The 72,089-nt window shown below is 39.5% G+C and overlaps 2 protein-coding genes across 7 annotated transcripts; both read left to right on the top strand.

Annotated features, from left to right (window-relative positions):
- The first annotated feature begins 27,444 nt into the window (after positions 1-27,444).
- LOC149181509 (F-box protein At2g32560-like) lies at positions 27,445-34,806 on the top strand. Of its 6 annotated transcripts, none has more exons than XM_089416642.1 (9): positions 27,445-27,725; positions 27,958-28,099; positions 30,111-30,190; positions 30,860-31,038; positions 31,266-31,340; positions 33,706-33,782; positions 33,978-34,053; positions 34,417-34,512; positions 34,659-34,806. In XM_089416642.1, exons 1-8 carry the CDS (start codon positions 27,535-27,537, stop codon positions 34,434-34,436), a joined length of 840 nt encoding a protein of 279 aa, XP_089272768.1. In that variant the 5' UTR covers positions 27,445-27,534; the 3' UTR covers positions 34,437-34,512; positions 34,659-34,806. The 6 variants fall into 6 exon arrangements, with proteins under 6 accessions (XP_089272768.1, XP_089272764.1, XP_089272762.1 ...); XM_089416638.1 differs by lacking the exon at positions 27,445-27,725 and adding an exon at positions 29,187-29,734 and having other exon boundaries at positions 27,732-28,099; XM_089416636.1 differs by lacking the exons at positions 27,445-27,725; positions 27,958-28,099 and adding an exon at positions 28,252-29,734.
- On the top strand, positions 34,444-35,127 carry LOC149181508 (alcohol dehydrogenase-like). Its single transcript, XM_089414237.1, has 3 exons — positions 34,444-34,512; positions 34,659-34,820; positions 35,008-35,127. The coding sequence occupies exons 1-3, from the start codon at positions 34,444-34,446 to the stop codon at positions 35,125-35,127; spliced, it is 351 nt and encodes a 116-aa protein (XP_089270363.1).
- Positions 35,128-72,089: the final 36,962 nt, after the last annotated feature.

The raw sequence follows: 72,089 nt of genomic DNA, 5'->3' as shown, positions 1-72,089 counted from the left end.
TAAAAATAGCATTGTTATTTTTAGTAGTTCGGGATGGATTCCTATTTTAGTCAGTCCCTAAACTAAAATAGTGAAGTAAAATTCGAACTTGAACTTAACAGCTATTTGAAAATAAATTAATTAATTCACCATGAGTTAATTAGTTGTGAAAAATCAAACATGAAGTCTATGTGAGGACATGCAACAGTTTCTCTATTAATTGAGGAATTTTTTTATCAGTTATGTTAGCTACCTATACTAATAGGTTTCATGTTTCATGATTAGCAGGGGAAGTGCCAATATGATCTGCTTTGGTGATGCAAAGATCTCATATTTTGGTGAAAGACACATGTTTACAATTGGTTGATGCTGCCCCACTTCTGAATGGATGATCCAACAGTGTAAGCTGGGTCATGCCATGTTTCAATTTTTGTTGTAGATTAGAGAAAGTAATCTGTCCAAACAGTTCAATCTTGGCAGATAAAGTAGTTAGGTAGAGAATGAAGGTTCCCAACTGTTTAATCTGGGGCCTTGGAAGCAATAAGGCTAGCCTTAGATAGAAAATCAAAAGAAAAGAAAAGGCACATAAGGGTTTGCAAGTCCAAATGCACCCTCCTTGAAGTAACAAAAAATGCTAGGCAATAGAGTGGGTAGGTAGACGGGGTTGCAGAAGCATGATTTATGACTATTCATTGGCCTAAGCAAAGGAAAAACATGGTGTCAGTGCAGGTCTCTTATTCTTTTGCAGCAATACAATGAAGCATGTCTAACTTCCTGATTATCCCCCATTACATTCATTGCTAACATCCCAATACTACCTATGTTCATGAAAGAAGTCAAATTCTTTGGTTGGTTCTTGTTTCTTTAAGAGCCACATTTCTTGTGTAAATTCTTTTCATTTTGATCTACTTCCTAAACTAAGTTGATTTCATATAAAACTTAGTGTTTTTCCCCCCTCATCCACCTTTTCCACTCATACTAACTACTGATCTATCACTATTTAACTCCCTATACCCCCTATTCCCCTATTACTATGTAAATTATGCAAAAAACCCAAAAAATCTACATATTCCCTTCCCCAAGCATTATAGCTCTATGATTGACTTTAAATGTTTTCAAGCGCTAAAACATTGAGCGCGACCCAAAGAGCGCTAAAAAATTAATGGTGGGATTAATCCGAGATCTGCTAGGATTAATAACCTAAACCCTCTTTGTAAATAAACCTGTGCAAAATCCCTTTTTAACACGTAACTCTGGAAAAACCATAAAAACCCACTTTTTATAATGTTCCGTCGGGCGCACATTTCAAGGAATATAATAAAATATTCCCGCCCCGCTGCCGTATGGTCCTTGCATGTTATCGACCCATCGACCGTCGGATCTGGGCTCTCCCATCCGACGGCCCACATCCATATCGGGTCAGCCCCGATGGCCGGACGTTACCTCCCGAGAAATGGCAGAGGGTGACGTCAGGCCTCTGCCACGCGTCACTCCCAAATCTCATCGGGAGGCCGCCTGCCATTACCACCACCGTACCATAAGCGGTCCGATGGAACCGCTTACCGCCCTTCATAAACCGCCTGCCCACATCATCGCTACGTCACGCCCACGTCATGTTAACTCAGCGCCGCGTCAGCGCCCGGCCCGCCACTGCTCCAACCTGTCCGCCACCTCACCAGTCCCCGTGGACCACTCGCAGGCCGCCACGTCACCTCTCCGTACCCGACCCCACCCGGTGACGTCATGTTGACGTCATCCAAAAAAAAGCGCCAATAACCCAAAAAGTCCATATTTTCACCAAAATTCGTGTTTTTTGTCACTTTTGCTTAAAGAACTATTGCTCCCCTCTGCATGCGAATTACGATCTTTTCGCCGCCAACCTGCAGAATTCAGCTTAAAGACCGTGGGCGCTTCCAATCCACCTGCATTGTAAACCATTGCTGGCAATTCACCAGGTATTTATCCGAATCATTCCCTCCGCGCCTGGTTTTGTCCATAATTCTCCAAAGCTTGCTTTAAAAGAGTGAGGAACAGTGTATTTACCAACAAATCCCGGGTGTCCAGCATCCATTTTCAGTTGTAGGGTCGAAATTTACCTGCACAGTCCACATTTAGCCAAGATTTCATAAAACTTACAGACAGTCCGCGCATTCGTGGACTTGAAACCTGAGCTGCACTAATTCACCAGGAAAACAGTGGTACTAGTCCCAGCAGTTGCTCATTTAACTCTCTTTGGAGCATTTCAATTGTTCTCGCCACAATTTACCCCATGTTCCTCTGCAATTTGCCTCACTCTTGCAAAAATACCTCTCTGTGTTGCTCAGTACAGTAAAACACGTCCTAATACAAATCAGAGTCCTAATTAGTCATGGAAACACCAGTAGCACTGAACATTCCACCTTTGAATGCCCCACACAGAGAGTTAGAGTGGAAGGCCCTAGGTGATAAAGATTATCAGATGACAGAGTCATTCTCAATGAATTCCAAGTTTAACATCCATATGCTAAATGGGTTAAAGGCTCAACACCTCAGTGGAGCTGATATTTTAGGGATTTGAGACTCCAATTTGCCCATTTTCAACCTTCCTCAAGTCAATGTCCTTCCAGACTTGATCCATAGATGTTGTGAGAACTATGATCCATGTCAAAGAGCTGTTCTCACCCCCTCAGGATCAGTTCTAACCCCTGAGGCCATAAATGAGATGCTGCATTTTCACACTGCAAAACCTCTAACTCCTCTTTCCATGATGGACTTGTTAAAGAAGGGTGGCAAGTTGTCCAGTGCCCAGATCATCAAGATTAATCAATTATTTGTTCAGCCAAGCTCTGAAGCTATGAGAACACCTCCTATTGGAAATCCATATCTAAATGACTTGGGCAAAATGCTGGTGGACTTGATCAGTTATGTCCTAGGATATAGGTCCTGTGAGGATGTTGATGACACCATTATGGCCATGCTGTCCATTTTTTCCCCTGGAAAGCCTCCAGCTGTGCACTATGATTATGCTACATACATTTCCAATAAGATTCATGAGCAACTGATGAATCTAGAGAGGGAAAAGGTGTTTAGATACACCTCATACATCTATCACTTGTTCTTATTTTATCAACCTGACAATTTCCCTATTCCTCTCAAGAAGCTTGATGCGCAGGGAAACCCAAGGTCTGTAGTATTTTGGACTTCAGTTTTTCATCACACCTCCTGTTCACCATACACCTACTATGAATTCATAGACCTTTTTATCCATCCAGCTATGACCTTGTTATTTGGTGTCCCTCCTCCAAGGTTGACCGATGAGATGCAAAGAATACTCCAGCTCTCAAAGGCCTATAGCATTGGTGATTGGTACTTTTACCAACACCATACAGTAATCAGAATATATGGCTGTGAGTTGGACCCTTATAGGCTGCCAAGATATGTCCCTATGAGACTCTTTGCCTTGGAGTATTTCAGGCAATTTGGAAATGCAGACCAGGTCCATTTCCACAGTAAAAACAAGAAGGTGCAGCTAAAGGTCAGGAACCAGCTAGGCCCACATCTTTACAACAAAAGGGAGGAGGGATGGAAGGAAGCAGATAGGATCCTAGAGACCCTCCAATTAGAAACCAATTTCCGCTGGGTACCTTATGACCCTAATCATTTCATTTCTCTCAGGAGGGTAAAACATAAATTGGGTGGCTATGCTCACATCAGATTGCCTCATATTGAGAAATATGCCAATTTGTTAAGTTGGAAAGAGGGCACTCTAGAAGAGGCAATTACTAGAGAGAAAATGCTACAAAGAGAGGCAAAGAATGTTGAGAAAGAGGTTGACTTGGAAACTTGTGGGCAGGTTTCATCTTCCTATCAAAGGCAACTTGGAGCAGCTGCCTCATCCTCTACAGCCCACCAGCAAGCAGCTAGAACTGATCATCAGGTATCAGACAAGGGTAAAGAAAAGCAGATGGAGCAGGAGCAACCACCCCCTACAGCAGAACAGCAACAAGAGCAGCCAATGCAGCAAGAAAGAACAGTTGAGGCCCCAAAATCCAAAGAGCAGCAGGCTCAAGAAACTGTGCCTCCTAGGCAAGAAACTACAGTGGAGGCCTCGGTCCTCCAAACTCCACAGAATGAAGAAAGAAACCGAAAGAGGGATAGAGAGCAGGAGACTCCCCTCACCACATCCACAACTCAAGGGGAGAAAAGGCAGAGGATAAATCCCCTTTCAGAAGAAGAGATGCCTATTGGGCAATCCTTGGGCATGGGCCCACCAAGCATGGAGGCATCTGCCAGTTCCTTTCAGCAGGAACAAGAAAGAATAATTGGAGGAGAGGTCAGCTCCTCAAGTTAGCAAAGGAGAGCTGAAACAGGCATCAAGCAACAATTCATTGACATCAAAAAGAGAAATGAGCCACTCAGGCTCCAGCTCTATAATCAATTGCTTAAAATGGCCCCTACAAACCAGCAGAGGCTTATGTCAGCTTATGACATAACAGAGGGGAAAATGACCATGAGTCATTTCATGCCAACCATGCTGCAGCCACAGTCAGCTGCAGACTATATAAGGACCAACCTTGAGGTTCTTGAAAAAGACATCCACCCTATGGATCAAATAGAACTTCACAAGCAAACGGGTGAGATGGTGTATTCAACATTGGCAGACAAGACCTTCTTGGCACATAGGTTGGAAAATAGCCTGAACAATACAACTGCCCAACTTGAGTTGGAGAAGGCATCCTCTCAAGCCAAAGACAACAGGATCAGGTCTTTGGAGGATATAATCATAGAGCTTGGGCATGACCCAAAGGACCCTAAAGCTATAAAGGAGCTGCTAAAGATAAGAGATTCAGACATTGCAGCTTTACGAAAGATGATAAAGATCCCAGCAACCCTTCACCCTCAAACAGAAGAGGTTGCCCAGCGAAGGCAGGACCAAGATGTAGCAGCCATGCTGGTATCACTCCATAAACAACTGGTCCAGACAGAGGGAAAATTGGTAGAAACAGAGGCTGCATTGCAGGCAGCCCTACAGCAGAAAGAAGGAGGCCAAACATCTTAGCCCCCTCAGCAAGTAATCAACCTTGAGGACCCCCCTCAAATTGTCACTCCTCCTACAGTACAGACAGTTGAGACAACTCCATCAACATCAGCACCAGCACCAACATCAGAGCAGGCTCCAAGCCTGGACATGCAGAAGTTGATGAATGAAATTCAAGTCCTAGAAGCCTAGATGGCAGAGCTGAATGAAGCCAAGGAAAAGCTAGTTACTCTTAATGAAAGATATGACAAATCCAAACAGAGTGTAGCTGAAAAAGGAAGAGAAATAAAAGCTCGTAAGGAGAAGATAAAGGAGCTGGAAAAAGAGCTCACTCTTGACAAGGTGGTGGCTGAGGTCAAGAAAGTTTTATGGGCCAACATTGGCCAATCAATAATAGATCAATGGCAGTATATAGAGACTATTCATGAGTAGATGGATCTTATCAGTAGGGCTCACAAGGAAATTCAAAAGGCAAGGGCATCTCTTGGAAACATGCCTGAGATAGCCAACAGGATGATCAACGTCCTCAACAACCGTACAGGCTCTCAGCTGACAGCCATGGGTATCTCTGGCAGAACTGACACCATATTACTGATAAAAAGAGTGCTCACTTTGAGAAGCCTGGTGCAGACCTTGGATAGAAGGTGCCAGGAGATGCAAACAGAAGTAAATAAGTTTGTGGAAAAATTCACAGTATTGCATAACAGAGGCCTTCCCAGCTTACTGAACAGCACAGGAAGGCTACTATCACATGAGAACTATGCAAAAAGGGTAAATGCATTTGCCACCGATCAGATCACTGCAGGATCAAGTGCCTCAGAGGAAACAGGGCCAGCATCTGGGCAAAGTCTCTATGACAGAGTAGAGAACTTATTTTTTATCATGAATGAGATCAGACATTTGTTTGAAGTGCCTCCCAATTTCTATAAATATACAGAGGCATATGAAACCTTAGGTGCAATTTTGAGGCATCAGTTGCCTACACAGGAGTGGTGGACCAGCATGATACAGACATTGTTGTAAACAAACAGGTTTGCACCAAGTTTTTGCATTAAAAAAAAGTCATTGTGTTCAGACAGTGGACACATTCACTATGACAGTAAAAGAGTGGACTGAGCCAACTCAGCAACCAATTCGGCCACTAAGAGCAAAATTGACAGATATAGATGACAGGGCCAAGAAAGCTACAGCTCGACAGAACATTAAAAGCATATCATTCAGCGTTAACGCAGAAGCACTCAACTGACTCAGTGGCCTCCAAAGGTCAAAAAGATCTCTGACAGAACTGAAAAGCCATTTATTGTATATTTAGAGTAGCAATAACTCTTTTATCTGTTGTTCTGAAAGTTGGTGAACACATTTATTGAGTAATTGACTCAGCGTTTAGATATTTTGTAAAACTCATTGTATATATATCCCCTCGCATAAGTTTGCAGGGGTTGTTGATTTTCTATTCAAGAGAGCCTATGTTGTAAATTTTCAGAGTTTTAATACAGAGAGCTAAGGGAATTTCCAAAGTTCTGCGTTGTATGATGCGTTATGGTGTGTTTGCTGAATGCTACAGGATTCCTGCGTATTTCATGGAACAATAAGTTTTCTTTAAACTCTTCGTTATGTTTGTTATTTCCTTCATAATCCATTCATGTTCTATGTTTCACAGTTTAATGGCAAAGAAGAAGAATAGTTTCAGGATTTATTCATAGAATACCCTGAACTCAATCTATGTTATTATGAATGTTTTCCTCAGTTATAGTTATAAGAGTGTGATTCTTAATTGCTGCACCTTCAGACTGTACCTTTCACAGTGATTGTTGTTCAGGAATTCAAACCTGCTCCGGGGCAATACATCTCTTTCTCACATCACCAGCTTAGTGGAAAACTCTTAATTGCCTTCCACTGGTTAAACACACTTCATCATCTCAATTTCAAGTTTGTTTCATGAAATATTTAAATGGCCCTGCAGTTTCAACAATCCCACTCAAACATCTCAAACAGCTTGTAACCACAGACTCCATTGCCCAATGGACTAAAACTATCTGAAGATATCCTCCTAGGTACTGAAAGACATCATTCAACCAAAAATATAAAACAAAAACCCTTACCTCATAGCTAGCCTAAGATCCCCTAGAACATAGTGAAAAGTCATAAGAGAGAACCCTCTCTGATTACAGGTTGGCTAGAACCTGTAATCCAAAGCTTGGTTAGTGGTTACCCCAGCCGTATTCCCTCAGGAGTCAAAGGGAACAACCTGGGTGTTAACAAGTTAAAGAGATAAGGATGAGTTCTAATTTGAGTTGTAATTAGTTGGCTCAGTTAACTAAGTCAAGTCCAGTTAGATTGATTTAAACAGTTTGTTTAAATTAATGTAAGTTCAGTTAGTTAATGCATGCTTGCATATAACTGTTGCACTTCAGATAACTGAATATTATCTCATGAATAACTCATGCATGTCAGTTCAGACAGAGACCCAGTTGAGATCAAAGGAGGGACATTGTACTATTAGTGGGATGGATTTTTCCTATAAAGGAAACTAATCCATGGAGAAGGATTTATCTCCTTCAGGATTGCGCAGTTAGATCATAGGTTAGTGAGTGTGTGAAGAGGTCAATTCACACAAGTGGCTACACTGGACCCCAAGGAAAATTGCGCAAAGAAATATGAGGCTTGGAGGGTAGAGGAGAAGGTTTGAGAGAGGCCTTTGATTGTCTATGAGCAGCAGAGGGATCGCAAAGAGAGCAAGATAGCTTATGCGTTGATTCTTTTTGTAATCTAGACTATATTTCCACTTGTATGATAATACAGAGTTGGGGTTTTAGGCTGAGGCTTTCCCTGGGTTATTTCTTCTTTGTTATGTGTGATTGCTTCTCATTCTCAATTATATGTGTTCTCATTGATCGTGCTCAAATTGATTAAGCTTCCGCAAAGTGTTGTAGAAGTAGATCTTGTATTGTGTTTTAGTATATTGCATAATCTGTTGATCTACATTGGAAATTTCTCCATGGTATCAGAGCAAAGGTGATCAAGGAAGAACAATATACAAGAAGGGAGAAGTTCAAAGTTTGAGGTTCATGAATATAGAAATCAAGTTCTTATCACATCTCAATTTCACCAATGGCATTCAACAGTTTGAGGCTTGAGTATGCACTTGATGGCAGCTCAAACTATATAGCCTGGAAGGATCACATGGAAGCGGTATTAGAGGATAACTGGTTAAAGGACTTCATTGATCAAGAAGTCCCCAAGTTTGTAGCATATAGTGCCCAAGAATTTGCAGAATGGAAGAAATGTGTGGCTAGAGCAAGGAGGATTCTTCTAGAGGGAGTTCGAGATCACATAGTCTCGAGTCTCCATGGGAAGGAGACATCATTTTCAATGTGGAAAACTTTGAAAGATCTATATCAGAATAGCAGTGATCAAAGGAAGTTGGCGCTGAAAGACAAGCTTCGGAAGATCAAGTGTGAAAAGGGTGACACGATCTCTACATATCTGAACAAGCTCACCACCTGCAGGGATGAGCTTGGAAGTGTAGGGATCGCGACAGCTAATGATGACATTGTGAGTCTTGCACTCCTCGGTCTTCCTAAGAGCTGGCATAGCTACCAGGACTCGGTTAATGGAAGAGAGAAACTATCAGATTGGGAATGACTTTGGTCAGATCTAATGCAAGAGGAGATAAGAAGAAGCACTAGAGATGGTTCTTCATCCATGGAGGATGAAGAAAACTACGCCTTAGCGAGTAAGGCGAAGAAGGGGAAGGAGAAGGATTCTCTTTCCCAATCCAGTTCTTCCCAAGGTGGGAAGAAGTTTGACAAATCAAAAGTGCGATGCTTTCGTTGTCATGAGGTGGGCCATTTTGCTACAAATTGTCCACTGAGGAAATCCAAGAAGGGATCCGTGGAAGGATCAGAAGGTGAGGCACTGGCCTCACAGTTCGAGTTGGATTTCACATTGTTCGCATGCATGGTTTCATCCATGGTGGGAAGTGGTTGGTTTCTTGACAGTGGAGCTTATTTCCACATGACTAACGACAAGATTTTGTTCAGTAACTTGGAGGAGAAAGATCTCCAGATACTCATAGCGATGGGTAATGATGAAAAGTATAGTGTCTCAGGGGTAGGCACGGTTGCTTTTCAGAGGGAGCATGGAGCTCACATTACCTTGACCGATGTCAAGTATGTACCAAGACTGAAGAGAAATTTGGTGTCGATCGTGATGCTATAAGACAGAGGCTATGATGTAGTCTTCAGTAAGGGAAAGGTTTTCCTTAGGCACATCATCACTAGACAGGTGAAGCAGATCGGTTCACGAGTCAAGAACCTGTATGCTCTTGAGGTTCAAGATGCATGCAAAACCTTGAGGAGCAAGGCAACTGATGGAAACTTGGTGATTGAGAGGGAGAGTACATTACCTCTCAACATGCAGCACCAGAAGAAGTCTCAGACGATTGTGGAGGAGCCACGATTGGTGAAGCAGTTTCAAGAGGTTATGGAGCAGCCACAACTAGAGAAGCTGAGAGGAGATTGAGTAGAGACATCTACTCATGCAGAGACCTCCAGTAGGGGGAAATTTCGAGCCAGGTGGGCAAAGGGATCACATGCATCCATACCTCCAGGTAGGAGGTGGGGAAATGTGGAGTGTTCGTCCCAAGAAGGTTGGAATAGGGGCAGGATCCTTGAGGTACCCAACCTCTTTGATTCAACTATGCTACAGGAGCCTCGATGAGGAGCAGCAGGACTGGCTGAGTGGGTAGAGATAGATGCGGATGGAGTGACAGAGAGAGCTTCGGCATCAGAGTATGTTTCTAGCCCAACGGAGTGGTCAGTTGGGAGATTTTTTTGTTTATAGAATTACTAGAGCAACCATACTTGGGAGAAGTGTCACATGCAGAACATTCCAAAGGTACAGGATCAGGTTCAAGTTGAATGCCTTTGTTGTTGAGAGGGAATGTTGAAAATGGCAACAAGAAATGCTAAAAATCGAAGTGCTAAAAATAGAACTACTATAAATAGAAATTTGGGTACTAGTGCTGGATTGAGCAACAGGGAATGAAAAATTGAAGTGCTAAAAATAGAATTGCTATTTAGTAGTTAGGGATGGATTCCTATTTTAGTTAGTCCCTAAACTAAAATAGTGAAGTAAAATTCGAATTTGAACTTAACAGTTGTTTGAAAATAAATTAATTAATTCACCATGAGTTAATTAGTTGTGACAAATCAAACATGAAGTCTGTGTGAGGACATGCAACAGTTTCTCTATTAATTAAGGAATTTATCCATCAGTTAAAGAGATAAGGATGAGTTCTAATTTGAGTTGTAATTAGTTGGCTCAGTTGACTCAGTCAAGTCTAATTAGATTGATTTAAACAATTTGTTTAAATTAATGTAAGTTCAGTTAGTTAATGCATGCTTGCATATAACTGTTGCACTTCAGATAACTGAATATTCTCTCATGAATAACTCATGCTCATCAGTTCAGATAGAGAACCAGTTGAGATCAGAGGAGGGACAATGTACTATCATTTGGATGGATTTTGTTGGAAATAATACTGAGAGGGGGGGGGGGGTGAATCAGTATTATCACATTAATAAAACTTTTTCATTTCCAAACTCTGATTCATATATGCTACTTCCACAACTTCTTATGATTAAGTTAATTGATCTTCAATGAGTGCATTAGAACATTATCAACCATAACATAGAAAAGATCATCACACATAAGGCACACACATGAACACCATGATATAAGGTGGAAACCCAATGCGGGAGAAAACCACCTGCTGCAAGTCATCTCAATCTTCTTTTTAATAAGAAAATCCTTTTACAATATTTGTACTGGTGCAGTCTTATACCATTACGGGAGCTACAACCCCCTTTGCTCTTGTACTAGCCGATTCATTTACTAGTACGCAGGCTGCTACCTGCTACAATGCTCCAAAGATTTCCCTTAGCTCTTGTACTAGCTTAGATACTAGTACGTAGGCGCCGGCCTACAATCTTTTCTCCTCTAGGTACCACGTTTCATCAATTTTCAGACTGGATACAATGAAGCACAACACATAATCTGAAAGGCCACATTTCATCCAATTTTCATACTGGACCCAACAACAACATAAACAAGCTTCCATACATATACAAGTGAGTCATCAACCAGATCTAGTCCATCAGATCACATGAAGATAAGTCATTATGAACCCGATCCATTCATCTATCAAAACTGAAACAAACTCTACCACTTCTCAGAATACTGTCATAATATCAGAAACCAGACATCACTTCAAAACCCAGAACACAGCAATGATAAACATGGACAGCTAAATATATTTTAAGAGAAGTACGCAGCTTCACCCATGTAATGCCTGCATACAGTACACACTGTTCCCAACTGAGCACCTGTGTACCCACGCACTGTGCCTCAAGGATTTCCTGCGTACCTGCGCTCTGTGTCCAATGAACTGCCTGCGCACCTCCGCAGCTGCAGTGCTTCTGGTCCTGCGTATCTGCGCACCTGCGACGCTTCTGTGCCCGCGTATCTCCGCTCTTTTCTTTCACTGTACCTGCGTACCTTCGGGTATAGATAATTTCAAGACTTCAAGAATAACCCAGACAGTCAGATCTACAGATCTGATCACGCGTCGAAGAGATCTCAATCCATCAGTAGATTTGCCTTATTTAGATCTAGACATTACTCCCAAGAGATCATAATATTTCAGATCTAGCTCTCATAAGATGTTCAACCCAAAAGCATACCCAAGCCAAATGATCTCCTTTTCTTTATATAGGCAGGCTCTTCCTCAAATCATGGATCAATACCACGGGCCAAAACCATAATAACACAATACCGTCGGCTAAATACCAAGGGTTAAACATAAGAAACCCCACGTGTGCTTTTCTCTGCCTTGAAGTGAGTGCACTGGGGGTACGCACCACCTGAACGAGATAACTGCAGGTATGTACGCACTTTATGTAACATCGGCCTGCGTGTACGCACCTTCTGTAAGGCGTACCTGCGTACCCCTTATTTTCTTCAATATTTGATAGCTGATCATCAATCTCTGTTGTTGTCTTGAAGTACTGTGATCTATCACCTGAATGGGTTGCCAACAAGGACAACACTTTAGCCATAATGCCAACAATCTCCCCCTTTGGACTTGATGGCAAAACTTACTTGTGAACTGTCATCTGATCCCTTTGTGCTGTCCGGTAACCCATGCACTCCGTCACATCTGATATTTCTTCTGTAGATTCATCTGAATGTATACAAGTGAGATGATCTTCTATGAGAGGGTTGCCATCAAGTACAACACATGCATCATAATGCCAACAATCTCCCCCTTTGGACTTGATGGCAACAACACCAAATCACTCTCCCCCTTTGACATCAAGGGCAAAGGGTTATGCTCCCCCTAAGAACATGCTCTCCTTGACTATAAACCAGATCTGTTGAAGTCTCTGAATGAACTCCCCCTTTGTATATGCCATGGTGCTCCAATCTGATAATGTTCTTTCTGAGAACAAGCTGAGATGTCTGCTCTGCTATATAGTGTTGTTCATGCTCAAGCTCCCCCTGACTGCAAAAAGATGTTCTACAAGAAGAACATGACTCTATATATCATAAATGACCTTCCTATCACCAAAAGACTCAATACATACATTCATCACAATGGTGATACATCAAAAGTTTACATATGATAACATCATTCATCCCAGGCATAGTGGGGAAACATAGGCCGTTACATGACCTGAAGAGATAACTACAATAGAGACCCACTATTACATCATGAGTAAAGACCAATCACCTAAGATAAACATCAGCAACAACACTGTATGATCTGCTTCATAGTATCTGTCAACAGCAAGGTACTTCTGCATCAACTCATTCATAACCATCCAGATCTACATGAACCAAGAGCCATCAAAAGGAAGCATCTACATCAATCAACATATGTACGAAACAACCTATCATCATATAGGTAAGATCTCATCATCATCATGTCTCCAACAATGCAACTTTGAATAATCATCCATGTATCCAGCCAACAATCTTCATCCATATATGTGCCAAGAACAATAAAGACTCCATGCAAGCACCATTAGAGAATCAACCACAAATCTGATCCAAGAACCATGTGAGAAACTCATAACCATAGCAAGATGAATCATAAGCATTGTCACCAAGGACCATAATGCCAACAATGCATTAAGAACATATGCTCCCCCTAAACTGGTGCCATCTGTCAGATCTGATCATGCATATCAATAAGAAGAGTCAGCCAATAAATGCCTTAAGACAGGTACGCAGTTTTTCTTTATCTGCCCTGTGTAGCCACGCACTTCACCTTCTGCTACCCTGCATACACCCGCAGAGATCCTTCTGCTGTACTGCGTACATACGCAGACAGTATTTAACTACACGGCGTACCCACGCATCTGTTCCATCAGTTGCGCCGCGTGCTCCACGCACCTTTTCTTCTATCACGCCGCGTACTTCTATGAACCTACGCAGGTTATCCTTCTATTGCGCCTCGTAACTTCGATCTTACTATGCACCTCTTCTTCTGTCTCACCGCGTCCTTCCGCATGAGCTCTTCAGATAAGCCGCGTACCTTCGCACAAGAACTGTGCCTTAACTTGCGTACATCCGCACCCGGTCTTATGCTTTGCTGCGTACGCCCGCACTTTCACAGTGAATGATCTGCGTACCTTAGATTAGGACCCAATTCATATTTCCAGATCTGATCTTGTGCTTGAGAGATCATACTTCATAGATCAATTTCACTTTTCTTACTGCCTTTCTTCAATCATATACGCGATTGTGCAGTATCCAACTCGCGTATATATGCGACTTCCCTTTATGGAGTTTGCATATGAGATTCAGGACACTGAAGTTTTGAACTTTCAGCTCCCTCTGATTCTGGTATGTCTGTACATTGTGCTGTACCACCTTTTTCTGACTGTACTTCCTTTTTCCTCCATATCTTCAAGCATGATGATGACATTTTCTCCTTTTGATATGGTGCCCACACTTTGTTCCTGCATTCCTTAGCTATATGTCCAAGCTTGTTACATGCATAACATCTTACATGTTTCATATTCCTCCTGTAACAATCAACAGCTTTGTGACCAAACATATTGCAAGCAAAGCAATATCCATAAAAGTACCTTGATTGAGATGACCTTTCTGCATAATGATCTTGAACCCTTCTTCTTCTACATCTAGCTGCAACATGTCCAAGATTATGACATACATAACATTCAACGTTATTCATAGGAGGAGTAAAGGATTTTCTTTGAGGAATCTCTTTCCTTGGTTGATGATGAGATTGATCTTTCATTTCTTCGTTGATCATTTTAGATTTCTCTTTAGAGTTCCTTGCCTCACCTTGTGAACTAGATTCACCTTCGACAGATTCATAGAAACCAAGACCAGTCTTTATAGCAGGAGACCTTTGACTACTAAGAATATCATCCAAGACTTTAGAGCTATCTTGAAATCGTAAAAGCTTATCCTTTTCTTCTATTTTACCTTTCAAGATATTTACCTCAACCTGAAGCTATTCTTCCTTTTCAAGAGATTTCCTTTTCAAATCTTCTTCAGCTTTTCTTCCTTCTTCCATTTGTTCCCTTAGTTTGAGAATCTCCTTTTCTTGTTCTTCATTCAGATCCTGTTGCATTTGATGAACTTGGAAGGCACATTCCAGCTGGGATTTTAAGCTGATGACTTCGTTGTCTTTTTTTTCAATTGCTTGATGTAGATCTTCATTCTTCTTCTTTGATTCTTCAAGATCTCCCTTTAGTGAGAGGATTGTAGCTTCAAGAGTTTCATAGTAGCTGGATCTATCTTTGAGTTTCTTGATGGTTGTGCTTCTTTCGTTGACTTCTTTTCTTAATGATGTCACTTCATGTTGCAATTTTTGACATTGGTCTTCCTTGTCCTTGAGTAGTTTTCTTACCTTGTTTCCTTCTTCTAGTTGGGCCTTTAGTTTGGTAGCTTCTTCTTTGAAGTCACATTCCCTTTTGTTCAATAGATCTTGTTGATCTCTAATTTTGTTTGTCAGCCTTTTAAATTCTGCCTCTATTGGATATCTTTCTTGTTCACCCATAAGAGCAAGTTTAGTAGTTTCACTATCACTTCCATCTCTTTCAAAAGGAAATATAGCTGGAACATCAGAGGATAACACATTCATACCTGATAATGATTCTGAATCTGAAGAGCTTCTTATGCCTAATCCCCAATCGATTCTCCCAGTGTCATAGTTCTTCTGAGATGCTTTCTTTTTCTTAGGTGCTTTCTTCTTAAGCTTCTTTCCCATTGTTCCACGGATCTCCTTCAAGCGATCAAGCTTCTATCAAAGGACCTGCTCTGATACCAATTGTTGGAAATAATACTGAGAGGGGGGGGGGGTGAATCAGTATTATCACATTAATAAAACTTTTTCATTTCCAAACTCTGATTCATATATGCTACTTCCACAACTTCTTATGATTAAGTTAATTGATCTTCAATGAGTGCATTAGAACATTATCAACCATAACATAGAAAAGATCATCACACATAAGGCACACACATGAACACCATGATATAAGGTGGAAACCCAATGCGGGAGAAAACCACCTGCTGCAAGTCATCTCAATCTTCTTTTTAATAAGAAAATCCTTTTACAATATTTGTACTGGTGCAGTCTTATACCAGTACGGGAGCTACAACCCCCTTTGCTCTTGTACTAGCCGATTCATTTACTAGTACGCAGGCTGCTACCTGCTACAATGCTCCAAAGATTTCCCTTAGCTCTTGTACTAGCTTAGATACTAGTACGTAGGCGCCGGCCTACAATCTTTTCTCCTCCAGGTACCACGTTTCATCAATTTTCAGACTGGATACACTGAAGCACAACACATAATCTGAAAGGCCACATTTCATCCAATTTTCATACTGGACCCAACAACAACATAAACAAGCTTCCATACATATACAAGTGAGTCATCAACCAGATCTAGTCCATCAGATCACATGAAGATAAGTCATTATGAACCCGATCCATTCATCTATAAAAACTGAAACAAACTCTATCACTTCTCAGAATACTGTCATAATATCAGAAACCAGACATCACTTCAAAACCCAGAACACAGCAATGATAAACATGGACAGCTAAATATATTTTAAGAGAAGTACGCAGCTTCACCCATGTAATGCCTGCGTACAGTACACACTGTTCCCAACTGAACACCTGCGTACCCACGCACTGTGCCTCAAGGATTTCCTGCGTACCTGCGCTCTATGTCCAATGAACTGCCTGCACACCTCCACAGCTGCAGTGCTTCTGGTCCTGCGTATCTGCGCACCTGCGACGCTTCTGTGCCCGCGTATCTCCGTTCTTTTCTTTCATTGTACCTATGTACCTTTAGGTATAGATAATTTCAAGACTTCAAGAATAACCCAGACAGTCAGATCTACAAATCTGATCACGCGCCGAAGAGATCTCAATCTATCAGTAGATTTGCCTTATTTAGATCTAGACATTACTCCCAAGAGATCATAATATTTCAGATCTAGCTCTCATAAGATGTTCAACCCAAAATCATACCCAAGCCAAATGATCTCCTTTGCTTTATATAGGCAGGCTCTTCCTCAAATCATGGATCAATACCACGGGCCAAAACCATAATAACACAATACCGTCGGCTAAATACCAAGGGTTAAACATAAGAAACCCCACGTGTGCTTTTCTCTGCCTTGAAGTGAGTGCACTGGGGGTACGCACCACCTGAACGGGATAACTGCGGGTATGTACGCACTTTATGTAACATCGGCCTGCGTGTATGCAACTTCTGTAAGGTGTACCTGCGTGCCCCTTATTTTTTTCAATATTTGATAGCTGATCATCAATCTCTGATGTTGTCTTGAAGTACTGTGATCTATCACCTGAATGGGTTGCCATCAAGGACAACACTTTAGCCATAATGCCAATAGATTTTTCCTATAAAGGAAACTCATCCATGGAGAATGATTTATCTCCTTAAGGATTGCACAGTTAGATCAGAGGTTAGTGAGTGTGTGAAGAGGCCAATTCACACAAGTGGTTGCACTGGACCATAAGGAAAATTGCACAAAGAAATAGGAGGCTTGGATGGCAGAGGAGAAGTTTTGAGAGAGGCCTTTGACTGTCTATGAGCAGTAGAGGGATTGCAGAGAGAGCAAGATAGCTTAAGAGCTTATTCTTTTTGTAATCCAGACTATATCTCCACTTGTATGATAATACAGAGTTGGGGTTTTAGGCTGAGGCTTTCCCCGATTATTTCTTCTGTGTTATGTGTGATTTCTTCTCATTCTCAGTTATATGTGTTCTCATTGATCATGCTCAAATTGATTAAGCTTATGCAAAGTGTTGTAGAAGTAGATCTTGTATTGTGTTTTAGTATATTGCATAATCTGTTGATCTACAATGGGAATTTCTATACATTATTTGTTGGTCGTCATTGAAAACATGAAAATTAGTGATGTTATCGAGCACAGGCATTTTATATATAATCTCTATAGACAAACAATTTCTCAATGGAAACATTCTAGCGGTTGCACTAGCTAATGTTTTTGTTGCGTCATTCTTAAATATAGGAACAAAGATAATACTAAAAGCCTTAAAATAATTAATCTTACCATACCTCTTGCAGGTAGTTTTTGAGATTTAGTGAAACACAGTGGATAGTATCTCGTACCTGACGAGTGACCACTTCTGAGTCACCAATTACCTTGAGAAACTCTACCTTCATATCGATGGCTTTCTTTAGTCCAAGTATGAGTGCTTCATATTCCTCAATATTATTTGTAAACTCTAACTCCAAATGGCTTGATAGGATGTACTTTTCATTGCATGGGTCTATGAGCACGCAACCAGCCCCAGAGCCATCCTTCATTCTTAAACCATCAAAGTACATAGTCCAAATATTATTAGCTAGTAAACTACTTCCTATATTATTACTAGTATTATGTACAATGATATTGTAGGATTCATTAGCACCAGTTGGAGTACAAGGAAGGAGCTCCAATTGTGTATGAGGTGGGACGGATGATGGATGTGCTTGATAACATCTGTCATCAGTTTCCAAGAAACAATTTCGAAAGATTAAATCGGAAAAGTTAACAAGCTCATTATGACCCTCAAGTGGTGTCATGGTATATTTCATGTATGCCTCACTCTCCATTCAAATATGGTTGTTTCTGCCTTTATATGGAAGCCATAAATGTGGCCAATCTGTAGCAAAATACCCTTGTAATTTACTAGAACAGTCTCGACTCGGGAGTACATCATAGGCTTCAGGGATGTCCACAATTACAATATATATGCATTGGTGTCCTCGATGATTAGATGATAATCAAATAATAACATTCTTGAGTTCACCAATAGCTTGGGTAAGGGATTTTTCCATCTGAATGATCTGTACATTGGTTTTATCCCATTTATAATTTATTTTCTTTGCAACATATAATGGCATTACATTCACAGATGCATCGGAATCAACTAAACAATTATGGACATTATGATTGAAAATTTCAAAAGTTAGCAAAACTAGGAGGCATATATTGTTAGCATCTAATGTGATAGCATTAACTACAGATTCAAGGGCTCCAAAAGACTTACTAGACATATTTTGAGAAGTAGAAGCTTTTTCACCTGAACACTGTGAAAAGGCTTAGACAAGCAGTTCACGCTGGCCTGCTATCTTCGCGAGCTCAAATATGGAAATGTCAGCACAAGCTCTCTTCAAGTCTTCAACGATATTATAATCAATTGTTTCACCTTTAGAAAGTAGTGTTGAAGTGTCTAAAGGAGTAGCTTTATTTGACACTTCCAGAGTGATGGACTTGTTCTTGTTGTTGGTGGAAATGTTCTTAGAGGTTGTAGCATTCCCATACTTACTCCATGCATTATGAACGAGATTAGTTGGTGGTGAGATCCTTCTTAACAATTTCTCCTTCAATTTTTGTCTCATCCCCTCCTGTTCAGAAATGGGCCCTTGATGCCTCAAATTATTTCAACTATTTTGTTTCTTAGGTGGGGCTTAGCTTTGTGGTGGTTCTTTAGCACTCTTCTTGTCAGTATTGAGAATACAATCAAAATCATTAACTGCATGACCAATACATGTACTTCCATCAGCCATTGCAGATTCATTTGTTTCTTCCATCTGCTCGGACTGCTCATTAGCTAGTAAAGTATCAACAATGTGTGCAACCAAATAATTCATGTTGTGGTTCCACAGTGGGCATGTTTTCTCTTAATGTCATTCCTAATGGAAAGAACAACAGTTATTCATGCCTATACTTTCAATATGCAACACAACATTAGAACTCTGTGTAGATTTAGTCATTTGATTGTTGTTGTTGTTGTTGTTTTTATTCCTTCTAAAAGGGAAAGACTTAGGTGACTTGGTACTGATATAAGTCTCGTTTGACCTTATCTTTAATTCTAAAACTTTGTTAATGAGTGCCTTTAAAGATCTAGTCAAGTTCTTGATATCCATAGAATCCTTTTCTTTAGCCTTACTTGAAGAAGGTTGAGACTTCTTGCGAGTCTTCTTGGAGCCTTTAAAGTCATCAACGTTCATAATAACTCCAATGGCATGCAATTATTTTTACATGGTGATCACTTCTGCAAAGTTTAGAGCTAGTGTCTTCTTTGCAGCTTATTTAACAAAGAGGAAATGTTTGTGGGCAAGCCAGTTGTATAGTAATCAATAGTAATGGAATCATGAGGTTGCATGCATGGGGGAAACTTTTTCAATATACGATTGAGATTTTGATTGAATTATTTAACTTTCTACCTTTGCCCCATCTTAATATTTATGATCTCTTTTAATAACATGGCGGGAGTATTTTCATCAGTAAATTTCTCCAAAAATAATTTATTAAACTCCCTCAAACCATGGACTGAATTAACAGACAGACTATTGACGTACCATGTTGATGTTCTACCTTATAATGTGAAAGGAAAAAACCTACAAGAAACATCATCATACCATACCTCTAACATTCGTAGATGCATGTAGAAATCACTAATATGATCTTCTGCCTTAGGCATCTTATATGAATCAAAATTTGGTAACAACTTCAATAGATGTCTAAGAATTTTATGAAGGTTATTTGAAAGGGTAGGTGACCCTTGGGGCATCAAATCCAAGTCCTAATCAACCATGTCTTTATCTCTTGGTTCCTCCTCCATTTCAGAATCTGATGAGCCTTATTTTCCTTCACTATTAAACTATCGTTAAATTATAACTCAATTGTCAGTTTCTCTTCATTAGAAAGAACAATGTATTCCTCATACTCTTCGTGAATGGGTGGAAGTGGCTCTTGTTGAATTGTGTCTTATGAAGGCTCTACTAACTCCTCAAGAGTGGTGAAAACCAAATCTTCTACTGATGTTACCGACACACCAGTACCATGTCTTCGTCTCTTGGTTCCTCCTCCATTTCAGAATCTGATGAGCCTTAATTTCCTTCATTGTTTAAACTATCGTTAAAATATAATTCAATTGTCGGTTTCTATTCATTAGAAAGAACAATGTATTCCTCATACTCTTCATGAATGGGTGGAAGTGGCTCTTGTTGAACTATGTCTTATGAAGGCTTTGCTAACTCCTCAAGAGTGGTGAAAACCAAATCTTCCACCGATGTGACCAACACACCAGTACGTGTTTTTTATTTCTTCTTAGGATGATGAGGATGGTTATGAGTAACAGGGAGTAAACCAATAGTTTTTTCAAACCGAGGAGCATAGGGTGAAGTTCCCGGAGTTGTTTGTAGGTAAGCTCGTAGGCCAACTGTGAACCAGGTTGAGAAAACCCTCCTACTTCAGGAATAGGAGTTGGAATGGTGCTCAGAATATTACTACCTCGACCAGAGGATTAATGATTGGGATGTGTAGAGTTATCAGCCATAAAATGTTGGTTTCCCTCCTTCTAGTGCCAAAATGTTGATGGTGTTGGATAACGTCAACATACAAGGGATCTCCCAATGTGAGGTCCCGATTAGACCTCACAATGATTGGTGTAGGAATCCCATCTGGAATACAACCTGACTATCATTTACTTAAATATTTTCCTTGGCTTAAGTGGTTAGCACAAGAGAGATGTGCACATGTGCTTTTGAATGAGCAAGGGAGTGTGCCTTATGTGATGTTCAATTGTTGATCTATTAAGGTTCTTTCATTGCGATGGAGAGAAAGTGAGTCTCTAAAAGATAAGTAATAGTACTAATATAATGGAGACACACACACATAAACAAAAAAGAATCATTGAACATCAAGCGAAATAGTTCACATAGATGCCACGATCGTTAAACCATTACAACACATTTCTAATAAGTTGAGCACCAAAGTTACCGAAATAGTTCAATTATTTCAGTACATATGAAAGCCAACATAAACAACAAACATTAGAAGAATAGTCTCAAAACATCTATGATTCATGCATGAAAATCTGATTACAGAAAGGCTTTAAATATTAAGCAAAAGTTCCAAGATACATAAGCACAATGAACACCACTAGCTCCAATATTTGAGTATTAGAGCCACTACTTGCTCCCCAAAAGTATTATATCTATCTCTCTAGTGCCTATGAGAGAAGTCAAGGTTAAAATTCCTTTGCATGAGAAATGAGGATCCTTTTATAACATGAGGCATTACCTTTCATATCCACATTACTCTTGGATTTCCAACTTCTAATGACCTTTGTACTTCTAGAACCATTGGACTTCCAAATGAATTTTGGAATTATTTATGACTCTTGGTATTGCATGTCTTTTGTTATTTTATACATGGCTATTTTGTCCATACATGACTCTTGGAATTCCACTTCTTTGCCTTTACAATTATTACATGATTACATCATAACTTCCACATCATGATGTGCTAAGGACATGACAAGTCACTACTATTGATGACTAGGACTTGTAGTGACTGATGACATGGACTTTCTTCAAATTTCACATGGTTTCCACTCGCGTCTTCCGATCATTGATGTCTTCACAATATAATGATCCAATCTGGATCAATAAAATGGTTCTCTTTCTAACTGATTTAAATAGGGATTTACACCTCTTAAATTGTAAGGATAACATTAAAAACCTCTATATCATAATTTTACTACAACTCTCTTTGCTACAAGTATCAATTTGTCTACCAAGGTGTCATATAATAAATAATAGAACTACCAACCCTTGGTATGGTAACGACTGCAAAATTGCTAGAAAGGAGATTAGGGACGCTCCTAATGAAACCTTAAACCTTGATAAGATAAATACGTACAAAACCCTTATTAAAAGAAATAAAAGATATTATATAAGTAGAAAGAAAGAGTGGTTATAACACCTCTCTAAGTCTAATCCTAGAATGTTTTGGAAGAAAAATTGCATTTATAAGACTAAAGAAAATCACTTGATTCCCTTAAAGAACTAGAATATTTACCTTAAAAACCTCTATGAATCCCTAAAACCATGGACATCATTTTGAATTCCCCTATAAAGGATGATGATTTTTCTTTGGAAGATGTTGAGTTTGGGGTTAAGAATTTGGCTAATGGGAAAGCTAAGAACATTGAAGGCTACCAAAATGAAAATTTTAAAATGGTAGAATGTGTCCTTGTCCTGCATATACACATGCTCTTTAATTAAGTAGTGAAGAAAGGCTTCCCTAAACCTTAGACATAGAGCCTTATTATGCTTATCTTTAAAAGTGGGGATAAATGCATTTCTTCTAATGATAGAACCATTATGATTTTCCATATCTAAGACAAGTTGTACGAGCTTATTTTGGAAAATAAGATTAGCCTTTGGCTTTAAAGCCATGGTAAAAGAGATAAAGGCCAAGCTGGCTTTATGAGATAGCATTCAAATATGGACCATGTTGTTACTCTTAGGTTAATTGCACAAGAATGTCGCAAAGAATAAAATTAATCTCTTTTCTTGTTTTGTTGACTTTAGAAAATCTTTTGATACCATTCCTATAACAAAGTCATGGAATAGAAGAGATAATGGTTCCTGTCAAGTTGAGGGTTGTTGTGACAAGGTTGTACAAAAATGTTATTGTAAAGATTAATACCACTTAGGGTTGGACGTACAAAATTATATGCAATATTTGAGTCAAGCAAGGGTGTTCCTTATCCCCCTACCCCCTTTGGCATATACATCAAGATAAGGTAGAAGAGTGTTTGGAAGATGCAGGTTGTGTTGGCTTCATACTCACTAGTATGGTCATAACTCTTCTCATTTATCCTAATGATATTATATTTTTGACATCAAACCATTACAATCTTGGCAATCAACCTAGAATCCTCCAATATTTATGCACCAAGATGGATATGATTGTAAATACTAACAAAACTAAAGTTATGATAATTAAATCCAAAAACATCACCTATGATACTTTCATTTATGACAATAGCTTGTTGGGGGAAGTTCCTTCATACAAATATTTGGGAATTTACATCCATCATAAGCTCAATTAGAATTATAGCATTGAGAAAATGATAAATAGAGATTGGAAAACTTACTATGGGCTTGAAAACAATTGTAATTTGGCGGTTCTTTGAATTTGGAATGAAAATAAGCTCCTATTTGACACTCCTTTTATTTCATGTGGATGTGAAGTTTGGGATTGCAATATATGCATAGAGTCGTGGAGGAAGATTGAACAAATTCAAAAGCAATTTATAACCTACAAGCTGAAGATTAAAGGAAATACTCTGTACCCTATCCTCCTGATTGTAGCAAGTGTTCCCCCATTGAAAGCATGACTATGATTAGGTATCTTATGTATAAGAAGAATCTATACTACATGGATGTTAAGATGTTTCCTAAAATTGCTTCTAACTCTAGCGAACACCGCCACCCTCCCGCCACCTTTGACTCAAGCGAGGGTGGCATAAGGATGCCCAATATTGGCTAGACGATTGGGGAATAAAGGAGGAGATCATGTTGTAGAATTCGAATACTATTGAAAATATTATTACTTTTAAATTTGAGGAGAAATTGTGGGGAAATAAAGTATTGAAGGGATAAAGGAAACTATAATATTAGAAGGAGGTGATTAACCCCAATCTCGAAAACCAAAATGATCTCTCTATCTTGACTAGTGTTAAAAAGAAAGCATTAGAGAAATTTTGAGGTCTAAAATGGGCCTACTAAGGAATATTATAAAATAATAATGGAAATAATAAAATAATATTAGATTACATCATCAAATTTTAGAGGGAAAAAAAAAAAAATATATATATATATATATATATTTTCAACTCGTATTTTCAACTTATCTCCCTAGGGTTTTACTCAAATTTCGAGTGGGAGCATTCGTTAGATGCATAATTTAATTCCTCATCCAATGAGTACCCATGTTGCATACTTTTGATGGACCCTGCTACATGAAAAATGAGAAATACATGAAAAAACATTATTGCAATCATGTTTTTCATGTATTTTTCATTTTTTGTGTAGCAAGATTTATTGAAAGTATGAAACATGAGTACTCCTTGGTTGAAGAATCAAATTATGCATCCAACGATTGCTCCTACATGAAATTTGAGCAAAACCATAGAGAGATAAGTTGAAAATATGAATTGAAAATGTAGTTTTTCTATTTTTTTATTTTCTAATCTTTTTACTTTTTTACTTCAAAAATAATGAATCATCCCCCATTGTTGACATTATCATCTTGAATCCTATTGGTTCTTATAAAGTTGATTTTGGTTGTACATTTGTGATTTGAGGCTTATTTCAGACCTCAAAATTTCTCTAATGCGAACATTGTCAAGATTACAACTAATTCTCTTGAGTTTCATAGTGAAACTAGGTGTTTGTCAATTCCCAAAACAACATTGGATCAAAATTTTTGTCACCTGTGCAATCCTAGGAGACTTGTTGAAATCAATCCATGTTTATAGTACATAAGACCAATTATCTTCATTAAGATGGTCATACCTCGTTGGATATTTCATTTCTAAAATATTGAATCCCCAGATAACAAGGTCTATCATAGATATGTTCCACAAAGATTTAAACAACGGTTTGTAGCTATCATTTACTTGTCACCAGACTTCCACTAAAGAATTTGAAAGAGGTATTTCCTATAATAAATCAATGGATCTCCTAGAATAGATATATATGCCATATGAAAAAAAGAAAATTGATCATATTAACATATTGACCAATAACTATTTATTGACATACTCACATTCCATGTAACTTTCAAAATATCTATCACACTAACAACATTCTTGATCTTTTAACTCATTGATCTTTGGTGATGTGAGAGTGATTATCTGACTTCTTTCTTAGCCTAGAAATAAAATATTAAAAAATTCTAATTAATCTATTACATTCTTAAAGTCCAATAGACAATATAGGTCTTAGTGGACTCTGATCATCATCATTATAAAGAACTTAGAAAAAAAAATTATTATACATATTAAATTTTAATATATTTAATAATTAAATTTAAATATAAAATTCTAAAATAAAATGGTCACAATTATAATTAATCTATTACATTTTTAAAATTTATTACATTCTTAAAGTCTAATAAACAATAAAAATTTGAGTGAATATTAATCATCATCCTAAAAAACTTAGAAAGAAAAATTATTATAAATATTAAATTTTTATATATTTAATAATTAAATTTAAATATAACCCAGATGTGGGTGAAAATCAAGGTATTAATGAAGATTAGACTAGTAGGCGGCGAGAGGACGAGCCATCTGGCCGTCAGCATTCCCTCCCACGCCAGCCTGAGCCGAATTCATGGCCGCCTGCAACCAGCATTTAATGGGTGCTCGGGCCGAGACCTGGCCATTATTTGCACAGATATGGACTCCCCTCACCATACTGTTGTCCCTCCCCCCCTGCTCCATTGCAATTGTCCGCCCCAAGCTGCTGCACCCTGCTCTCGAACTGTCACAGGGAGCCGTTGTTGGTTAGTGAGTTGTGTCGACCTTGGCAATGGGCATCACTATTCTCAATCCAGGCTTTGCAATTTGACCTCCGCCCAGCCTTCCCTTGCTCATCCTCTGCTTAATTCCTCAGCCATCTCTCCCACTGAAAACTCGGCTTGGCATTTTGCCATGGCTCGTATTCGTCATCGCATGAGAAGTCACAGAGGTGGTAATCGTGGTGGTAGCGTCCGCCCTCAGGTGATGCCGAGCCCTGACCCCGCCTCCCCCTCTCCTTCCCCTGAACTTCCTTACCCCCATAGCTCTGTTTCAGGCAGGTATCCTAATACCCACAGTGGTCGGGGTCGCGCACAGTTTCCAGGTGTTTGCCGAAGCGATGTCGTGGTTCACACTGCCAACTTCCCATTGCCCCCTCACCCAGCTCCCCACTCGACCCAATTCAGATTCCACAGCAACCTGAACAAACCAGTTATTACTGCCACCATTACCATCGTTTTCACTGAAGAAAATGAGCCGCAAGCTGCCCCGTCAGGAAGTACTGAAGCGCAGCAACAGGAGGCTCACAGACACAGGAATGGTCGAGATACTGGAAAGCATTCGCTGGACGAGGAAATGGGTACTCTGCATGGCAAGGCCCTGGGTGGCGGTCAGCATGCAGCGGGAGGAAGTTCTGGAGCCATGCGACCACCAGGTGGCAGCATGGTTGACACGTCAGGACCGCATGCAGCTGCTGGTAGCTCTGGTGGCGTCCAACCTGCGCGTGGGCCACATAGCGGCATGTCGGAGGAGGAGGATGATTGGTATCAGTATGCGTGCCCTATCGAAGAGATACCCGTCCCAGACGAGCTCAAATGACGACGCGTGGCAGCCAGGTGCCACCCATATGCCAGCTGAGGTCTCCTTTGCTGACTGGCTCTTTTCTGTTATGATTGTTCTGTTGGAACTTTTCTGGGTTTATGATTGTCCCGTTGGAACTTCTCTTGTTTTGTTTTTTCCTGTTTTAAAGACTGATATCCCATATCTGGGTATTTTTTGCCCTTGCGGACTGGTTTCCCCATCGATGGGGCAGTCAAGTTATTTTCTGAAAAACAATGTTCAGCACTGCTGAGGCCTGTGCCTCATTGTACTCATATTTTGTTACATATTAATAGATTAACTTTACTTAAAAAAAAATAAAATTAAATATAAAATGATAAAATAAAATACTACAATTATAAATTATTATTTATAAAATAGTCAACGTATTTCTATGTTTATTAATTATATTTAGGCCGATAGGCCTTCCTATTGAAACAGACTTTCGTCGTCCTTTTCAATCTCAAGTTGACACCTGGCATCGGGCTTCTGTTTATTCTCAGTGCCGAGAACTTCAGGGTTTTCGTCCGTTTGGTAGCATCTGTCGTGATTTCGCTGAGAACTTCGTGCTTTCTCTGACTCCGACCTCACATCTCTACACCGCCTTTGACCAGATTCCCTATGAACCCTTCGCTATATTAACAGATACGAGGGATCTACCAGCTCTCCAACCAACCCCCACCTCATTCTTTCTTCACCACTGATCTCACCTTTGCTCTGTTCAGAGGTTTCAACAGTCTCGCCCGCCATGGCTCGCGTCCTCGCCATTGTTCTGAGCACTTTGTTTTTGCTGGCCGTATCTGTATCTGCTGCCAGGTCGTTTGAAGAAACGGGGTATATTGATATGGTCACTGACAAGATCCAGAACCTGGAGTCCAATTTGGTTAAAATCTTGGGAACCAATCCCAAGTCTCTACAGTTTGCGGAGTTCGCTGTCAGGTCTGTGATGTGATTTATTCAAATGGTTCTGATAGCTGAGATCTCTTCTTATCTTATCTGTGTCTGATTGGGTTTTCTAGCTTTGTGTTAGAATCGCATTCATGGCCGCCTTGTAGCATGTACTGTTGCAATATGAATGGGAATAGATAGTTATGTATGGGGGTATTGAAGAGGTCGGTTAAAAATTGCATTCAGTGAAAGTTTGTAATACTTTTCTTTCAATCTTGTGCAGATATGGCAAGAGGTACGATTCTGTCCATCAGCTTGTGCATAGATTCAATGTTTTTGTGAAGAACGTGGAGTTGGATTGGTTGCTCAGCATCTCGGTTATTGAAAGAATCACAGGGACAGGGAGGAGGCATTGGTTTAAATGGGTAAGTGGACGATAAAAATTGAGTGAAACCCACTTATTTCAATTAACCTTCTCCTGATATCCATTGAGAAAGAAGAGTAACTGCTGTGTATGTTGTTGTAGCAGGTGGTCTATTTCTGTATGTAATGTGAGCGGGGTACACATCCCCAGCCTCACATCTCCTGCTTGCTTTTCACTTTTTGTTGTTAATTGGGACTGCCTGTCTGTACTTCTTAACTTGATGGGGCGAGGAAGGTATCATTCATTCAATCTGATTAGATAAGATTATACCAACCTCTTTGCAAGCGGGACAGGTACCCATCCAAGAGGTTATATGATCATATTAATGCAAGCAGTTTTACATTGAGGGCTTTTACACAGGTCCAGTTTTTATGAGGGCCAGTAGAGTCCAAATAAAATCAATGCAATACCCAATATACAAACCCCATAATATCTGCGGGCTGTCAGGTGCAGAATCCCTGGCCCAAGTCCATGGACTCAACATTCTTACTGGGTTTGGATTGGTCAAAGCCCTATGAGATGCTGTTTATTTGTTTTTAATATCCACTTCGCAATCAAGTTGTCTTGGTATTGATAGTTCAAGGCTTAAAACCAGTTTTCGCAGTGCTACATGCCATCATATGTATGGGATTCTGTTTGGGCTCTGGGGTGAATAATCTGCTGAGAGATGGTCCTATAACATAGTTGAGAAATGTTCTTGTAAGCTTGGGTTATAAACACCATTGCAGGTCTCTGGATTGAAGGAATTATCTGTTTAGAGACCTGAGTTCGTTTACATGGGCATATCTTTCTCAAGGTCCAGTGCAGATCCGATTTTAAATATAATTTGTGTATTCTGGGTTCTCTAAAGTATAACAAGAGTTTTTATTTTTGCTTTTCTGACGTGTTCACACAGTGATTGATCCACATGTACTAGTCTAAATTTTAAACTCTTTGTTGGGCCTCACCCTTGTCTATCTTAACTAATCTAATGTTTTTCTTCTTGATATCCTGCCTCTCTTTTCTATTAGTATCTCAATCTCTATTCCTTCATCCTTTATTGTTGTGGGTCAAAGGCTGGCCTAAGAATGAGATGAATGTTTTTCCAGTTGGGTCCGGTGTGGGACTGTTGCAGCTGCTTCTGGAGTTTACCAGAAAGAGGAGCTTGGTAAAAATGTCTGCTCCAACGGGTTTGAAGAGAAAATGTATTCAAAAAGTAGACAATGTAGAAGAAGTAAAAGACTTTTCTATTTTAGATCTACCTGAATTGGCACTGGAAGGCATATTAAGCAGGCTTTCACTTGCCAGCCTATGTAACATGGCATGTGTTTGCGGAGATCTAAGGGAGAGGTGTAGGAGCAATCACCTGTGGGAACCTCGTTTGAAAGAAAAATGGGGGAAGGTTATTGGTCCTGCAGCCTACCGTGAATGGCAATGGACTGTTACAATGAGTAATGAGACAAGGGTGTTAGATGGCTGCAAAGTTAACGCCTGGTTGAGGTCCTTGTCTTGCATTTGGCAATTTTCGTGGTTGAGATTACGGCCAGAGATTAACAAAGGAGGAAAAAGCGGCCCACCCAGTGATTCAGTGATGGTGTGGTATCTGGCACTTGAAAGTGGTAAATTTTGGTTTCCAGCTCAGGTGTACAATCGCGAGGTAGGTACCAAAATTCTGTAAATAGCCTCTTGGCCTAAGGCAAGGAATTCTGAGGGCTGGGAATGAATGACAAAATGTTGCTGGTTGCTTGCTAAATTATCAAAATATAAGGGCCACTGTTTCTAATTATCTTACAAAATTATAAGGTCAATATAGATTTTCTTGTGAAGCTTGGTGCCTTGTACAAGTAGTCACATGCCTTTTTAAACCTTACCAATAATAATGACAAACATAGTTGTATTTTTTGCTAGATTTCATTTAAATTTGCTTGATTTCAATGATTTCTGGAGAAATAGTGGGTTTTAAGGAAAACATGAGACAGGTATTAGAATGATATATGAGTTGGCCTAATTCATGATGATTTCATTTTGTGCAGCGTGGACATGTTGGGTTTATGCTATCTTGTTACGACACAAAGCTTAGTTATGATAGCAAAACCGATACTTTCAAGGCCAGGTATGTTAAATATATCTTTTTGAATTTTTTTCATTATATTTGCACTCTTGGAAATGGCATTTTTCTTAAACCCTGTTAAATCCTGGAAGGATATAACTACAATTTTTATTTATTTTTAATACTAGCAGCTTATAAAATGACATGGCTTGTGTACACCCTCTTCTTTTGCAATACCCATTTCTTCATTTCTTTGGTCAACTTCATTGGTTCCCCATTTTCTTGTGTTTTACTTTTGACTATTTAACATAAAGGATAAGGAACATAACCCCTGGAGACGCTATGTACCTTCTTTCAATATCGGCATTACAGCACAAAAATCTTCAGCTACAGAGAGTCAATTAAGGGCTTTGACTGCATTAGCAAGAGGACCACCATTAACAGCACTTCCACTTTAGTACAGACCCAGAATTGCCGCATTAACACTACCCAGAGCTCTAAAATGAGTGGGTGAATGCTTTATCACGGTCCAGAGGAGCAAGCTTGCTGGGTTTTGAAGTTTGAACCTGGGTCAACATTGCAGCAAGCCCTCCAATTTGCCGCTAACCTAAGACGGATGGAACTCACTTTGAAATTTTGTTCTTGATTCTTAGTTCTAGTTGACTTCTCAGGATATTGCCAGCAGGGAGTATTTGCATGAATGCATCAAAATTTAAGGGTTTCCTTTTGCAGGTATCCACCACATGGTCATCGAAAAATTGTTGTTGAGGAAGGAGTACAGTGGGACAGGCTGCGAGCACCTCCAGTGGACACACCTGCCCATGATCTTCACCCATCTGTTTGTTTGAATGTTCTATGTCCTGGAGATCATGTTGAGATACAGTGGAGAAGGAACAAGGAATTCCCATATGGTACGTGTAGCTTTCATACATTTTATGGACTAAAGTCCTGGATTTTGTGCACAAGTGGCTGTTTTATTATATCTTGTAATTATTCTTATGTTGATCAGTAGTCGAAGTGAACCCTCTAGATAAGTACTTTGTTAATGCTTCAATTGATATCCTCTTATGGTTGGAAAATACATGATGAATATTTTGGAAATAATCTTTCATCCATTGTTGCTTTTTTTACTTGGCAGGATGGTGGTATGGGGTTGTGGGCCATTCAGATTATTGTGACAGAGATAGTCGCCACTGCCAATGTCATTTAGATGGTGAGAATCCTCCTCCATATGTTAAGAATCGTAAGATGATATCTATTCGTTGTACGCGTCATATATTTATTTAGTAATATAATGAAGCACTCGCAAACACACAAAATAGTTTCTTTTAACCACACAATGCGATTGCTACAGATAATGTTGGAATCCTGGACTTGAGTAAATTTTTTCAACACATCTATTTATAATCTGATTCAAAATGAAGCCTTCCATAAATCTTTGTCTGATCTGTTAGTCATGCAATCATTTTTCCCTTTGAAATTTCTGTCTTGCAGTACAATGATTTTGCAAATTAATCCAGGCTTTCAATGGGTATAAAAATCAAAGATACTGTTTTTTGCTTAATTAATAAGTTTGTTATATAATAATAGCATAGAGGAAGGGCCACCAGACTTTTGGGAGGAGAAAGGAAAATGGATGAAGATAAAATCTAGGGCATCTGAAAGAAACAATAACAAAGAGGTTTTTGTTCAAGAACAAGTTGAAGACAGTATTTTTCTACTAAAGATATTGCAACGGGGCTCTGCTTTCCAAACCCAAAAACATCTGATTTGCTAGTAAAATACATTTAGATTAGAATATAGATCGAGGCCTGGCAATTCTCTTTGAATTGCCACTTCAAATCCATTAAACAGAGCCATTCAGATACAATCTATTTTCTCACTGTATTTGCATTTGAATCTAGATCAAGGCCTGCCAATTCTCTTTGAATTACTATGTTTAATCTGTTAAATGGAAAGCTGTTCACACTTGAAACGTATTGCTGAGACTGCTGACAACAGGGCCAAATCATAATTAATCTCTCTAGATGTTCCTTATTTGTAAGCTTCTGTGGTGGTCAGAATTTGAAGAAACCGTGTCTGGAACTTGATCCACAGTTTCCATTTGAAGTCGTTGTTTCGAGTCCAGAACAGGATCCATCATTAGGACATGAAGGTTGAGAGAAAGAGGAAAGGGGAAGATGTATAAAGCATAGGTCATCGATCCTTCTCTCTATTTTTATTTTCTATTTTTCAAGTACACGAATCTCATGCCAAGTCTCCCTTTCCGTGCAGGGTAATGATCCTTTTTTGTAAGCTTCATGCGAAGATGTGTTTTAGCTGAGCTTCACAAAGAAATTGTGTTGCACATGGATCTTAGCCCACCACATTGTTGCTATTTGTTGTCATATTTCATTATTTATATTATGATCATTCAATCTTTATGGCCAACCCTTAGTTCAGACTCGAGGAACTTTGGCTCTGAAGTCAGGTCTCTGCAAACAATTGCAAAGCACAGATTGTATTAAATGTTAGAGTAATAGACCACTGTCATATCTGGTTGATGTTTTGAGTAATAGCCCACACCCACTTTCATCCATTTTTCCAGTTACAAGTGCACTTGATGGTTCAATGCTTTCTTCTTACATGTTTTTGAATAGCCTTGGAGATGTGAAGCCTATTCTTACTCTCAGAGTGCTGATATGCAAGCAAGCTGCAATGTAAACTGGTCTAGCAAGGAATATATGGAAAAGTTTCCTGTAAGAAAAATTGTAGCCTTTTACCTTCCACCAGAGCTTTCTTCCCTGCTTCTGGGATGTGTAAATTGGAAGCACACTAAATATATGATAGAAGAATTAAGTGGAATCCATTCAATGCAAAGACACTAAATCTATGATATAACTGGTTGAACTGCCCCCTTGGGCTAGATAGTTATGTAGGATTTGAGAGCATGCTTAGTAAGAACCGTGACATATTGGTAATTAGAAGTAAAAGAGATACAATAGGATGTGGATTGCTCTAGAGTCTAGATTAGCATTGAATAACTGTATTCTGTTTATTCTCTCTAATTGATGGGGGAAGCCTGCTATTTGTGGCACTTGATATGCAAGGAAGTCTACTTATTGTATAGCAACAGAGTTTCCATGTTCCAACTTCATTGAATTTGTCTGCTTGCAGACACCAGGTGTTTCTTCTTTTGTTTTGGCCAGTTGCTACTTCCAGACTAAGTAGCCTGTGTGCTCAATGAGCTCCCTTGACACTTGAATTTGTATCAGAATGATAAAATTGCCGAATGTTCACTGCTTGGACGGATTGCTGGGACTTTTCCGTGAGATCTGAAAATAATTCATCAAAAAGCCTTCTATGCCTTCCAATTTCAATCAACTTTACTATTGCTGATGAAATATTTTCCCCAGATTAATGACTGTAAATGATTGTGACAGTTAGTTTCTGAAGAATTTAGAAAATATTCACATGTATAATGTTGTGTAAAAAAGTTATAGTATAAAGAAAATGAATAAATATAATTGAAATAATTAAATTATATTTAAAGAATTAAAAATAAGGTTGTGACAGTTAGTTTCTGAAGAATTTAGAAGGTGCTACTTTGAACGCAGGCAAACCCAAGAAGGGTTCGATAGTAGCAGTATTTGGCCTGGGGGCTGTTGGGCTTGCTGTAAGTACTAATAACAAGTGCCCTCTTTATGTTCCACTGTATGCATATTAGTATATGTTGCAGTTTTAAAGTCCTCAAACCTTTTTCTAGGGACTATTCTGTTCACTTCCCCTACCTGCATTTTCATTGGGACCAATATGATGAGGGTAGAGTTTAATTATATGTTAGCCTTCTGACCCGAGTTTAACTACGCAGGCTTGTGAAGGTGCAAGAATTGCAGGAGCTGCTCGAATAATTGGAATCGATTTCAATAATGAGAGATATGAACGAGGTAATTGTATATTTCCCACTTCCATTATTGGAAAATCTGTGTACATATGTTGATATGTTGACTTGTAGAATTGCCTTTTTAACCCTTTCTTGTAACCTTTCCTTTCTCAAAAAAACAATTTGGAGTAATGGAATTTATAAACCCTAAAGAGTACGAAAAATCTATTCAGCAGGTACGTTGAGCTGCCCAAAATGATCATCAAACTCTCTCCCAGATCAGAGTATTGGTCGCTTTTGACTAGTGTGGTGCTTTAGTACTTAGGTGGGGGAGATTTTAAGTTTTTGCATGGAGTGCACTCATTCACCATCCATTCAAAGCAGTGTAGACTCTTAATTTCCAAACACTTATAAAAAATGTTTACAGGTAATTGCGGAAAAAACTGATGGAGGGATGGACTGCAGCGTCGAATGCACAGGGAGTATTGAGGCCATGGTTCAAGCTTTGGAATGTTGCCATGATGTACTAGCTCTTGGTTTCCTTTGGTTTAAGATACATCAATCATTTCAATTCTAAGTTGTAGCTTTAAAGTTTAAACTGATTGCTTCGATTTAATTAAGAAAATGCAGGCAATGCATATGTTTGATATCAGAGTTCTGTTTTTGCAGGGTTGGGGTGTAGCCGTTTTAACAGGGGTCCCTCGTTCAGACGCAGTCTTTAAAACGAATCCTGTAAACTTTCTGAGCGAGAAAACGTTGAAAGGAACCTTCTTTGGAAATTATAAGCCTCGTACTGATTTGCCAGGCCTTGTAGAGATGTATTTGAATGGGGTAAGACTTCATAACATAGTTGTAACAGCTTATTCAAACCATAACTGTAGATAATACTGTGTGGTCATATTTCGCAGTTGTTTTTTTTTTTGTCCGTACCATGACGGGAGCAATCTATGCTTATCATATCTAATTAGAGTTATAATTACGGTTTTAATCTTTCCTTCCTTGATTGTTAAATTTGCAGGAGCTTGAACTAGATAAATTTGTTACAGACAAGGTTTCTTTTGCTGACATGAACAAGGCATTTGATCACATGCTTAAAGGAGAGGGTCTGAGAACTGTAATTAAAGTCATCCAGGATTAGTGACAAATATGAACACAGTTGGAATATCTCCAATGTTATGAAGGCATGCTGAACTATTTCAAACTGTTATGTAATTAATGTCGTGGCTTTTATGTGTAACTATGGTATGCAATTAAAGTCCTGGAAAGCATGTAAACAGTTATAATAATTTTAGGGTAAGTATGATGTTTAAGTTTTGACACTGCTTCCAAAACAGCCATCCAAAAGGTCATTACTATAATAGCTTGATTAGAAATAGATTGAATGAGAAGGTCCAGATGGGGTATTCAATCATCTCCATCCATCTGTTCTGCATCCTCAGTGCTTACTTGAACAATATATCAGCCTTCATATTTATCCCTTGCAGACATGCTGAAAAGATCATGACATGGAATTTTTCCTTGCTTCTCTGATTCCGTCCAATGATGGGCCAGCTGCAAATTTTCCTGATTGAAATTTCCATTTGACCTCTCTGCAATGTGTTTGGAATCTCTTATCACCTGTAGACAATTTAAACCTTTCTCTATTGCTATTTTCAGAATCTACCAAAAAGCATAAAGTTCTGCTCTGTTGTTTGATCCATCTCCTACAGCTCTGCTTTGAAACTGATCTCGTAATTGTCTCTTAAAGTAATGCCTCATGATCCACAATAGCTGGGATTACCTTGACAAGCCTCGTTGAAATAACTCCACACTATTGTTATATATATATCTGGGGATCTTAGTATTATTTGTTTCTTTTCCTTTAAAGGTGGTTGTGTCCCTTAATATGCATATCTATTCTTGTGTCAAACTTGATTAGTAATAACATCTTCGTTTTGAATTCTTTTCATTTGTTGCTAGCCAAATAGCTTAAGTCACTGTACAAGGACAGTCTGATGCCCACATGTAGTTAATACAGAATGTATTTTGAAAACTAGGATTTAGCTCTGTAGTGCTTGAATCATCATTTCATGTTGGTTTTCATTTGTTAGTAGCCAGATCATTTCTCTTACAATATGATTGTAATATCTTTTGTTTCTCTTCTGTGGGAAATTTTGTAAAGGAGTTCAAACAATGTATATAAATAGAAAGATGCAGAAAATCACAGTCAAATTTTGTACTCAGAATTATGACAAGAAAGCCCCTGCTGGGTTTGTGAGGAAAGAGAGCTTCAACACCAGTTCTGTCTCCAACCGCCAAGATGATCAGTACGCTACTAACATGTTTAGTGAAGAATTTCTGCTATTCTCTTGTAATCTATAGGCCCCCAAAGCTCCTCATAGATGAGAATATTTGCAGGATGTTAATATTGTTGTAAGTTTGTAGTAGTTGTGGAATGACTTACTTTTGTGCTGCTTCTCATCTTCAACAACAAGAGTTTCTGTGGTGAATAAGCAGAATCCATGTCCTGCCTTGTGAAGCAGCTCTCCACTGTGATAGCGTTGATGGGATTTCATTCTGTAATATCATGGGATTTCCCTCTGCAATATTTGCTACTAAATTTTACAATTCCAAATTAATAATCCTATCGACCTCTCTTTGTACCTTTTGGGACAATTGCTAGTATAAATCATTATGTGTAAAATGGTCACCGTATTTATTAATTATTTTTTGTGTTTATATGTTTATTAATTGTGTAAAAAATGTGAGGTTCAAATCCCATCGGAGGTTACACGTGTCAGTTAATTCGATGTTAGAATGGGGTGCGTTTGCGTGTTAAATTGGATTGGTCCCTTTCAAGTTAAATGCGGATCAATGAAGTGTTAGAGTTTGGAACGGGAGCCGCAATGTTGTTGGCCCCTTTTAAGTTAAATGCGGATCAATGAAGGGTTAGAGTTTGGAACGGGAGCCGCAATGTTGTTGGCCCCTTTTAAGTTAAATGCGGATCAATGAAGGGTTAGAGTTTGGAACGGGAGCCGCATTGTTGTTGGCCCCTTTTAAGTTAAATGCGGATCAATGAAGTGTTAAAGTTTGGAACGGAAGCCGACTTGTTGTTGGCCCTTTTAAGTTAAATGCTTGTGAGGGAAGGGATATATCGATATAAAACAGGTCGTAAAACAGGTCAGCAGTTTAAAATTTATGTTTTCTTTTTTTGAAAATTATGGAAATTTTAATTATATTTTAAAAAAAATTAGTAAAGATTTTTATAAATTTAAATAAAAATTGTCAAAATTCATAATTTTAACTGTTTTAAATTATTTTAAAGTGATAAATATATTTATCCCATATTTATTCAAACTCTCTATCTACAAAATTAAAAAAACAAAAAAACAAAAAAATAACTAAATTTCAACCACCCATCGGACTACTCCTAAAACCGATGCTCACATCTGGACGAAATGGCATACTTGAACATGGTGCTGATTGGTTAAAATAAAGTAAGCAAATTCGTATTAGGCCTCTCCATAGGAATTGTTCAGGCAAACGACTTTTCTACAACACGTCAGCACCTGCGTATCGGCCTCCCTGCAAGGAAACCTCCATGCCGAGATTGGAGGGCAGAAGATCCTGGGACATAACATGCTCTCAGTATTGTTACTACAAAAAGAAAATAGAGCGAATTGAGAGAGGCGGGTAGATTGAAGGCGGCGGTAGGCGTGGTGTTGTTGAGTCAGCATGCAGAGCCTTTCTTGAATGTCAGACCGCCGGCTTTCCCTGTTCCCTGTGAGGGAGGCCACAATAGACGATGGCCTCGCTGAGAGACTGGAAGCCTTTGCATAGCTAGACGATGCGCCCGCGCCCGACGGAACAAAGAACGCCCCATTCAACAACAAGTCTCCGTCTGACCTCCAATTCCACTGCTTCCATACACTCTCTGATGTGTACTCGCGCTTCGTTACCTGTTCATTCATTTATATTCATAACTCCATCTACTTACGACGTTAATGTTGACAGTAATGAATTGATCAGAAATGAGGAACCAACGTTTACCTCCTTTGAAAAGCGATCGACAGGTGCAAGGAATCGGTTGCCTTGGCTGTTGATTGTTGGGTTCGCACTTCCACCGATGGCGTACATTTCCCACTGCGTGTAATCGTTGTTCACCACATGAAAATAGCCGTGTCAGCATCTGCGTTTCAGCATCAGGGCATTAAACTTGTTTTGCAGATAAACTTCTAAACTCTATTGTTTATTTGATTGTACATACATGAAACACAAATGCAAAACGTGAATTCAGATTGTTTCGGGATACTTGGGCATGCGTTGCACGAGTCCTTCTCCGAAATGGTTGAAAGCAACTGTTACTTGCATGTTAACATCTGGTGTATAATCGTCGTTGTGGCCCAGGAGCATGACCTGCAACAATTAATGTAACAAATAGATGAACAGGGTAAACATGGTAGGAAAGTTTGAACTTTCAATACTACAAATTTGGAATTGAGATTAAAACCTTATCATGGTGCGTCATAAAGTTGTTTGAAATGGTAATTGCAGTTGACCCCATAATGGCATCGATGAGCCCATCGATGCAGCTTGACAAGGAGCAATGGTCTACCCAGATATTGTTTGCCCCAAAGATGGAAACTCCATCTCCATCAGTGATCGTTCTCCACCCCTAACGTGTCGGGGAATCCCTCACCATGGCATTTCCCGCAGGCTTGCAGTCATCGACGTGAATGATAATGTTATTCACATACTGTACCGTAATGCACGGACCGTTAGCAATGTGGACATTTACACCTCTTCCGTCGATTGGCTTGTAGTTGTTCATGATAAGCTCTTCTTTGAGCTGGATGACCATGTCTCTCCGAAGATATATCCACAGAGGCTCGCTTTGAATAACAGCATGGCGCAGGGTGTCCGGCCGTGGATTGACCGCATCGTAGTCGTTGGGATCGGTGACAACATAGAATCTGCCATTCTTCCCTCCAATGGCATTCCTGCCGAACCCAATGGCGCAGTGCCTCTTTCGATTGTTTTCCCAATCTGGATCGCAGCGCCAACAGTCGTCAATGGGGTTCCCCGTTCTGCAAGACAAATAACTGTTGGGTATTTTTTTTTTTTTAAATGGAGAAATACCAAAACCAAATAAAATAACCACTACAGAGACAATGCTCTGTTTACTCTGTCCAGGATCTTTTGACAAGAACCTCTTAAAATCAAAATGACTCAGAAGACACCATTACACAGTCACAAAGCATTTCTATTAATTAAAAACAAACTGAAACTCTGTTACATATTTCTTCCTCTGTTCAAAGAGGGAATCACAAAAACAACTCTGCTGCTCTCATAGATTTTCTACTGCTGTAGAAATTACAAAAATAGCTCTCTGTTCTTTAATATCTGAAATCAAAGCATTACCATTCAAATTCTATAACGCACTGCTGTGCATTTACAAAAGACAATCGCACTCTCGTGCGTAGCCACACCACTCCAAAAAAAATTTCAAAAAGAACTACACACCCTACGCAGCCACACCTCTATTACATAAAAAAAACTTCTTAACACCTAACTTACATAACGATATATGAAAAACATATATTTAAAAATGGGACGTATGCCCATAACTAAAATTAAACACATGCCCATAACTAAAATTAAAGTCATTGGACGTATGCCCATAACTTATTAAAAGCCTCCACCAAAGAAAATACGACAGGCATTAAAAACCATAAGTTTCCACCTACGGCGGTCAACAAGAAAATGACAAGATTTGATGTGACGTGGGCGGACAGCACATTCTGGAAGTCAACGGCGGAGATCACGCGATCAAATCGCTGAGCCGATCCAACGTGGTTCGCACACCCTCCTCCGGCAAACCAAACGACTTTTACCGTCCGGGGAAAGTGGTTTTGGGGCGTTCGTACAGGGGACGCGTGGCGGCGAGTGAGGGTGTTCGGAGCCTCCGCTACGGAAACCGCCTTCAGCGAATGGTGGTGCGGGGAGACCAGGTGGTTTTCCAAAAGACCACCGCGCGCTGTAAAATTACAAATTTAACACTCCCCTTTAATTTTAACAGCCGCGCGTTCAGTCATTCCCAAGCACTTTCTCAAAAATTCGAAACTCTTCTGAACCAGTGGCTTTGTCAAGATGTCTGCGACCTGTTCCTGGGTCCTGCAATGTTCTAGGACAATTTCTCCATTGTTCACTAACTCTCTGATGTAGTGAAACCTTGTGTCGATGTGTTTCGTTCTCTTATGAAACACTGAATTCTTTGACAAAGAAATAGCAGAGCTATTGTCACAAAAGACCACTGTTGCTTTTGCTTGCTCTTGGCCTAAGCTTCTCAACATTCTTCTCATCCATACTGCCTGACATGCTGCTGCTGTAGCTGCCACATATTCTGCCTCTGCTGTAGACAATGCTACTATGGACTGCTTCTTAGAAGCCCATGAAATGGCTCCTGAACCCATGTTAAAAACATAACCGGAAGTGCTCTTCCGATCATCTACACTTCCAGCCCAATCGCTATCTGTGTACCCAACCAAATCTGAATGTTCTGAGGCATGATATAAAATTCCAAACATTTTAGTGCCTTTGACATACCTCAAAATTCTCTTTGCTGCCTGCCAATGTGCCTCCTTTGGCCTCTCCATGAACCTGGAAATCAAACTAACAGCATACATAATATCAGGCCTAGTTGCTGTTAAATACATAAGGCTGCCCACAATGCTTTTATACAAGCTAGGATCAAAATCCTTGCTGCTGTCCTCTCTGCTGAGTTTTAATCCCATCACTGTGGGAGTGATGGCTGCCTTGCATTCTTGCATCTTAAATCTGCCCAAAACTTGATTTACATATCTTGCTTGAGATATAAAAATTCCTTTTTCATTTTGATCTACTTCTATGCCTAAGAAGTATCTCAAGAAACCCATGTCAGTCATTTCAAATTCATTCTTCATGACTGATTTAAAATTCTCAATAAGATAAATATCATTTCCAGTGAAAATAACATCATCTACATACAAGACAACAATTAAAATTTTACCATCCTTTTCCTTGATGTAGACTGTGGGTTCTCCTTCACATTTGTCAAATTCATTCTCCAATAGATATGAATCTATCCTGCTGTACCATGCTCTTGGCGCTTGCTTCAGCCCATAAAGAGCTTTCTTCAATTTGCACACTTTGTGCTCTTCTCCTTTCTTCTCATATCCGAGAGGCTGTTCCACATAGACCTCTTCCATTAACACTCCATTTAGGAATGCTGATTTCACATCCATTTGGTAGACTTTCCATTTGTTTTGAGCTGCTATGGATAGCACTGCTCTCACGGTTTCCATTCGTGCAACCGGTGCGAAAGTCTCCTCATAATCTCTCCCATACTGCTGCTTGTAGCCTTTGACAACCAGCCTTGCTTTATGCCTTTCAATCTTGCCTTCAGCATTGCTCTTGGTCTTGTAGACCCATTTCACACCAATGACTTCTTTGCCTTTCGGTAGCTCAACCAAATCCCATGTTTTGTTTCTCTCTATGGCATTCATCTCTTCATCCATAGCTTCTATCCATTTCCTATCTTTAATAGCTTCTTCAAAATGAATAGGATCATCAACATGACAATACAAGGCAAATAAGGAATTCATTCCTTCATCATAAATGTCACTTAGATTTCTAAACTTCTTACCTCTTTCACTTGGTGTGCAAGTGCTTGAAGATGCACTTGAATTTCCTCCTTGTGGTGTGCTTGGAGAAGCACTCTCATTGATCCTCAATGGTGTCCCTTGCTGTCCTTGTGTTGGTGCTGCTGTTTGGGGATTCATTTCAGCCACCTCCTCTTCATCTTCATCATGAGGCAAACAGCTTTTAATGTTCACTGTTTTCTCTATGCTTCCATCCCAAGCTTCCTCTTCAATGAATTGAACATCCCTGCTGACAAAGAACTTCTTGGTAGATGGAATGTACAGCCTGTAGGCTTTGGATTCATCACTGTATCCAATAAAGATACACTTCTCCCCTTTGCTGTCCAACTTCCTCCTTAGCTGATCCGGAATGTGTGCATAGGCCACACACCCAAAAACTCTCATGTGGGTGACTCCTTGCTTTCTCCCACTCCATGCCTCTTCTGGCACTTTGTTCATGACTGCCTTTGTAGGACACCTGTTCAAAATATAAACTGCACAATGTACAGCTTCAGCCCAATACTCATTTGGCAAATGCTTTGCCTTCAGCATGCTCCTTGCCATCTCCATGATGGTTCTGTTCTTCCTTTCAGCAACTCCATTTTGCTGTGGGGTGTACCGAGTTGTAAACTGTTTATGAATTCCATTTTCTCTACAAAACTTTAGGAATTCATTGGAGATATACTCACCTCCTCTATCAGTTCTCAATACTTTTATGTGCAGCCCGCTTTGGTTCTCCACTAGTGCTTTGAAGTTTTGGAATTTCTCAAAGACTTCACTTTTGTTCTTGAGGAAATATATCCAAGTCTTTCTTGTAAAATCATCAATGAATGTCAAGAAATATAGGCTGCCAGCTAATGATGGAGCTTGCATTGGTCCACACAAATCTGAGTGGATAATCTCTAAGGGTTCCTTTGCCCTTATACTTTTCCCTGATGGAAAACTTTCTCTGTGTTGTTTTCCCAAAATGCAGCCTTCACATAGGCTGTCCGGTTTCTCTATTAATGGTAATCCTCTTACCATTCCTTTTCTGCTCAATAAGTTTAGACCTCCAAAATTTAGATGCCCGAATCTCAAGTGCCATAACCAGTTCTCATCCTTTGGCACGCTTTGGAAGGCCTCTTGGGTGACTGCTGCCATTTCCCTTTTGTTCTTCATGTCTGCCCTGATCCGGAGAGGGAACATCCTGTTCCTTGTCATCTTCACTTCAGCAATGCATCTTTTGCTGGGTGGTATGTCCATGATGGTGCACACATCATTTACAAAGTAAACATTGTAACCCTTTTGGATAAGCTGTCCAACACTCAAGAGGTTACATCTCATTCCGGGGACATAGTATACATCTGCTATGGTTTTCCTTTCTCCTTGTTTTGAAAATATTTTTACCTCCCCTTTTCCCATAACAGACACTTTACTATCAGTTCCTAGTGTGACCTCTGATTTCAAATTCTGATTTAACGCTGAGAAGAGGGCTACATTCCCTGTCATATGGTTGCTGCAACCTGAGTCTAAAAACCAAATGTCTTCACTATGTGTTTCAGCCATGTTACAAGCTAACAGGACATTTTCTTGACTGCTGTTTTCTCTTGTAACATTTGCATTCTGTCTGCTGTTCATATCATGATGTTTCTTTCTACAATCACTAGCATAATGTCCATACTTTTTGCAATAATAGCATTGAACATTAGATTTATCATACCTTTGTCCTTGAGCCTGATACTGATCTCTTTGTTGGCTGCTGCCTTGACCTTGGTTCTGATTTGGATTGCTGCCTCTTCCTTGTGCATTTGCTGGGCTGTTCCTTCCACCTCTGTTCTGGCTTCTGCCTCTTCCTCTTCGGTTTCCTCTTCCTTGACCTCTTCCTCTTCCAAAGGACATCTGGGTCTTGAAGGCTTGCTCTAGGGATGAGTTTTCATTCCTACTCAACCTCTGCTCATGAGTTATCAGTGATGCATGTAGCTCATCAACTGAATATTTTGAGAGATCCTTTGTCTCTTCAATGGTGGTGACTATGGCATCAAACCTTGAGGGTAAGACCCTCAATATTTTCTCCACTATTCTTCTATCTTCAATTGTTTCTCCATGAGTTCTCATTTGTGTGATTACACCAATCACATGAGTGAAGAATGAGTCAATGTTATCTGACTCCTTCATGTTCAAGTTTTCAAAATCCTTTCTCAGCATTTGCAATTTTGCTGTCTTCACTCTCTCCATGCCTTGATAGGCTGTCTTGAGAGTTTGCCATGCTTCATGTGATGTTGTAGCTGCTGCTATCCTTGGGAATATACTCTGGTCCACTGCTTGATACAACAAGACAATGGCCTTTGCATCCTTCTTCCTATTGAGCTTCAGCTGATCCTTCTCTCCCTGAGTTAATGCATTAAACTCAGTTTCATCTGCTGGTTCCTCAAACCCATATTCTACTAGTTCCCATATATCTTGAGCGATGAACAAAGCTCTCATGGTTATAGACCAGTAGTCATAGTTCTTCCCATTAAATTGTGGGAGCTGGGTGTTGAACATACCCATGCTTGTGCTTGCCATTCCTTGCATCTTGAACTATGGTTTTAAATCCTTGACTGTGATTTTTTTTTTAAAACTGACTGTCTTCTGCAATAACAAGAGAAATGCTTTTGGGGAATACCTGAATCCTTCGCTGTCTGAGTCTTCTAACTGCCTGAGAGGTTTTGCTGCAGCAACAACCTTCTCCCTTCAGCTTCTTTAACTTTTAAAGAGCCTGAACCTTGCTCTGATACCACTGTTGGGTATTTTTTTTTTTTTTAATGGAGAAATACCAAAACCAAATAAAATAACCACTACAGAGACAATGCTCTGTTTACTCTGTCCAGGATCTTTTGACAAGAACCTCTTAAAATCAAAATGACTCAGAAGACACCATTACACAGTCACAAAGCATTTCTATTAATTAAAAACAAACTGAAACTCTGTTACATATTTCTTCCTCTGTTCAAAGAGGGAATCACAAAAACAACTCTGCTGCTCTCATAGATTTTCTACTGCTGTAGAAATTACAAAAATAGCTCTCTGTTCTTTAATATCTGAAATCAAAGCATTACCATTCAAAATCTATAACGCACTGCTGTGCATTTACAAAAGACAATCGCACTCTCGTGCGTAGCCACACCACTCCAAAAAAAATTTCAAAAAGAACTACACACCCTACGCAGCCACACCTCTATTACATGAAAAAAAAACTTATTAACACCTAACTTACATAACGATATATGAAAAACATATATTTAAAAATGGGACGTATGCCCATAACTAAAATTAAACACATGCCCATAACTAAAATTAAAGTCATTGGACGTATGCCCATAACTTATTAAAAGCCTCCACCAAAGAAAATACGACAGGCATTAAAAACCATAAGTTTCCACCTACGGCGGTCAACAAGAAAATGACAAGATTTGATGTGACGTGGGCGGACAGCACATTCTGGAAGTCAACGGCGGAGATCACGCGATCAAATCGCTGAGCCGATCCAACGTGGTTCGCACACCCTCCTCCGGCAAACCAAACGACTTTTACCGTCCGGGGAAAGTGGTTTTGGGGCGTTCGTACAGGGGACGCGTGGCGGCGAGTGAGGGTGTTCGGAGCCTCCGCTACGGAAACCGCCTTCAGCGAATGGTGGTGCGGGGAGACCAGGTGGTTTTCCAAAAGACCACCGCGCGCTGTAAAATTACAAATTTAACAATAACTTAGCTCCCTTCTCGAACTGTTAATGCTCCTGCAATACATTCCACGAATAAAATGTTGATGCTCCTGCAATAAATTTCATGAATAAAATGTTGCTTCTGCCATATGGCATTACAAGAAATTGAGTTTATCAGATACTACTTACCTTTCCACAATCTCAACTACTCTTGCAGGCTCTTCCACGTGTTTCGTTTCAGGTACCATCACACGTCGTCCAAGTACAGCGCCCGTCAATTTTTCCAAACTTCTGAAGGGCGTAGCCGCCTCGGATCGAATCCAAAAGACCCCAAGCAAAGCAATCATTGCCAGTACCTCGATAGCCAGACATTTTTTAGGGTAACAGTCCGCAGATTACAGTAATCGGATTCAACTACAAATCACGATCCTCTATATAATACGAGATCTGTATTCAATCGATTCTGCTAACAAATATTAAGCAAGAGATGACCCTGTACTTCAGGTTATGACAATGGGAGAACGAGTTGGAGAAGAAAGTATGGGATCAGAGATGAGATGCTGCTAGACTAAATATTATAAACTATAACTGCAGCGGCAGTCGACCACTCAGCTCCTTCACACGAATTTGCATGTGCATGTTGCCCCTTCTTATATGATAAATCCAGAGTTGTTAAAGGAACAAATTTCGTAGAAGCAGGTATTTCTGTTGATACCCAATCAACTCAATTCGCCATCAAGAACAGATAATAGTACCGTACTGTGCCATAGTGTTCACCATGTGGGTGAGAATAGTGTACCAAGAACACAGCCATGTGGGCGAAAATGGAATTCGAGGTTGTGCGGAACGTGTTTTGTTTTTACTTTGTAAAGGCGTTTTCTACACAACGTTGATTTCGGCTGGATAGTCAAAATGAGTTCGAATGGTTAATTTTTCTTTTTGCATGGTAGGAGTGTTTCAATGGCGTTTGGAGAGTGGAAATGGAATAGTACCATCAAAAATCTCAAGTTACTCAAAATTTTTAATTTCGGCCACTGTAACTCAGATTTCCAAAAAAAATTACACAATTTTATCAAAAATTATTGCAGAATTTCATTAATCTTTTTTAAAATATCATAATCATTAAAAATTCTGCAAGTCAGTTTAAAAAATTGTAAGGTTTATAAGTAGAGGATGTCAATAATCCCCGTCTCAAATTTTATGATTTGCAAAATTCTTTTCAAATTGTCCGTTTTTTCCTTATCATCAAGACTTTTTCTCACTTTTAAAAGTTAAATACAAAGGAACTTGCAGTGAAGCAAACTGTTGTTCTCAATTCTATTAAATTTTTTTTAATTGCTTTTTACTGTTATTTTCTTTTGCATATGTTTTTTAATTGCTTTTTACTTTTGCATAGGTTATTAATTTGCTTTCTTTTTTTCTTTTTTAATTATGGAAATTTTGGTAAGATTTTTATAGAATCTTGCAGGGATTTTTGTAAATCTAAGTTACAGTTGTCAAACTTCAAGATTTTGGGTGTCTTAAAAGTTTTTGATGGTGCTGAATCTATTTTCACCATCAAAAATATGATTTAAACACTACTCATTCAAGATTTTTTAAAATTTGTTTACCCAATTCAAATCACTTTTGACAGTCCAACAATTCCACAACCCCAGTGAACACTTCCCAAAAAAATAGCCATCACCAAATTTTCAGTCGACAGTCAAAAAAAATTTGAAATTCCAACTCCATCATAAATACACAGATAAAAGAAAGTAATTGTTTTCCTTCATTGGTATAACCATTTCCCTTAGTTTAAGGGTGGTATGTTTCTCACTTTCTATGGATATATTTTCTATATTTTCAAGTTAAGAATATTTTTGGAAAAGCAAATTTCAATTTTTTAATCTGGTCCAAAGATTTTTTATGAGATAAATCTGGTCCATGGGCAGTATGTTTTTTTTTTCAGCAGTCTTGTTGGTTATAGGTGTCATTGAACACCGAGGACAGTGTTCCCCCAAGGAGGAGGGTTTTGTAATAGCCCTTGTGAAAATTCCATTTAAAAATATATAAATACCACGGATGATAGGACACGTATTCCAAGGTGAATGGTGGGCACGACATTCTAGTGGGTGTCCATTTGGTTGTTTATGACTAAGGAAATTGGCAAAGGCAATGGCTAAAGCATTAAAGAGGCAAAAAGTTATTTTGGCACATTTATTTATGAAAGTAATGGAAAATAGGAGAAAAAGGAGGTGAAAAGTCACAAGTTGCATGTGAGTAGGAAAATGAAGGAAAAAATTGGAAAATGAATAAAATAAAGGCCTTATTAATAAAAAGGATCAGTTGGCAAGCTTCTTCCTTTCAGTGTGAACCTTTTCTCAGTTCAGTTTTGGGAGCTCTCTCATTATTCTCTCTCTCTCTCATACTCTTGGATGCTTAGAGTTTTCTTGGAGCACTCTTGGAGGGTGTGACATACCTGGATTCTTGGAGCAAGAAGGAAAAGGAAGAGCAAGAAAGCACAAGGGGGCATCGACGTCAGCAACTACATCAGATTGCTTGTAGGTACCAAGTTGCATGTATGATTTCTTCACTAGTTTTGGAATGCATGGCACATACATGTGGTTTATTGGTTATGATATTTCATTGGCATGGAGGATGGGTAGGATTAACAGTGGATTGCCTAGCCTTTCCATTTCTTGGATAGTCATGGTGATTGTGGGTTTACTTTCATTGCTTTGTTTTGGTTGGTTCTCGTGTTTCCTTAGCTTGGGTTGAGTTATTAGTTCTGGAAGCCCTGGTTGAAAAAACACTCAAGAATCCCTGTAACATCTTGGGTTGAGTTACTAGACCTGGAAGCCCTGGTTGGACAAACTCTTTGGAATCCCTGTAACATCTTGGGTTGAGTTACTAGTCCTAGAAGCCCTCGTTGAACAAATTCTCTAGAAGCCCTTAGTGGGTTGAGTTACTAGTCCTGGAAGCCTTAGTTGGACAAATGCTCTGGAAGCCCTGTATAAGTTGTGGGTTGAGTTACTAGTTCTGGAAGCCTTGGTTGGACAAACACTCAAGAAGCCCTGTATAAGTTGTGGGTTGACTTACTAGTTCTTGAAGCCTTGGTTGGACAAACGCTCTTGAAGCCCTAGAAGGCTTGGATGGAGACCAATTTGATGATGGTTTTTGGTGATGTCCGATCATGAGGTGGAATCATTGTTTGATGGGTTGAGGTGGGTGGCCTCTTGAAGCCCTGGATGAGTTTTAATTGATGTGTTCTCTGAGATCCCACATTCATGCTTGGAATATGGAACAGGTTTGATTGGATGAAGAAAGGCTTGGCTCAGTCAATCTATGGTTGGGTGGAACGTGGTAGTCCCATCTCCGGTTGGTTCATTGCATTCATTAATGAGAAATCCATTCCTTTGATTTTCATGGGTAAAAGTACAAATGTATTTATGGATTCTGATGGCTGATATGTTTAGTGTATTTCTGTTCCTATTATGTTATTTATATGCACATTTACCCTAGAAGGTGTTACACACGGGTTCAATATGAACCTCCAACTGGCTCTTCCAAAAAGGCTCATCATGCATATTGTGCACCTCATCCTCCTCAGCTGACTCACGCTCCATGATATGTTGCTCATGCTGACTCATCACTGGTGACACGCTATCCTAAATGTCTCTTCTAGGACCCACATACTACTTATCATATGAATATGGCTTGATGTCAATGACTCAACATCACTCATGCTCCTCTATGTGCTCTCTATGTTGAATCATCAACCACTCATCTGCTCCCTGATCTCTTTCCCACATGGGAACAATTAACTGCTCCTCATACTCCTCTACCACACATGGATGCATATCTAGGCTATTGTCATCAACTCCACATGACTTTTCGTGTTCCTCTAAGGTATCATCATATGAACCCATGGACTCATCCAATGAAGAGTCCTCATCTTAACAGACATAAAAAATATCTCCATTCTCTACCGTTGCCATCTTCTCATTGTCACTCAAGCATGAGTGGTTAGGTCCCCAAGGTCCTTTGCCAATGAAGCAAAGTACCTTCCTCCTCATCTCATTCTTGTTGCATAAGCCCCCAAACCTGAGCTTCTCCTCCCTATTCAGTTGTCTCTTGAATAGCCCAATGTTCTGCTTAACCAACCTCTCAGTTGGATCATAAGCAGTAGGTGAAACCAACTGCTCTCTCCTCCAAATAAACAAAAATTGTGTTAGGCCCCTATACTACTATCATAACCCCTTATTGTTATTAGTGCAACCCCCTTATTATATTGTTGTGCCTATGTAGTCCCCATATTGTTATTATTGTGCCCCATAGAAGCCCACTATTGTTATTATTGTGCCCTTACATTATTATTGTTATGTCAACTCTGATTATATTATGACCCCTTAGACTCCTATATATAGAAAGGAGGTTTTGTCATTTGTATCATCCAAGAATTGTTCATTTGTGTAATGTAAAGGAGGTTTCCCCCTCGAAGAGGCTAAATTATAAGGCTTTTATCTCTCTTTTCTATCTTTTTGTGAGTTGGTTTCATAACATTTGGTATCATAGCTTTGGATTCTGGGGTTTCGCTGCTCCAAACAGGCCATTATGGAATTTTCGCAATAACTGTTTCGCTATGAAGTTTCAAAAGCTAAAAAAAAAACCATTTGAAACGAAATCATTCTAAACCTAGGGTCCAAATTTCAAATCTTGTCTCACTATATTTTCGGATATATGATCTGAGTAAGTTAGGGTTTTGGCAAGCTCCAGAATTTCATCTCAAACAGGTCATCGTGGAATTTTCGCCATAAATTTGTTTCTACGAAGGTTCAGACTCTAAAATTAAAACCCATTTGAGTCGCAATCTTATTGAAGCTTGGACTTTAATTTCAAATCTTGTTTCAATATATTTTCAGAGATACAGTCCAATACATTTAGGGTTGATGCAGGATCCCAAATTACATCCTAAACAGCTGACCTTGGGAAAATAGTCATAACTTTCTTTTTAAGCATCAGATTGAAATTTCGTTAGAATTTTCAAAAAGAGGACGGACTTTAGTTTTCTTTGTATCGGTTTTAGGTCCTAAGGTTCAAACAGTGACATGTGGCACTTCGTACAAGTGCACTCTACTGAACCAGTCTATAATTAGGTCATCGTGGGAGATTTGACATAACTTTTCCTTGCAGAATCCAATCTTGATCAGAATTATGGGGTTAGAAAGAGCACTGAGAGGGAAACTACAAGACGCAATTCCAAAACTTGGAGATCTGAAATTATAGATTTACAGTTGTTTCAAGATCAAGCTCCTAAAATTAAGAAAATGTGATATGAGGAAGTTTGATGGCAAGGATCCGGTAAATTGGATACTACAGATGGAGCAATATTTTGATTTACATGAGATGCAATTGTTACAAAAGGTACATATTACATCTTCATATTTAGAACTGGATCAATTTTTATGGTATAAAGGGCTTTGCTCTCGTAAACCACTTGTTACATTATCAATTTTCACAGAGGAAATGATAGCACATTATGAGGATACCAAGAGCAACACCTTCTTTAGCCAATTGATAAATCTCAAACAAAAGTGTTCAACGGCAAAACACATTTAGGACTTTCAAAAATTGAGTATAAGGGAAAATAATATTTTAGAGAAGCAGAGGATTAATGTCTCCATAGGGACTTTAAAGGATAACATTCAACATGAGGTTCATCTTTGGGAATCTGATTCATTGGAGAAGGCATTCAGGTTGGCAAGAAAAGTGGAAAGAAAAATTATGGAAACAAGGAAGTCTACCCCTCACAAATATAAAGATGGAAGTGTTGTTTCTCCTAACCTTCCACAACCTATAAGGTTGACACCACAACAATTGGAAGAAAAAAGAGAAAAATGTCTTTGTTACAATTGTGATAACAAATACATTAAAGGTCATAAGTGTGCTGAGAAGAAATTATTTTACATAGATTGTGAAGAGGAGGAAGAAAAGGATCAAGAAACATCAAAAGAAGAGGATATACACTAGGAACCAACCCGGAGAAACAAGAAATGAATATGACCATATCTTGTAAAGCATTGGAAAGAATTACCACTCCTCAAACTCTCAAGATAGAAGGACATATCAAGAAGAAAAAGGTTCAAGAAGTGAAAGATCACATCGAGAAAGAAGAAATGAATCAGACCATATCTTGCAATGCATTGTCCAGAATTACCACTCCTCAAACTATCAAGATAGAAGGACATATCAAGAAGAAAAAGGTAATAGTGTTGATTGATTTGTGCAATACCCATAATTTTATTCATTGTAAGATGGCCAAGGAATTGAATTGTTTCCTATATCCAGCACCAGAGTGTCAAGTGATGGTTGCAAGTGGAGGAACCATAAATTTCCTTGAAAAGTGCCATAATATCAAGTTATCCATGGAAGAATATGTATTGAATAGACCAATGTTTTCCATTCCAATGCGTGGTGTTGATGTTGTACTAGGTGTCCAATGGCTACAATCCTTAGGTACAATAGCTTTTAATTTTCAAGAACTTCTCATGAAATTTTCTTCGGAAGGAAAGGAAGTTGAATTAAGGGGTATCACAGGGAAACTGGGAAAGATAATCAGCTCTAACAGACTGACAAAGCTTCTAAAGAAAGAAAAACGAGGTGTAATTGCACAATTATGTTCGCTAGAGGTTCCCACATCGAAATCATCTATTTCTCTAGATCTCCAAAAAGTCTTGGACAATCATTCCAAGGTATTGGAGACTCCCAAAGGCCTCCCACCTATTCGTGATCATGATAATTCTATTCATTTGATTCCAAGAAGTATTCCTCCAAACATTAGGCCTTACAGATATCCCTATTCCCAAAAGAGTGAAATTGAACGTATGGTTGCAGAAATGCTAAAGGCTAGTATAATTCAACCTAGTCAAAGTTCTTTCTTTGTTCCAGTAGTATTGATGCACAAGAAAGATGGGTCATGGCACGTGTTCGGATTATAGAGAGCTCAACAAACTCACTATTAAAGATAAATTTCCCATTCCTGTCATTGATGAAGTATTGGATGAATTGCATGGATTAATTTATTTCACCAAGTTCGATCTTCATTCAGGATATCATCAAATAAGAATGAAAACTGAAGACCTTCTTAAAACAACATTATTGAAGAAAGATGCATTCTCAGGTACTCCAGAAGCAACAAAGGCCTTTGAACATCTTAAAGAGGCAATGTGCCAAGCACCAATCTTAGTTACGCCAAACTTCACTAAAACCTTTATTGTGGAATATGATGCATCAGGAAATGGAATTGGTGATGTTTTAATGCAAGAAGAAAGACCCATTGCTTTCGAAAGTCGTCCAATCAAAGGAAAGTATTTACACAAAGCTATTTATGAGAAGGAAACATTGGCACGAATACATGCACTTAAGAAATGTCGACCTTACATAATGAGAAGATCCCAGTTCAAACAATACTGCCAGAACTTAACGAGGAAGGAAAAATCATATTGGAACCTAGAGCAGTGATAGAAACAAGAACCTAGCAGCCACAAAATCGATCAATTTTAGAGTATCTCATCAAGTGGAAGAACTTATCCGCTGAATATTCCACATGGGAGGACAAGAATTTTATACAGAAGCATCCATAACTACTCAAGTGTTGAGGACAACACTTTTTGAAGGAGAAGGGCATGTTAGGTCCCCATACTACTAGTATAACCCCTTATTTTTATTAGTGCAACCCCCTTATTATATTGTTATGCCCATGTAGTCCCCATATTATTATTATTGTGCCCCATACAAGCCCACTATTGTTATTATTGTGCCCTTACATTATTATTGTTATGTCAGCTCTAATTATATTATGACCCCTTAGACTCCTATATATAGAAAGGAAGTCTTGTTATTTGTATCATCCAAGAATTGTTCATTTGTGTAATGTAAAGGAGTTTTACCCCTCGAAGAGGCTGAATTCTAAAGTGTTTGTATCTCTTTTCTATCTTTTTGTGAGCTGGTTTCATAACAAATCGAGATTGCAACTCCCAACAGATGGCATCATGACTTATCATTCATAAGGACAAGAAGGATTGCATTTGTGCTATGACTCTATCAGGATGATGTTTCCTAATGTTGAAGAAGCATTGGAACATCTACAAGATCAAACCATCACACTCTAGATCAAACATGACTTCATAAGTCCTAGTCACAACCATAAATTCTAAAATCTCAAGCTTCTTCCCAAATGTAGGACCTGCATTGTTGTATAAATCCTAAAAAGCATCCACTATCAGCTTGAAAACTCTCCTCATAACATCATCAATGTAAGGAGCTCTAAGGGCAGTTAGCCACATGATGTGACTGAGACAAGATGCAACTGGGATCTTAACCCCTTCACAAGGTTCCTCCAAGAACTTATGTTGTATGAGAGCAAGCATCACTGTTTTTAGAGCCAAAATTAATTTCCTTCCTTCTAATTGACTCCCTTTGGAAAGGAGGGCATCAAGTTCATGATGTTTGAAGAGAACTTCCCATGTGACCCTCATTTGCTTCAAAGTTGTCCCAAGTGAAAACATTATGTGTCCTTTTTCTGGCTTCTTCTACAACTTTCTTGGTTGCTTATGGTTAAGAATGGTATGGATCTCTTTTGAGAAAGGTTTGTTGGCAAATTTTGTTTTCTGATATGTATTGCAGCCTATGGAAGTGTTGCTTTGTTGGTTCATGAGGTGTTTTAAAAACTTCATTGTTCAGCAACATATATGGAAATAATGGTACTGGTATCTCAACTACAATCAGTTAGCAACAACATGACAATACAAGGCTACTACAACAACATGTAAAACACTATCGGCAATACATACAGTCCCACTAACTTGACACACTCTAGCATCCAATTCCCATCATCATTCAGGACATTTATCGACCATTCCTACTATGGTATTTGATTGAATTCATAACATATAAGTGGAGGACAGTAAAGATGAGAAATCTCAAAACATTCACAAAAAATTATGTGTTATGGGTCATTTATGCATTTTAGCAACAATTTGTGTACGAGATGTTGTAAGTGACCTTTTAATTTTAAACTTACCTTGCATGAAAATACCAGGAAATTGAAGAATACCAATGAGAAATACTAGGAAATTGAAGAATACCAGTGATCAATATGTAGGCCACTCCACAGAGAAGAGACATAAGTGATGTAAATGTTGCACAGTTTCAGTACACACCTTTTTAGCATTAATGTATAGTGTTCAGCAAGTCAATGGCTTCGACCTTCTTCCCTTCGACTAGTGTAGCCTGTTAATATGTTCCATATTTCAATCTGCTACAAATTGTATCAATCATTTCCATGGAACCCTGGGACTCTTGGTGTACAAGAAAATCATAACTCTTGTAGATTATGAGCAATATGTAGACCACCATGAGTAGGGAAAAACAAACTTCAAACTAGATTTTGCACTGTATCATAAACTTATTTTTTACAATGAATTTAGAACTCTGCCCATACGCCTCTCTACCAATTTTGTTCTACAACAATTCGATCATGTACAGGGTATACATGCACTGTACATACTAATTTCCAATGCACCATCATCACTTTTCCCAGATTCGACTATCAAATTCAGAGCACACCCTCTGATATTATCTCTACCTCATTATTTTGAATCCCAACGTGCCACTTGGTTGTTGTTCAACATAGTCAGTAATGTGCATTGTTTCTTAAATTGTGAATAATCAAAATCGCTTTAGCTCCAATTAACTATAACATTCTAATGCACATGCTCTATCTCAGACCAAAACTCGTTGGCCCGATCACTCCATCACAAACTCAGCTTCTGTATTTTTATTCTACGCAGATAGCCGACCCACGTACTACATGTCCCATCTTTTCGTGAATGTACTGCCTTCTGGTGTTCAATCACACTGCGTCTGTGTACTGGTGACAACACATCAGATTTATGCAACTCAGTCGTTGTTATCCAAATCGCATTGGTCACCCAAACCTTATGTGATCCATGTGTGCTAAGAGGATTTACTACCCAGTGAAGCCGTTATCCATGTAAACTCAGCAATCTAAATAACATTGAAAGAATGCTTCAATTCAGTGATTGAACTCAACAAATCAATACAATATTTAGCTCGAACGTGATTCAGCATTGAACTCAAGCTACAATTTCACTGATTTGTCTTTCCTAGAAATTCAACTTAGCCCCCACGATCTCATAACTTGACAACACAAGTTTTTTATCCCCAAATTGGTAGATTATTGCATCTGATAAATCACTGAATTGTCGATTTGGTTTCAACCCAAGTCACAACCCCATACATATAACACGTTGACCACTCTTGACTCAAAATCTTAATACAAATCATTGAATGTCTTGGAAATATTCATTAATAGTAGATTCTAGCAAACAAAAACATGGCCCAATGATCCGCTACAATTTGGTCTCAAGATCTTTGATGAGAGCTTAACTTTTGTTAGAGGTACAAGTTTTGTTGCTCTCTTATCTCACGTGCTTGCTCTCGGCTTGAAAATAGTTCCGGTCTTTGGTAAATAGGATTTTGTCTTTTTAAATGGGCAGCCAGATCGCACCATGGCCAACTTAATGCTCGACACACACTCTTCAACAATTGTTAATCAAAACTCTCCTCTGCAAAGATGATGAATCATAATTCGACTTCCTGAAGGTGGCCTCCATAGGTAATTCAGTCCGGTAACTTTGGAATTGGTGTTCAAATCAACAACATTCAACCTCCATGCATCCCTTAATTATATTGAAGTCACCATGGATTACATATGGCCATTGGCGCCCCTCCATAAAAAGACATACAAACCTCAAAAATGATTTTAACGACTCTTTCAAATAATTTTACCAATAAAACATTCGGCTACAAGGTGATATTGGACGCTTTTGCTTCGTAGATTGTAGCAGACTACAAATCCTCAAAAAATTTGTCTACCATTTTGTGAAAGAGATTTTGTATAATAGCTAACATCCATGATAAATTTCTCCGACAAATAAAAAAAGGAAAATTTGATCTTTCTTTCTCCAGAAATAATCGTCTTTTGGCACCTCCAGCAAGATAACTCGATCTGCACAAAGCCCTCAGGTTGAGCCAAGACCAAGGCTCTGATATCACTATAATATCCCAAATGAAGAAAATTTGGAACAAACCCTTCAATATAAATTTTTTATTCATAAACGAAAGATTGCCATGTAAAAACCAAAACACTGGAAATTTGATAGAAACAATAAACCCATAAATGGCACATAAGATCTTATTAAAAGATCACAACATGTAGAACCATGGGAAATGCAAAAACAAAATCCATATTTATTATATAGAAATAGATTTCAATACTATAGCTGTGGATGGCCCTCCAATATATACAATAATGCTAATGTTGGCCTCCAAACTGAAATAAAAAATCAATCACTACACCTGTTGATTCTGAATGAATCCACCAAGGGGAGATGGGTGCTTGCCCAATCTCTCTAAATCACCGAAGCATTTCCGTCCTGGGGCTACCAATGGAGTAGAGAATTGGGTTCTCAATCTCTCATATAATAAACAATATCAAAACCAAAATCCAAGATGTCTCCAGATGATATCCTCCTCCCATTTTATAGATCTAATGGATAGATCTCCAAGCCTCTAGAAGCATCTTATTTTATTATTATTCTAGAATCTCCTTCATTGAATTCATCTTAAGTGATCCTTAATTTTATTTTATTTCACTTAAGTCACTTTTGGCCCTTTTTCTCCAATTAATTATTTTTCCATAATTAAGTGACTAACTAAAGTTAGTTTTAACTAAGGAAAATGGAAAATCACCCACCATACTCTCTTCGAACACTGGTAGTCTCTTCTCAACATCCCATCCTGTAGATCTTCTCGTTCCGGTTCCAAAAAGCTATTACACTAAGGTGTTCCATCAATTAATCTCCCCGGAATGCCACCTCGAGCATAATTAATTAAGGTATGCCCAATAATAATGATGATTTCTAAAAGTTATCGGAATGTGACGAAATGAAAGGAAAACTGTGTGGATGATGGAATATGCCAAGTGAATGCCAGCAAATCCCACAAAAACTCTTCAAAACTCCATCAGGACCCTTGATGACATAAACCTGCTCCATTGACCTAACCATCTCCCGCCTTGGAAATCCACCCTAGTTGTATTATGAAGAAGAATAAAAATGGGGACATGACATGTTCTCTCAGTGAACAGTTACGGACTCATTATTCAAGGGCACACTATAAATGTGAATTTGATTCCATTTGGCAATGATAATGAATAAAACAAATCCATCCCCTGACCTTCCCTTCTTTTCTACGCAGTCCCTCAAAAAATTCGGTCACCCCCTTTCATGCAGTCACACACCTTCCAAGTTCCATAGACATCCCCTTCTCTTTTACACAGTCCCTCGGGTGACCCCTCCCTTGGAAAGTGTTACACATCATTTTGTCACTATCCCTTTACTCCCCATCTACGATCCTGGAGGACCTCTACAGTGTACCCAACATGCTTTTCCATCATGAAGAATCTCCCACTATGTCCCTCTTCATGAGCAGAATGATTCCCCTTTACACTATTTCCCAAGAATATTTCTTCTATCCTAGTTTACAAGACCAGCGTTACTGACTAGTTTTTTCCTCACGCCGATTTACAAAGGTTAAAAATAACCCTTGCGCCGATTGGATCGACTAAGCCCTTTTCTAGTTGCATCGATCCTCTTTTGGAAGGTTTTTTAAATAAGGAGTCAAAGCTTCCATGTCTAGAAGCTTCGTAATGAAAGTCTGGTAGATGGTTGGGCTAGATAGAGCCGAGGAAATCAGTTTGGACTCCTTTCCCCTATTAGGATAGAACAACCTCAAAAGATAAGACCTTCTCCCATGATGAGAGGAACCATCTCCCATCCATCCAAGCTATATAAACCTCTCTTTTTCCCAAGAAAAAGTTAGTTGGAGTTTTGGAGCAAGTATGAATAACCAACAAGTCATTTATAGCTTGAAACTTTCTAGTGTGTGTTTCAGGGAGAATAGTGTGATTTTGGTTTGGTTTGAGACTAGAGGGAAAGAGGCCTTAAAACTTCCATTGTTGTGGATATCCATGAAGTTCTAGCAGAAGTGTGGGAACCCGAATATGTCGGAGGAGACCAGCAACATCAAGGCACCGGTTGTAGTCTCTTTCTGATTTATATTAATGCAACTATCGATTGATTTCCCACATGAAGTGCCATTTTACATCTTTATGGCTTAATGTTCCTTGACCTATTAAGTAGTTTGAATACAATATTGCATGTTGTCACGTTTGTTGTTGTTGTTGTTTGCTTATTTTCGGTATTTGAAGGAAAGAAATGGAAGATAGCTGGAGTGAGGAAGCAAGATCATCACCAAGTGGAATAACATTCTAAGAGGTAGGCCCTCTTAATTGATTCTAGCTTAAGGAGATTTTCCATAGATTGTTTGTTTGTGGCTAGACCCGCTCTCTCGGGCTGGAGGAATTGTTTATGTCTGCACTGAGAATTTACCTACACCACAAATTGGCGACTCCGTTGGGGATCGAACCTAGAATCTCTGGTTTCGTTGACAAACATTACCGCGCACACACACACACACACATATATATATGATGTACTTCCTTGCTTTGAGGATAAGAAGAAATCCATGCCATTAACCCAATTATAGTCGTGCACGAGATTCCAACTTATTCTCATGCAAAGCCCGTTTGCCAACGGCTTCGTCCAGTGCACTCTAGAAAAGCGACCGCCATTAAGGGTGAAGTTGAAAAACTTTTGAAAGCTGGATTTATTTATCCGATCCCTCTGATGGATTGGGTGTAGAATATTGTACAGGTGACACAGAAACAAGGCATTATTCATGTTTACGTCGATTACCGTGATCTCAATCGTGCATGTCCTAATGATAATTACCCCATTCCCTTCATTGACCAGATCATTGATGAATGTGTCGGGAGTAAATTATTTTCTTTTATGGACGGTTTTTATGGCTACACCCAGATATATCATTGTAATGGCTGATCAAGATAAGACAACCTTCATTTGTCTGTGGGGGACCTTTACGTACAAAAAGCTCCATTTTGGCCTTAAGAATGTTGGGGCCACATTTCAGAGGGCGATGTCTTATGCGTTCCATGACATTTGAAATATCATTCAACCTTGGATGATCTCCTTGCTCATTCTCGTAACTGCCATGATCACCCTGATCATCTCCAACAAATTTTTCTTCGTTGTAGACACTACAACATCTGGTTGAATCCGCATAAATGTGTCTTTTGTGTCGAATCAGACGACTCCTTAGCTTTATCATTTCGAAGGAAGGCATTCGCCTTGATCCTCTTAAAGTCGAGGCCATAGTTAATTTACCCCCTCCATCTTCATTGCATCAACTGCAAATTCTGTAGGGAAAATCAAATTTCCTCCGTCATTTCATACCAAACTATGCTGAGCTAGCTTCAGGGTTCACCCGATTGCTCAAGCAAGGAACCCCATTTGTTTGGGATGAGGTTTCTCAAAAGTCTTTCGATGACCTAAAGACTATCCTCATCAATGCTCCTTTGCTGCACCCCTCGAACTATCATCGTGATTACTTCCTTTATCTAGTTGCAACCTCTAGTACCATCGCTATGGTGCTGGTACAGGACGATGATGAAGGCAATGAACATGTTATTTACTACCTCATTCGCAATCTCCTCGACACTGAAATGCATTATGCTCATGTCGAGAAGTTGGCTTTGGCTGTCGTACAGGTTGTTCAGCGCTTTCGACATTACATTCTACTCCGCACTACCACTGTGATTTTGGAATGCAACCCCATGACCTACATCCTAACATGTTAGTTGGTGGGGGCAAGTATTCAAAGTGGATTTTTATCCTCCAAGAATTTGATTCGGTGTTTACTACTGCAAAATATAAGAAATCATTAGTCTTTGCTGAGTTGGTTTGCTCTCTTCCCTCCGCTTTTATCCCTACTGGTGCCGAAGAGCAGCTCTTGGACAAGATTCTTTTCTTAGTTAGCACTCTCGACCCCTAGTACAGTGATATCATCATATATGTCCAGACATCCTCCTTTCAGTCAGCATTGACTAAGGATGATCATCGACGAATTCAGCATCAATCACAACCTTACCATATCATTGGAGATACCTTATACCACATCGGTGTCAATTCAATTCTTTGCCACTGTCTCACTTTCAAGGAGGCTGAGAGAGTCTTGAATGACTGAAATTCTGGCGCATGTGGCAGTCACCTGTCTGGATATGCTACTACTCAAAAAATCCTTCGCGCTAGTTATTTTTGTCCCTCTATCTTCAAGGATTGCATCCTGGCCATTCATAAGTGCCATGAGTGCCAAATTTATCAGCGTAAGATGCGTGCCCCACCCGCTCACCTACACCCCGTTATTACCGTTGGTCCTTTTTCCAAATGGGGCATCAACTATATGACCTATAACCCTCATTCAGTCAGGGGGCATGGGTATATTATTGTTGTTGTCGACTATTTCACCAAATGGACCGAAGCGATGCCTACCTACTCTATGGACGGTAAAACGGCGGCTCAATTTCTATTCAATCACATTATTTCCAGGTTTGGAGTTCCTCAGGCCATTGTCACCGACCATGGCTCCCATTCTTGAGATTACATGATGGTTGAGCTGACTTCTACATTGGGCTTGCACCACAATGGCTCAACCTTGTACTACCCTCAGGCCAATGGCCAAGTTGAAGCTGTGAACAAAGTTTTGGTCACAATGCTTCAGCACACCATTGGGATGCACAAGTCAAATTGGCATCTCATGCTCTTTTCAGCTTTGTGGGCTTATTGAACCTCGACCAAGGATGCAACTAGATTCACACCATTCTAGCTAGTCTACGGTCTAGAAGCAACTTTACTAGACGAGTGAAAAATTCCATCCCTCAAGATGGTTGTCAAACTTCTCCCTGAGACCCCAACCTAGGACGAGCATCTCTTGTACCAACTAGAATGCCTTGATGAGACTCGTCGTCTTGCTGCTTTGGTCATTGAAGCACATAAAAAGCGGGTCAAATCCCATTTTGATCAGTCTGTCTCTCCTCAAGCTTTTTATGAAGGCGATTTGGCTCTTCTATACGATCAAGCTAATGATAAGCTAGGGGTAGGCAAGTTCGAACCCATGTGGCATGGGCCCTACATTGTTAAACGTGTGTTACATAAAGGGGCCTATGAGCTCATTGACTATGAGGGAAATCCCTTAGACAAGCCCTGGAATGGACTTTATCTCAAAAAGTACTATGCTTAAGTCATCTTCCATGGTTACTTTTATACAATAGCGTGTTATTCATTTTTGTACAGTGTGGTTCGCTATATTATTTTGCAAGCAACTTTCTTGCTTATTATGTTTTTGCCTGATTTGCAGATGTCAGTGTCTCCTCACATCAGTTTCGTTGATGGTTCTTATCATAGTACCCAGAATCTATCATCCGTAGTATGGGCCATTTATGACCCCCATGGTGAGTTGATTGATCTTCAAGGTATATGTCTAGCTCAAACAACTAATAACATCACTGAGTATAGCACGGTTATTGAATTATTGTTAGAAGCTATCGCTCTTGGAATCCAGGAATTGGTTGTCAACCTTGATTCAAAGTTTGTTGTTCTTCAACTTAACGAGCGATAATCGTCATAAACCATCATATACTGAGAATTTATTTACGTATTCATTTGCTAGAGAGAAATTTTAATTACATTACATATCATCATGTTCCTAAACACATGAATACATTAATAAATGAATTAGCTAATTATGTGTTGGATAGACATTTGTGAAACATGTAAAAACTCAAAAAACAAAAACATTTGTACCATAGTAAGCAAGGAAGTACAACATATATATATGTGTGTGTGTGTGTGTGTGTGTGTGTGTGTGTCGATAATGTTTGTCATACATCAAAACCTCAAAAAATAATATGTGTGTTCAAAATACTTTGGTGGCTCGCAGGCCTTATACACTCATGGCTCGTAGGCCTCACAAATGTGGAATACTAGATCTATGCTCTAAACATCATGATGCTCATGATAGCATGTAACTGCTCGGACTACGTGAATCAGCAGTTGGTAGATCCGATCTGACACCCCCACCATATGCCTCTGGTACTGGCGTGGGACATCACCCATCTAAGCATACTCTGGGATCCCATGGGTCAAAGATTCCGCATAATCTTCTCCTCGTTGTCGCTTCCCTCCTGATAAGGGGTGACATCAAACTACTGAGAGACGCGCCTAGTGATCGGAGACATCCCAGCAGGGCATTCTGGTCTAACATTTACATTCATAAAACCAAAATGTCATGAACACATATATCTCAAAAACAATAAAAAAACATCAAAAAATTAAAACTTGTTTGCTTATACCTCCATCATCGAAATCCTCCCCCTATGGGAGCAGCATATCCGGATCTCCGTGGAAGTCGGTACCGATGTAAGGCCAATCCTCCACTACAATCAGTTCTTGTTGTAGCCATGAGAAAAAGGCAGGCTTATAGGACATCTGTTGGCCCCCCGTAACCCTGGGCATCAAATCTCTCCAACGGACCATCTGTGGGTCTCATGGCATTGGCGGATCTACCTCAGTTATTTGGTATTGGAACAACGGAACTTGTTCTAGGAAGAAGGTCACTAGCACAGAGCTGAAGAAAAATTGCTTCATGTTTTCCGCATTTCGCCCCATTTTATCATTTTTTTCATAAAATATTAGGGCTTTTGAGTATTTTTTACCTATTTTTCCTCAGAACTGGATACTGTTGTTAAATTGGCAACTAGGGACAAAATCCATGTGGGTCAGCTTATTTATGGCAGCTGATATTTTTATTGGATCCCTCTCATCGAGAAGTGTAGGATTGATCTAAAGATCATCCAATTCTAATAAGTATTTATGGAGATATGAATTTATTTTGATTATGGAATTATCATCAAGCTGACCAGCAACTTATGTAGGCTCAAGAAGCCCAAACGTCATGTCCATTCAACCTATACATTTTTGGTATAAATAGAAGAGGATTTGATGTCATTTAGAACACACATTCTCCATGTGAACTCCTCCTCTCCACGTCTTGGGTTTTTGGAGAAGGAGAAGACACAAAAGAGAATACGTTGGATGCCCTAGCTGCAGATGTAGCTGTAGTAGAAAGAGCCGCAGTCCATACGCTATAATGAAGGCAATCCACACGCTGTAATGGTGACCTTATCCACGCAACCATACACTGAGATGAACAATATATATACGCATAAAGATGAGGGCATATCCACGCAGGCATATGAGGATTCCACGCAGTAGCAAAGGATGATCCACGTAGGCATATCCATGCAGTAGATGAGGCTGTTATATTCTCAGATCTGGCAGCATACTTATAACGCAATCAAAGTATATGGAATTACGCTGCTCGATGAAGACCTAGCCACAGTCATAACCACAGCCGCAGTTCTCTAAGGACCTAGCTACGATCTTCATGAAGCACCCATACGCAGGTCAATGGAACATAGGTACTATACGCTAGTCAACAAACTAGTGATACCCTGTTTATTCAGTAAAACGTAGATATGTTGTCATGAATATCACGCAGTCATGCAAGCAATGAATGCAGCAATGAAATATATATACACTAGTCATTGAGATAGCTTACGCAGCAAGATACACATATATATATGCACAGGTAAATGAAACATATATACGCTGACCTGTAGCCTAATACGCAGGTCATAAACAGCATGGAAGTGAAGCCGCAGTAATACAAAGCTGTAGGTGACAACGTGGTAAATCCAAGGCTGTCTATGAAAGAAGCAGTCTTTCTAAGCATATTGGACAGTGTAATACAATAGTGATCTAAAGATGAAAATCTTGGACGAAGGGACTATGTTACACACAGCATCCTGAGATATAGAACTCAGTGTATTATGACAAGGGCAGCATGATAATCATGATGATGGCAAGGGCAACATGATAATCATGCACATTAGCAGGGGCAGCATAATGATGATGATGCACATTAGCAAGGAGCTACATGATGAATGGGCAGCATGATGGATAAGATCATGGACATGGGCAGCATGATGATAATCATGATTAGTGCAGCATGGTGCAGTATGCAGTGGTGCAGCAAGAGGACCAGATGCAGCACGATGATAGGTGAAGGAGTCACCTTGGAGAATCAGTTGAAGCAAAATATCTTCAACTGATCTCATCATTATAGAGATGATCTATGCTCAGATAGATAAGTCAATGTGTTGACTTCTATTGTAAATGTACTATCTCTCTCACTTTCTCTGCTGAACTTTGAAGAACATAAAAGAAGAATTGATCAAGGGTTTCCCCACATTGTGGGGTTTGTGCCTGGCTAGCACCACATCTTGTGTCCTCTTGTCTTAGCTTGTCTTCTGCGATTTATATTCATGTTCTATCTGCAGTTTACTTTAATGCTGATGTTCTAACATTGAAAATTTAAATAAATTTCTCTGGCATAGAACATACCTAAACTTAACATGGAATCAGAGTTGAGGTGAAGACAATGCCCAAGCAAGAGTGAAAAAGCAATCACCGAAGACAGCTAGGACAAGACAAAAGGATCAATGGGTTCCTCATCCCTCTTATAATTCACCTAGGGTGAAGCCGAGGCAGAGAACATTATCAGAATGGCACATCAGAAAGTTTCTGATGTCCTACCTAAAGATCACTTCATTAGGAAGTTTGGATAGAAGGGTGGAAGGAAAGGCAAATGCCTTGAAATAAGTTCGACCACTATGCAAAGGAGTGTCCGAAGGACAGGGACAGATCTCTTGATGAAGATAATAATCATTCCATGGACATCTTCAATGATCAAAGGAAAGACAAGTAATGCAGGTCATCAAGAAAATGGTCGACTCTTCAAAAGAAAGCAAGGAACCCCAGAATCTCTTTTATGTACTTGATCGCAAGAAGAACCTGGTGTCCATCTCGGAAACGGAAGTCAAAGGTTTCAGGGTGGCACTCATCGATGGAAAGGTACGTATTTGAAAATATAATTTTCAAAGATGTTGTTGAGTTCAGGATTGTATTAAGAAGTCCACTGGGGACCATGTCCATTGACACATAGCACCGGATGTTTGTGAGTCAGATGGTGACAGGAAAGCCTAAATTCGAAAGGAGCATGAAAGTACATGTCTAAGATGTACCGTAGGAAAATCTTACAAGGGGACCATTCCCCTCATGTAGCAAGTCCACAGTTGTGGAACAACCCAAAGAGTTTGAGATTGATAATCAGGAATCTCACATATGGAAGTGGAAGAAAGCCCTCTATGGCTTAAAGCTAAACACCCCGAGCATAGTATCAGAGGATCAACAGCTATCTGATAAAGCTGAGATTCACTAGGAGTGAAACGGATCCAAACCATCCAAAGGTTGTGGATGATAGACCTCTCATACCAGCACCTTATGAGGATGACCTATGCAGACCCTCTCACTTGCAAAAGTAAGAGGGAGTTGGATTCCGGATGTGAAACAATAAACTGCAAGCCTGTGACTACCTCGAGGAAGTTATACGATAGTCATGTCAGACCAGACTTGGGTAAGTTCTTGGTGAACTTCCATCCAGACATACATTTTGTTGTTAGCACGGGGAGCTTATATTTGGTTGAGCCTCACTTGATTGGTGCCAAGAATCTTCTGAGATGTCTTCAAGGCACAATCTCTCATGGATTGAGATACACTGCCAGAAATATGAAACTGCATGATTATTCGAATACTGATTGGGAAAGTATTGTGGAGGATCACTAGATCACTTCTTAGTGTTGGTTCTCTTTGGATTCTGCTTTGATATCATGGATGAGCAGGAAGCAGAAGTTAGTTGTTATAAGCACCGCCGAGATCAGATACATATCTACGAGTATGCTCTTGCATGAAGCTGCCTAGTTGGGGAAGCTCTTCAGTGAGTTGTTTGTATACATCATGAATACCACCATGATTCTCTATAACAACTGGGGGTGGGATTCGATTATTGAGGAATACCGTATTCGACGATTGCTCCAGCAGATAGACATCAGATACTACCTTATCTGGGATATGGTAAGTCTATGAGCAAGGAAGCTCCATCGCTATGAAATGATGTACAGGTTGCTACACTTTGTCTAAAGCCTCGGGGGGAAGATCAAATCTGTGATTTTCCTGAACGACTTGGAGTCGTCAAGAGACCCTTGTACAAGGATCATGCATGTTGCATACATGGAGCTCTGGGGGCTTGCGGTTCTTACTGGAGCAACATACAACCATAGGGTGATTCACCCTCCCCTGGTGGTACGCACTAGGACAACATGATTCGCTCTCTTATGGGACGGGATGATTCACTCTCCTACGGACAAGATGATTCGCTCTCCTGTGGACAAGAGGATTCGCTCTCTTGTGGGACAAGATGATTCACTCTCCTGTGTAGCAGGATGATTAGTTCTCTTGTGAGGTCTAGATGATGTGTTCTCCATGACAATTGTATCAAGATGATTAGTTCTCCTGTGAGGACGAGATTGATTAAGTTCTCCTGTCAAGGCATCCTACCCATGTAGTCTGGGACTCATGGGAAGTACCCATCATCTAATCAATGAGAAAAAAATGAGGATAGGGACCATAGTAGTACCGATGGATGCATCATTGTATCTACTGTACTCCCTATGCTAGGATGACCTTCATTGATCTGGGATCAATGATACTGTTTTGGGACTAGTGGTAGGAGTTGTACCCCATATGACACTAACTTCGGGTCAGTTGAGGACTGGTCCGGGACCAGTGGTACACAATCTGAGACTGACTTTGAGTCAGTGGACTAGTCTGGGACCAGTGGTAGGAGTTGTACTTACTATGACACTGACTTCGAGTCGGTTGAGACTGGTATGGGACCAGTAGTACATACTCTGAGACTGACCTCGGGTCAGTGCAGGACTGATCTGGGACTAGTGAGAGTGGTACATACTATGATGCTGACTTTGGGTCAGTTGAGGCTGGTCTGGGACCAGTGGTACACTCTCTGAGACTACGATACTAGTCTAGGACCAGTGGTAGGAGTGGTACCCACTATGATTCTGACTTTGGGTTGGTTGAGACTGGTCTGGGACTAGTGGTACACACTCTAAGACTGACTTCGGGTCAACGGAGAATGGAATGAAACATTCTCGATAAATTCTTCTTCTTCATGGTTCAACAGAGTTAAGTTGAGTAGAGCAGAGCTTGCAGAGCTGAGCAAGAGTAGAGCAGGACCAGCAGAGCTGAGTAACGCTGGCAGAGTAGAGCAGAACCAACAAAGTTGAGCAGAGCTGAGCAGGGCCAGCAAAACCAGCAGAGCTAGCAAAGCCAGCAAAGCTAGCAAAGCAGAGCAAAGCCAGCACAGCCGAGCAGAGCAGTGCAAGGCACTAATGGCTGAGATAGTACAACTGGGCATATGGATCAATGGATGGAGTTCTCCCTAATTGAGAGGGAGTGTTAAATTGGCAACTAGGGCCAAACTCCATGTGGGTCAACTTATTTATGGCAACTAATATTTTTATTAGATCCCTCTCATCGAGAGGTGTAGGATTGATCTAAAGATCATCCGATTCCGATAAGTATTTATGGAGATATGAATTTGTTTTGATTATGGAATTATGATCAAGCCGACCAGCAACTTATGTAGGCTCAAGAAGCCCAAACGTCATGTCCATTCAACCTATACATTTTCGGTATAAATAGAAGAGGATTTGATGTCATTTAGAACACACATTCTCCATGTAAACTCCTCCTCTCCACGTCTTGGCTTTTTGGAGAAGGAGAAGACACAAAATAAAATACGTTGGATGCCCTAGCTGCAAATGTAGTTATAGTAGAAAGAGCCGCAGTCCATACGCTATAATGAAGGCAATCCACACGCTATAATGGTGACCTTATCCACACAACCATACGCTGAGATGAACAATATATATACGCATAAATATGAGGGCATATCCACGTAGGCATATGAGGATTCCACGCAGCAGTAAAGGATGATCCACATAGGCATATCCATGCAGCAGATGATGCTGTTATATTCTCGGATCTGGCAGCGTACTTATAACGCAATCAAAGTATATGGAACTATGCTGCTCGATGAAGACCTAGCCGCAGTTATCTAAGGACCTAGCTATGATATTCATGAAGCACCCATACGCAGGTCAATGGGACATAGATACTATACACTGGTCAATGAACTAGTGATACCCTGTGTATTCAATAAAACATAGATACATTGTCATGAATATCACATAGTCATGCAGGCAATGAACGCAGCAATGAAATGTATATACGCTGGTCATTGAGATAGTTTACGCAGCAAGATACTCATATATATATACACAGGTAAATGAAACATATATACGATGACCTGTAGCTTAATACGCAGGTCATAAACAGCATGGAAGTGAAGCCGCAGTAATACAAAGCTGTAGGTGACAGTGTGGTAAATCCAAGGTTGTCTATGAAAGAAGCAGTCTTTCTAAGCATATTGGATAGTGTAATACAATAGTGATTTGAAGATGAAAATCTTGGATGAAGGGACTATGTTACACACAACATCCTGAGATATAGAACTCAGTGTATTATGACAAGGGCAGCATGATAATCATGCACATTAGCAGGGGCAGCATAATGATGATGATGCACATTAGCAAGGAGCTACATGATGAATGGGCAGCATGATGGATAAGATCATGGACATGGGCAGCATGATGATAATCATGATTAGTGCAGCATGGTGCAATATGCAGTGGTGCAGCAAGAGGACCAAATGCAGCACGATGATAGGTGAAGGAGTCACCTTGGAGAATTAGTTGAAGCAGAATGTCTTCAACTGATCTCATTGTTATAGAGATGATCTATGCTCAGATAGATAAGTCAAAGTGTTGACTTCTGTTGTAAATGTACTATCTCTCTCACTTTCTTTGCTGAACTTTGAAGAAAATAAAAGAAGAATTGATCAAGGGTTTCCCCACATTGTGGGGTTTGTCCCTGGCTAGCACCACATCTTGTGTCCTCTTGTCTTGGCTTGTCTTCTGTGATCTATATTCATGTTCTATCTACAATTTACTTTAATGATGATGTGATTGCTAACGTTGAAAATTTAAATAAATTGCTCTGGCATAGAACATACCTAAACTTAACAAATGCATTTACCTTTCTTGTGCAGTGACAAGTAACAGATTGTCAGTGATGGTATTGGAGTCGTTTTTCAGCTCTTTTCTCGTCTCGTAAAACTCAAACGAAAATATCGTCGAGTATTTGTCCCTTTTTGACTCGCAAAAGAGAACAAAATGGGGGGTCTTCTTTCAAGCTCTTTTCTGACTATTTAAACACAAAAAGATTGTCGAGCTATTATTGTTTTGAACTCATTAAAGGCTTTGAAACATCATGCAGATAGTATACGTTTACCCCTTTGTTGGGCTGGGATGAAATATTTATGAAAAAGGTACTCCTTGACTGAAATGGTCAAGAAATTCTCTCAAGTATCATTTTCTACCTTTTCGGGCTCAAGAGACACAAATGTACGAAAAGGGACCATGTGGAGTTTTATTTTCCATGTCTTTTTCAAACTCTCTAAACATGAAAAATATACCAATTTACACCTTTGTCGGACTCGTTAAAACATTAAACGACATTAGATTCGTCACCATGACGAACATGAGCTTCTCCTTCCTAGGGCTCATTAAACTTACTAGGTCGGATTCGTCTGAAGGATGAACTTACAGTGCAAGCATATGCTATCCCCTTCAAGCTTGCGATAAAAAATAATTGGGGTACCTGCCAGAAATGGTGGGGGAAATTTTGGAAATTCTATCAGTCATGTCAGCAGCTCACTCTTGAACATGACACTTTCTGCTTTGTGTCGGGTTGGGATATCCTCCTTTTCATTTGACCTTCCTGGGTTGGGTCGCTCATTTTTGCCTTCCATTTTATCTCTGCCACATCATCATGACCACCGATCCTATGGATCCAACAGCTGCCAAACTTCGGAATCGTGTCGCCGATATGTTCAAGAGTCAGTCCTTCTGCAATTACACTTACTCCTGATTCTCTGTATCATCTAAAATCATTTGCATCCATTTTTCTCGTGTCGATGATGTGGATACATCATGGCCCTCCTTTGACAGGGTCACTTCCTATCAACGTCAACTCATCATAGAGGAAGCTAGCCTAGAGACTCCCTTCCAATACCTTAGATATTGCATGCCCTAATGGCAAGTTTTTTGCCCTCAACAACAAGTTCACATCATTGGCTTTCGATTGGGTGATTTCACAGATAATCAACATTAGTTCCTTTGTTCACATGCCGTGAACTGTGTTGCCAGTACCTTGAGAGCCATTGTCATTATTGGTTGTTTCTCTCATGCCTGTTAATGGTACACATCATTGATTGGTAATCAAGTGACTTCCTAGCATGTTCGACTTCAATGCATTCATTCACATGTTAGGGTTTGTACTTTGGTCAGGTCGTTTGGAGCTCAAGACCCTAGGCTAAGATTACATAACTCTAGTTTGCGAGGCGATGTGACATGGTCATGTTAATATACATGTCTCTTTCAGATGGATGGATGCGACCATACCATGAGTTGTTATATGTGATCCTTCTCATTATTGGATTGCTACAACCATACCTTGGTTTCATTATGATCCTTTCTATTGGATGGTTGCGCCCATGCCTTGGATCCATTTACATGATCATCCTCTAGGTGGCTATGTCCATACCACTATTCATATATCATTATTCAGAGTTGTCAGTGATGTATATGTATCTATGCTTTCTTGCAGGTTTTCTGATGATAGACTCTGGTTCCCCGCTTCCATTTGTAAAGCATTTCATCCCTCACTCTAGTTCGGCCTTCATGCTTTAGGGGGAATCTGTTACACAGCATTTTGTCACTCTCCCTATACTCTCGGTCTACGATCCTGGAGGACCTCTACAATGTACTCGACATGCTTTCCCATCATGAAGAAACTCCCAGTATGTCCCTCTCATCAGTAGAATGATTCCCCTTTACACCATTTCCCAATAATCTTTCTTCTATCCCAGTTTACAAGACCGGCGCTACTAACTAGTTTTTTCCTTGCACCGATTTACAAAAGTTAAAACTAACCCTCACACCAATCAGATTGACTGAGTCCTTTTCCAGTCACGTTGATCCTCTTTTGGAAGGTTTTTTAAAAAAGGAGAAGAAGCTTCCATGTCTAGAAGCTTCGTAATGGAAGTCTGGTATATGTTTGGGTTGGATAGAGCCGCGGAAATTAGTTTGGGCTCTTTTCCCCTATTAGGATGGAACAAACTCAAGAGATAATACCTTCTCCCATGATGAGAGGAACCATCTCATCCATCCAAGCTATATAAACCTCTCTTTTTCCCAAGCAAAATCTAGTTGGAGTTTTGGAGCAAGTTTGAATAACCAACAAGTCATTTATAGCTTGAAGCTTTCTGGTGTGAGTTTGAGGGAGAATAGTGTGATTTTGGTTTGGTTTGTGACTAGATGGAAAGAGGCCTTAAAACTTTCATTGTTGGGGCTATCCATGAAGTGCTAACAAAAGTGGGGGAACCCGGATACGTTGGAGGAGACCAGCAATGTCAAGGCACCAATTGTAATCTCTTTCTAATTTATATTAATGCAACTATCAATTGATTTCCTACATGAAGTGTCATTTTATATATTTATTGCTTAATGTTCCTTGACCTATTAAGTAGGTTGAATACAATATTGCATGTTGTCACGTTTGTTGT

The sequence above is a fragment of the Pinus tabuliformis genome, chromosome 3_2, assembly GCF_031772625.1.
Source record: "Pinus tabuliformis cultivar Carrire ecotype Pingquan chromosome 3_2, CPIR1, whole genome shotgun sequence".
Taxonomy (NCBI): domain Eukaryota; kingdom Viridiplantae; phylum Streptophyta; class Pinopsida; order Pinales; family Pinaceae; genus Pinus; species Pinus tabuliformis.
Note: the sequence above shows the minus strand (reverse complement) of the source record. Positions and strands in the feature narration are given on the sequence as shown.

Bases quoted from the DNA above. Each gene is read 5' to 3' on its own strand.
- LOC149181509 (XM_089416636.1), top strand. From the start codon at position 29,069: ATGTTTTTCTTCTTGATATCCTGCCTCTCTTTTCTATTAGTATCTCAA. The intron at 33,783-33,977 runs GTAAGTACTAAT...TTAACTACGCAG, and splicing joins TGGGGGCTGTTGGGCTTGCT to GCTTGTGAAGGTGCAAGAAT. The intron at 34,054-34,416 runs GTAATTGTATAT...AAATGTTTACAG, and splicing joins TAATGAGAGATATGAACGAG to GTAATTGCGGAAAAAACTGA.
- LOC149181508 (XM_089414237.1), top strand. From the start codon at position 34,444: ATGGACTGCAGCGTCGAATGCACAGGGAGTATTGAGGCCATGGTTCAA. The intron at 34,513-34,658 runs GTACTAGCTCTT...CTGTTTTTGCAG, and splicing joins CTTTGGAATGTTGCCATGAT to GGTTGGGGTGTAGCCGTTTT. The intron at 34,821-35,007 runs GTAAGACTTCAT...TTAAATTTGCAG, and splicing joins TAGAGATGTATTTGAATGGG to GAGCTTGAACTAGATAAATT.